General features: G+C 40.9%; 3 protein-coding genes across 7 annotated transcripts in view; 2 read left to right on the forward strand and 1 right to left on the reverse strand.

Annotated features, from left to right (window-relative positions):
• Positions 1-855: 855 nt before the first annotated feature.
• Positions 856-4,603, forward strand: LOC124878955 (cholecystokinin-like). Of its 2 annotated transcripts, none has more exons than XM_047383164.1 (4): positions 856-995; positions 1,667-1,787; positions 1,867-2,025; positions 4,203-4,603. In XM_047383164.1, exons 2-4 carry the CDS (start codon positions 1,667-1,669, stop codon positions 4,337-4,339), a joined length of 417 nt encoding a protein of 138 aa, XP_047239120.1. In that variant the 5' UTR covers positions 856-995; the 3' UTR covers positions 4,340-4,603. The 2 variants fall into 2 exon arrangements, with proteins under 2 accessions (XP_047239120.1, XP_047239121.1); XM_047383165.1 differs by having other exon boundaries at positions 1,870-2,025.
• A 9,493-nt stretch (positions 4,604-14,096) lies between these two features.
• On the reverse strand, positions 14,097-37,916 carry LOC124878973 (trafficking kinesin-binding protein 1-like). 3 transcript variants are annotated; one of them, XM_047383202.1, is made up of 17 exons: positions 37,784-37,916; positions 27,629-27,705; positions 26,430-26,546; positions 26,248-26,348; positions 25,602-25,707; positions 25,438-25,516; positions 25,208-25,338; positions 25,048-25,122; positions 24,823-24,960; positions 24,660-24,736; positions 24,329-24,577; positions 23,977-24,248; positions 21,501-21,619; positions 20,318-20,525; positions 19,089-19,194; positions 18,150-18,275; positions 14,097-17,535 (listed from the first exon to the last, which is right to left on the reverse strand). In XM_047383202.1, exons 1-17 carry the CDS (start codon positions 37,830-37,832, stop codon positions 16,953-16,955), a joined length of 2,613 nt encoding a protein of 870 aa, XP_047239158.1. In that variant the 5' UTR covers positions 37,833-37,916; the 3' UTR covers positions 14,097-16,952. The 3 variants fall into 3 exon arrangements, with proteins under 3 accessions (XP_047239158.1, XP_047239155.1, XP_047239157.1); XM_047383199.1 differs by lacking the exon at positions 37,784-37,916 and adding an exon at positions 28,411-28,550; XM_047383201.1 differs by lacking the exon at positions 37,784-37,916 and adding an exon at positions 28,411-28,549 and having other exon boundaries at positions 23,977-24,245.
• An 18,365-nt stretch (positions 37,917-56,281) lies between these two features.
• si:dkey-166k12.1 (solute carrier family 22 member 13) overlaps positions 56,282-72,089 on the forward strand; it is a 21,162-nt gene continuing 5,354 nt past the window's right edge. Inside the window, exons 1-6 of one of the 2 annotated variants that reach the window (XM_047383203.1) lie at positions 56,282-56,352; positions 57,236-57,915; positions 61,951-62,054; positions 63,824-63,978; positions 69,917-70,085; positions 70,232-70,346. In XM_047383203.1, coding sequence (XP_047239159.1) covers positions 57,574-57,915; positions 61,951-62,054; positions 63,824-63,978; positions 69,917-70,085; positions 70,232-70,346 — 885 coding nt within the window. In that variant the 5' untranslated portion in view covers positions 56,282-56,352; positions 57,236-57,573. Of the gene's footprint in view, positions 56,353-56,405; positions 57,916-61,950; positions 62,055-63,823; positions 63,979-69,916; positions 70,086-70,231; positions 70,347-72,089 lie in introns of those variants that run through there. The other variant, XM_047383204.1, reaches the window with a different exon arrangement.

The raw sequence follows: 72,089 nt of genomic DNA on the forward strand, positions 1-72,089 counted from the left end.
GTACAGTTTCGAGATTTTCAGATTAGTTTTTGAGAGAAATAACCTCCTAATTCCTATTTCGCTGAATGTCAGTATGTATTCGGTCAAAAACTGATTACTGTGACATATAAGTGTGCGCTTTTGATCTGTCAGTCATTTTTTACTCCTAATTAGAGTACCATAATGAATGAGTTCCTGTATCACTCAATGAATTCTCTGCCCATGTTACTTCATGTGTAAGCCTCATCAATGCCTTGTTTCCTCGTCCCCACTGTTTCAGCAGCAGGTAAGACACACAGATATCCCAATAGTGTGCATCAGCAGACCTTCAACCCTATTAATAAAAACATTAAGTCAGAACAGCTGATCGATAGCCATCGACTTGAACCCATTGATTTCCCACACAGCCGTAATCGATGGACCAGGTTAATCCCGTGTGATTAAGGCAGTAGGGTCAGCTAGAACATCTCACTTCAACCTATTCCAGAAAATGTAAAGTAAAGTTTTCTTTTGTGCTTCTTCCCACTTTTCGAACATCTAACATCCATGCGTGGGGGTGTGTCACATACTCACAGCTATGCACTCCAGACAATAGCCCCCTAACCGCCCCCAACACAAAGACACCAACACAAGCTATATCACTCATGCGAAAAACTCTTTATCTGAAAGACTAACTAAAAAATCGTCAACTCTTAAATATTTCAATAGCAATTTGAGGCAGTTCTTATTGATCAACATCCTTTAGGTTTACAGTCATGCGTTATGTTTCCAACCCATAACAAACATGCAGTTCCAGATCTACTATTTTATGACGCGTAAACCCACAGTAAAAGTGAAGTAGGCTATTGTATCGCATCAGCCTCACAAACACTGAACACACACACACACGTACGCACACACAGATAGACTGAGAGGGGCTGAGCGAGGAGTATAAAAGGGGCATCCTTCCCACTCATCAGAGAAGTGCTCACTTCATTCTTACACACTTCTTTAATACAGCAAACCTGTTTCTCAAGGTAAGAAGCCTGTTTTTTTTTTTTTGTTGTCCTGAAGTGTTTTCAGGAGACAATATTTTATATTCTTGTTGTTAATTTATATGTTTTTATTGTTGGTGACTTTCCCTTGTGGCTTGTGTTTTTTTATTCGTGTCTGTATGATTGTTCCTTTAAAAATTTCATTTTATTGTAAATTGCAGGTGACAAAACATCTATTCTATTCAGTTCCACTAAAACTAATATTTTCCTTCTAAATAAAATGACAAAATTCACTGATTCTTTGTATACCTTTAAATCTTGCTCTCTCTGCCCCTTGTTCCCAATGTTAAATTGGACTTGTGAATAAAACAAAAATTCTGTAAATCTTAATTTATAAAACAAAAACGTCTTTTCTTGGAGATTTTGCTTGATGACAACTGACCAAGAATTTGTATTCCCTGAATAGTGTCAGGTCAGTTTGATGGGCTATAAACTGCACTCAAGCTCTCCAGGTCCATCTAATTTGCTATGAGCGAAGCTGTTTTGTTGTGACAGGTGCTCCTGGACAGCAGAGTGAATATTCTGACTCTCACTGAAGTCACACTGATCATTTTCCATGGAAGAGCAGTAGACTGGTCCGAGCTGTCTGATTGTAGAAGATTACTCCTGGTGTCAATTGTCTTCTCATGAAAAGTGTTATCTCTGTGCTTTAGATGACTGTAGGACTGTGTGTGTGTGCTGTGCTGGCAGTCCTGTGTTCAAGCTGCTTGGGACTCCCGTTCTCCCCCCAGCCCCTGGAAGAGGAGCATCGCTACTTCCCAGTTCCGTCTGAAGGTATGAGCGTGTTCCAACAAATCAACCCAAGTTTTCAAATCTTAGTATGATCTCATGTGTTTGTTCTCTCTGTGCTAAGCAGCTCTCTATGAGGCTGACACCCCCACTCTGGGAGAGACCCACCTCCGACACAGCCGCTCAAGCAGCCAGCTGAAATCCCTTTCTCAGGATGAGGAGGATGCAGATTCCCGTGCAAACCTCAACGAGTTGCTTGCAAGGCTAATCTCCTCAAGGAAAGGTGTGTGCAAGGAATGGGGATTTCAGTCTTAACAAAGGATGTTGGGGTTAACTACTCTGTGTTTGTGTGTGTGAGTATGTGTGTGTGTGCGTGCAAATACAAAGAACATCTTGCAGCATTTGCAAATTATGTTGGTTTTTTTATGCCGTTCTCCTCCCCTGGGTTATAGCAGTTAACTGGAATTAGTGCTATGGCAGCTTTGTAAAATGAATTAGTGGCTCTGAAAAGCTTTTGTGGTTTGAAAAAGAGTCTTCTAGGGTGTACAGCCTTCCGGTCTTTCCTCTCATAAAATTTAAGTCCAAATCCGACTTCACTTGACTTTTTTTTTCTTCTCTTGTTGTCAGTGTTTATGTAAAGGACTCTGATCTCTCTGGCAGAGGGATGCACACACCAGGATCTCACATATCCTGACTCTTTCTCTGCATGATAGCTTTGTGCGGAACAATTTCACCAGAGTGAACCATGGGAAATTTGTGACAACAGATTCTGCTCAAAGATTTGAAACTGATATTTTCTGCATCTTCAATTAAAATTTTTTTTTTCTTTCTTTTTTAAGCAAAAGCATTGATGGAACTTGCTCAATGTACACTTAACCAGAAAATAACAACTACTTCAAAGTCAAAGGAGCTGCAGGGTTTATATTATAGTCTAAGGTACATTTTTGATGCTTCAGGGATCTTGGCTCCTCTAAGTCATGCATAAGGTTTTTGTGTGAAAAGAGCAAGTGTTGAACTTACAGTTCAAAACTAACTGATTAAAGGGACACTATGGAATAGGTTAAAAAAATATCCAAAATGCCACCAAGCCTTCTTTAATTTGAGCTTTATTTTATTTATTTAATTATTTCTATTAATTAATTAATTAATTTGTCATCCTTTAGTGCCCCTAAAATAATTTCAATTTTAACCAGTCAGCATGTCAGTCATCTTATTGTGAAAGAAAATAAAAATAACACACTTACCCAAAAAGGGGGAAAAACTGTGAACTTGGAAAAAAGAGACACTACTTTTTTTTATTTATTTATAATTCCACATACTCCAATAAATTGTCATGAAACCACAATTGAGCAGCTAAACTATAACACAGAGGTTTAGTGCTAAAGCTTCTCTTTGTCTCTTGCATTATATGCATAATCATTAAGACCCAAAAAATAGAATCAAAAACTTGGAGCTCGTTGTAGCAGTTGCAGAGATCCTCAAAATGCTAAAAGGGCACACTGAAATTAAAATATAACACCTAAGGGGCTGTGCGTGCCTCTGTTTGGACTGTGTTTGTGGGTGTCTGTTGCTCGCATTCTTGCTGTTCACTTGCATGTTTTGGTGTGGGAGGTGTCGTTGTCGAGCCTTCTGCGGCCAGTCTCCTCAGCTCAGCAGGAAGCTGAAGCTCTGCGTTCAAATCTGTTTGTGTGGGTGTGTGTGTGATGTGTGGGAGGATGTGGGTGGAGTGAAACTGCATTTCTGTGAGCACAGGATTGATTACCAAACACATAGCAGCTCTGCTTCCCCTTCACTTGGAATCGAATAAGTTGAAAACTGGTATTTCAGGAGATCAGAGATAGAGAGGTTGCACAAGATGTTGGGGTGTCAAAGGGTATGAGGAGGTTGACATAGCTATTCAGAGAAACAGAGGCACAAATTTGTGCACATTCATATGCAATCATGTACAGACTAATGAGGCGCTGTCAGACTTTAATCCAACCATTGCTGCTGCATCTCCCATTTCTTTTGGCCAAATTGCATGTGCGAACATGGCTTCTCTGTGTGGGTGTGTGTGTGGGTGTGTGTGTGTTTACAGACAGAGCAATTTCAAACTCAAATCTAGAGAGGAAAAAATGTAAAATCCAAACATCTGAAGATGCCAGAAGCATGATGGAAGGCAGAAACACTTAATGGTTTTCAGCTGACTGCTAAGTGCTGTTTTAAGGCAGAGAATTTGAGCTAAATGTTTGCAAAAAAGCACTAACCAGTGGGAATATCTTTGAATTACTCAGCTTGGCAAAGTAAACATATTTAATGTCTTGCTTCCCAGTTACATTCAGTCTCTGATCAGTTAGAGGTTCTTGGTGAAATAAAAGTACTTCTCTGCGCAAAAAGATTCTCTGTACACTCAGGAATACTAATTTGAGTTTTTCTCTTTTCCGTCCACGATCTCTCCCCTCCTCCCATCCCTGCCTCCAGGTTCTGTGCGCAGAAACTCCATGGCCCAGAAAAAAGGTGGTGGTCTGGGCAGCAAGCATCGGATAGCAGACAGGGACTATATTGGGTGGATGGATTTTGGCCGGCGCAGCGCAGAGGAGTTTGAGTACTCCTCATAAGAGGAAGTACCTTCTCCTTGATGGAAAAAAAACATGCCAAGTTGGCTCCCCACCTGTCACCCAATGAGAGCCTATTTATGACCTATTCGTTGTACATTTGTTTGTAAAACTGTAATAACGCGATATTCATACTGTATGCCAATTTCTTTTGCAGAAAATCTCTTTCTGTTTGTTTTCTTGTTTATCTGGTTTCTTTATCTTTCAAGGTGAAAACATTTGGCTAAGTTCAGACTAACTGGGCTGAATAAAGATCATAAATACCCATCTGCAGAAAAATTCTTCAGATATTCAAACTAATTAATATTCATTTAAACTAATATTCACAACGACATATTATAATGAACCTGATCTGACCACATGGGCCTATGTTAACACTGATTAATGATTTATATACATCTGGTGTTCAAAAGTGCATCTGGTAAAAGTGTGTCCATTTCTTTGGAAACCCCCTAAACTAGTGTAGCTGGGATCAAGCAACACCCACCTTTTCTGCACAATGTCTTTGAAAACCAGCATTTTAAAGCAGGATGTTGATTACTGAGTTTGAATTTACTATCTTCAAACCAAACTATCTACATGCAGCCTATCAGGGGCATCTTTTAACACTTTAAAGTATGCTAGTACGACTAGTCTCTGAGCCATTACACTTATCATCTAAACACAGTCCAGATTTCAGCAAGGTTTTAAAACATAAATGTCAGCAGCATTTGACTGGACCTTTGGTCTCATTTGCTCATGTTTAACATATTTTCTGCCAAGTTCCCTTGTAAAGTAATAAAAAGATAAATGGTGTTAGACGATGTCCAAACATGCAACAAAAAACGTCTACCATTTTTATGTAAAGTATTCAAGTATTTGAACATATTCACACCCTTCTCCCCACAACTACACCTTTAGATCTTACCCGTGAACACCATGAGCAGGACCAGGTAGAATGTGCAGCTCTAGGGGCGCCCAACACAAACCGAACATAGCCTATTTGTACTCTATATCCCCACCGTATCTAATAATATATCTCTCCCCGTGGTGCGAGTTTGTGTTAACATTTCTGTTTGCTAGCATCCCCAGCCACTGGATCCATTTCAAAACCAGGGTATCAGTTGAAAGCTCTAGTCCTCTCTTTACCCAATGGTCAAAGAGATTATGCAGCAGGTCTTCTGATTTGATTGCAAAATTGATAATGGATCTTTGGCCCAAAGTGGTGTGGTAAAAAGTACAGTTGTAAATTACCTTGTGCTTTAACATGAGGTTTGTTCTAGACATCCCATGCCAAGCACAGATCTTCAATAACAAATCACCGCTTAAATTCAGATCTGGGAGGCTGTCCCTCCCTATCACCTCCCTCAAGTTACCCAATCAAGGAGCACAAGGAAATCGCCATATTGCACCATTCCAGGACATCATCCAGAGACTCCAACAACGCAGGGTACTCCAAGTAGCTGTTTGGTGCATAAGCACAGATAATTTGAAGCCACAAAGACGTGATTGTCTTGTTTACAGTGGAGAACTCCAACACCAAAGCGATACACAAGGGGCTTGTAAATATCCCCATACTTACCTAGTGTCTCTTCTCCTGGGCAACTCCAGAGTAGGAGAGAGTCCAGTCCCTCTCCAGGGGTGGGTTCCAGAGACCAAACTGTGTGCAGAGGGGAGTCCAACTATATCTATGTAGTACTGTTCAACTTCACACACTAGCTCGGGCTCACTACCCACCAGTGAGGGGATGTTCCCTGTCCCCATAGCCTGATTATGATTCCAGAAATTGGTACACCCAGGTCCCCGTCCTCATCTTCCACCTAGCTGCAATTGCACCAAATGTTGACATCCATCCCCTCACGTAATGGGCACATACGAGCCCCAGAGCCAAGGCTAATGTTCTGATCTTTTGCCTGAGGCCAGGTCCATGGGAGATGCTAACTTTATAAGCCACTTAATTAGTAAATAGAGTCCATCTGTGTGGTTTTTAACATCAATATAAAAACAGCTGGTATATGAAGAAAACCACTGATAAAAAAAAGCACAGCACATCACTCACAACACTTATCTTCAGCTGGGATGGGTAAGCTGGTCAAAGTTGATGGGAATGTAACGAAAATAAATGCTGAGAAATCCAGGAAGAAAACATGTTAGATTAAGCCAAAGATTTGAGAGTGGTGTGGGTCAACTTTCAGCAAGACAAAGAGCATAAAAATGCTGCCGAAGCTACAATCGACAGGTTTATATGACAGAATTCTTCTGTTACAATGGCCCAGTCAATGTCCAGACTTAAATCAAATTGAGAATCCTTGGTAAGACTTGAAAATAAATGTTCTCCAAACAGTCTAAATTAATTAAATTCAACTAATCCACCAAATGACTGCTGGAAATAGGCAGCAAACACCACAGATAGCCCTACAAATATAAGCAGGTATAGATGATGGATGGATATCATAATAGGCTAAAAAACTTAATTACTTTTGCAGCAAGTGCATTAGTCCTATGAACGAAGGATTCAACTCTTTAGAATTCATGAATTTTCCTGCAGTGATCTGAAAACCAAAGCAAACATCTGCTTCTAGTTGGAATCAGTGAGGGGAAGAGCGCTGATTTGAAGCGGTGTGGAATTGTAATTACGGTGCTTCCCGGCGTGTGTGTTAAGTGAAGGATGTGGCTGTGTGAGAGAGAAGTGGAGAGGGTGATCAATAAACAAAGCAAGCTGGCTGAATTATTCAGAGAGGTGATTTGAAGGTACCCCAGGGAAAGGAGAGGGTTTGCCATGTTTTTGTGTGGGTTGGACATTAAAGCCATTGGCTTAAAGGGAGGACACACTTGAAGCAGAAATTTACAGAGACTAGAGATTAATAGAGATCCATGGGAATCGACCCAAACTTTGTGTTTAAAGATTTGAGAAAGAAAGACTTCAGAGTTAAAGGCTCACAAAAAGTTTAAAAGCCTCCGTGGGGCTGTTGATAAATAACTCCAATGTGTGCGCAAGGATTCCTGCAAAGACATCAACAACAAAAGGTCATAAACACAAACATGCAACAATCCCTCAGCATTTATTTGGTGTGATAAAACCCCTCCATATATAAATGCTACAGTTTTGTTGGTAATAAGTAAAACCACACACTCCTGAAATGAAAAGAACATGAGATTGAAGCGTGTTGCTGTACTGAAAATCCAGTACCGGTGATGGGCAGATGGTCCAAATGATTTTCAAATCTGGCAGAACATCCTGTTTATAATTCTGTGCCCATAAAGGTCCTTTTTTTTAATTTATTTAGATCAATCAGATTTTCTAAGCTTCTAAAGCCAAAATAGTTCAGAGTCAAAAGTGAGCTTCAAGCAGCAGTGAGGCAGAAACAGCAAGGATTGTGATGAGGGGAGTATAGTAAGAAGTCTGTTTCTATTTAGTTAAACGTGGCTTATCTGCTTCTTGCCTAAATTTAAAACAATGTAATCAATACCTTTGAGCCAGAAAATACACAACTCTTGAATGTATGAAATGTAATATATCGTAATCTGCCTTTCCATTGATTTTAAGTAAATGAGTAAGTCAAGTTAAAAACAAACTGCCCTTTAACAAAAAGTCTTTTGAGTCACTCTCACTTAAACAAGAAGGCAATGTGACGTCTTTAACAGCATTGTGTGGAAATCTCACACTGCCACTTTATTCCACTTCCTTCCTTAATGACACTCTTTTACCACCTTCAGCTAGGATCTTCTACTTTTGTTGTGGTGTTCATTCATTCATTCTTTCATTCATCTTCTATAACGTTTATTGCATAGTGGGTCACGGTGGGAGCTGGTGACTATCACCAGCAGTCTACGTGCGAGAGGCAGGGTGCATCCTGGACAGGTCGCCAGTCCATTGCAGGCCAACACAGGACAAACAACCATGCACACACTCATTCACGCCGAGGGATTGAGACCAATTTACCTGACAGTCATGTTTTTGGACTGTGGGAGGAAGCCGGAGCAACCTGAGAGAACCCACGCATGCACGTGGAAAACATGCAAACAGAAAGACCCCCAGCTGGGAGTCAAACCCAGGACCTTCTTGCTGCAAGGCAACAGTGCTACCAACTGCGCCACTGTGCAGCAATCTTTGTAATGTTGTTCATCATATTTTGGAACACATCCATCTCTGGGACACACAACCTTCAGGAATATGGAAATTGCACCACAGGATCAATAAGACATGTGGTGCACAATTCTCTTCCTGATATCTTGGCTGATTTCTTTTAATATGTCCATGATTTTACACAAGAAGCAAGATGTTTGAGGTGTTGCTCTTAAATAAATCCACAGATGTGCCTCCAATTAAGTCATTTTGTAAATTAACCTAACCCCTAACCCTAACCCTAAGCCATGACATCTTCATCTGTGCTTAGTTTGATAAAAATTTATGAATTTAAAGAAAGTTTCAAAGAAATCTCTTTGAAAAGTCATTTTTCTTTGTTCTGGCATTTAGCAAATAGAAATCATTATGGTAACCAAAATAATTTGGGGAATCTTAAATGACCTTAAACATGAAAGTTTAGTCTGATTTTTGATGTCAAACATTGAGACAAAAAGGTTATGGATCATTTTCCACAGTCAGTTGGTTTCAACTGAATGTCGTAATAATGTTTTGTAATATAAATCGTCTGTGCAGGAAACATGGATGACCTCCGTGAGGTGAACACAAGACAGATTGCTCCTCACCCATCAACCTCTGTTGGAAACACATTTTACCCAGGATTATGAAGCAATTAGAATCTTGGATTTATGTGAAAAAAATGCTCAGTGAAGAAAACTCAACAGTTCCTTCCATGGCTAGGACAGATAGCTCAGAAGGAGTCAACATCCAGATCCATCAAGAAGACTGTATTGTTTATGAGCATAAAATAATCAGATAAGACAATTCTTGGTTTTACCAATAATTTGCCCTGTCAGCATTGTTTTTGTGTCTGAGCCAAATGAAGGAGAGAACATTTAACCATATATGCCTTCCAGGTATTTACCTTTCCTTTCAAGCACTACATGCATAGAGTTAACTTAAAGGGACTTTTAAGAGTCAAACGTTTTACTTGGAAAACAGTAACTTTAGTATTAACAGCTGTGTTACTCTAGTGAATTCAAGTCATTATGAGAAAACATGAACTAAGTATGTAAAGCAAGTGATACAAACACAATTACTACAAGCCTCACTAATATAAAGAATTCTGATGACAGTTGTTTAGAGAAATTGGATGTCATTGGGCTTTAGAGTAACAATGCTGGACAGAGCTGGAGCAGAAATTGCAATATCTTCCTAAAGTGGTCACTCAGTGCTGTGATAAATTGCAGGCAGACTGGGCTCACCATAGAGGTTTTAAATCCTTCCCTAGGGTGCCTGTTGGTTACGTCTCCTTAGTCCCTCTTGTTCACTGGACAAATGATGCTTGAGCTTGAGAATCTGCTATCACTACATTAGTCTAAAGTGGACATTGTGGTATGCATTGATAACTCCATCACCTCGCTTTAACTTCTGGCTGTGTTCTCAGATTGTGCTTGGTTTGTTCTTTCACCTCTTTTGGATATGGAAATTAATATAACAATAGAATAGAATAGAATAGTCTTTATCGTCATTGTGCTGGGGGGTACAACAAAATTGAAGGTGCTCGCGCTGGGCTACCATACACCACAGTGGTATAAACAAAATAAAAAATAACAGCAAGGCAACTATTGTTGAGTTACAAGCCTGAACCAATTGAAAACGAAAAGTTGCAAAAATGAGAATTATGTCTTTAGGTATAGCAGAGGGATACCAGCAGAATGACTGGAGATGCAGGATCTTCCAGCGAGAAGAGATACTTTATTAGATACTTCATTTGTTTAAATCACAAAAAATCAAGTTTCATGTATTATGTGTAAGTCTTTACCCTGTGATTTTCTCAGATTTCAGTTTTTCGTTCATTTTGTGAAAAACTCTTTACAAGTAAAAACATGTCATAAGATGACAGACGTTTGTCTGTTTTCTCAGTAATACAAGTATTCTTGTAGTGATCATCTGGTCAGATTTTTGTCCCTAATCATTGCACCTTGGAAACAGGTAAAGCTGTGCCAAAAATGTCTGGATTTCTGATAGCAAAGCATGGCACAGTTAACAAGTTTGTTATCAACAAGTTAACAAAACCAGAATTTCTGGTGAGCTAAGATAGCAAGACAGGAAGGTTCATATTTCAGATGTTTTCTTTCTATGTGAATATTTTCGCAGTACATGCATGGACATTCTCTGGGTACTCCGGTTTCCTGCTAAAGTCTAAAACAAATGCATGTCCGGTAAATGTGACACTCTAAACTGCCCTTAGGAGAGTGTAAATGGTCATCTGTCCTTTGTTGACTTGTAATGAACTGTTGTGACCAGCTATTGACTTTTGGCTGTTAGAAACGGGCATCAATTATGGTGCATGTACAAAAAAAGTGATAGATGACAACACAGAGATACTGATGTGATAAGCTTCAAAGAGCTTGAGTTATCTCTCTTCAATCCGGATGCAGTAAAGCATCAAAAGAAAAGCTATTGCTGAAATTATTTTGACTCTATTATCCTGTTAGGAGTTTAATCATCAACTTGTTCAGAACGTCTGGAGAAATGGCTCCAGTCCAAGCAATTTACACTATAAATAAGAGTAAACTTGATTGAGTTATGATAATTGAATTGCCACTGAGATCTTTAAGAGTTTAGGATAATGACTGTTAAACAGACTTTTACATTCATTCATCTTACAAAATCTAATAGCCTTGTCTTTTTAAGACTGTGTTGACATACTGCATCTCAGCTTAGTACACTAGCTACAATATGACAGATAAAAGTCACATTGTAGCTAGCGCCCTAAAAGTGCCCTGGAGAGAATAGTGAGAGGAGCTGTAAAGTATTGCAGTTATTTTATGTTTTAGTATACTGAACTACTCTTACCTTAATAACCCTGAAAGAAACAATATATTGTATCTTATTCGCTTTACAGTAAAATAAGTCTAATTGATTCCTCTTTATTTATAAGTTTATAAACACATAAATTAACATGATCACTTCAGTCCATCATGTTAATGTGCCCGATTTAGTTTTACAGGCTAATTGTCGCTTGCAGTCTCTGCCAGGTCTATGGTGTAAAAGTAATAAGTAAAATATATTCAGATTATATGAAATCCATCTGTGTATGTATTGTTAAATCTGTTTAAAATGTTACATGTTGCAAACCTCACTTGGAAATAGTACTATAGAACAAATAACACTGCAGATGATAACTTATAAATAAAATTTCCATAGAGTATATAACGGATAACTCAAAACAAATCCTAGCCACAGCCTATTTGGTCTCCTGTTGTCTGGCAAAGAATAGAGAAATCAATAGTTCATTGTTTACCAGAGAAAGTGCAAGAAGTTCCTTTCCACTGGTGGTGAGGCAAACTGAGTAATGGGACCACATAATACATTTTGCAATAGTTTCTTTTCAGCATTCATTTTTTTTAACCCGACTAAATCATGATAAATTGACTGAACCAACCATTCAAAGCACTCTTACACTACAAGTTTTGCAATCACTGCCCCAAGGTTATATTATTCCAGATTTGGCTCCGCTATTAAACAAAATCTGGTTTAATAGTGGAGCGTACCAATTTCCTATATTTCTGGTGACAAATTCCTACATTTCCCATGCTTTCTGCCATGGCATCATTGGACAAGGAGGAAGAGCTAATTTGCCTTGCTTTGGAAAAACAAAAAGAAAGTAAAGTGATACATAAGGCCATTAAGCCACACTAGGGACTAAGAAGGGGAATACACCTGTTTAAGTGGAGTAGAGAGTTGCAGTGACGCTACCTTTACTCAAAACTGGTTGCTCGGAGCGGTGTCACATATAAACAGTTTGATATGAAGATTTTTTCCAGCCAAGCAGTTTATTGTGTGACACCGTCACTCGGTCGTAGAAATGACATCCGACAATGTGGGTGCCTGAAGTAATCATATTTCTGGATCAATTTCCCTTGACAAACACTTGATCACTGCCACACCTTTACAATATGGAAATCACCTAATTAGAGCTTGTCTGACAACACAACGTAGCCTAGAGATCACAAAAAGCATTTCATCATTCCCCAATCTGATGAAATTCAAGAACAGAGGATCATCAAAATCATCATCAAAAAATCATTGACCTCTATCAGTCTTAGAAAGCGATTACCAAGGCTTTTGGGCTCCACCAAATTACAGTGAAGGCCAAATGGAGAAAAACTGGAACAGTGGTGAACCTTTGTAGGAGTGGATGGCCTATCAACCTGACTTATCCATGGGGTCACAAAGGAATTTACAGGAACATCTAAAGCACTGCAGGCATTAATTAAGACCTCACTTAAGATCAATGTCCATGATTCAACAAGTAAAAAGAGACTAGGCAAATGGTTAAAACCACTGCTGATCAAAAAGTACACAAATGTCCTTCTACACATCGGCCAAAAAACATCTTTGAGGCCCAAGAGTTTTCAGGATTCTGAGGATTTATGACACAAGAGTAGAACTTTTTAGAAGGTCTGCATCATGTTAGACTTTTCAAACACTAACATCATGGCAGTCCAACACAGTGCCCGTAGTGTGATGATTAGGCCCCTTTGCTGCTTTAGGGCCTTGGCAACTTTCTGTAATAAATGAAACCATGAATTCTGCTCTCTGTCAGAAAATACTGAAGGAGAATGTCTAGGCTTCAGTTTATGACCTTAAGGTTAAACTAACTTATGTTATGATGCAGGACAATGATTCAAAGCAACACCTCCAAAAGAAATTTAATTAAATGAAGGTTTTACTGTGGCCTAGAACTGAGATGCTGTAATGGGGTCTTGAACAGGCCATTCATGCTCGAAAAACCTCCAGTGTGGCTTAATTAAAACAAAGTGGAATGGGCCAAAACTTCTCTACGGCAATGTAAAAGACTCAATGGCAGTTCTCCCCTTTTATCATGTTGCAAAGGCTTTTGTTTTATTACATAATGAAATCAAATTTTAGATCCCATCCAACACTCAACATAACCGCCGATGTCTTTACCAACCTCTGGCAGTTCTAAAATTTTACTTGAGCCTGCTTCCATGTTAGGGCAAAGATTTACGGAAATTACAAACATTGTGTAATGAGTGTGGCAGCAGAGTTTGTACCTGTGTGCACACTTTTTCTGTTGAGGTGCTGGAGATGGAGGATAAATAAGATTGCCAAAATGTCATTCTGTGATGACAACAGTCCACAATGAAAGATGCCTGTGACATTTGAAATGTTTTTATTTCATCCAATTAGACTCCCTACCAACAGTAGTGCCATTTTTCGATTATTGCTCCCCTGTGATTCACCTTTTGGCCGCCCGAGGTCTAATAAAGAGTCCTTATTGTATCCCTCGTATTTAAAAAAAACAGACGGTAAATGGGTCTGGATTTATGACTGATCAAAGGCAGGGAGACAGGTGCACATTGTGCTTTAGCTATTCACTTTGTGTTGAGTTATTTTTTAGCTCCATCTGCTGGAGGAGGAGAAGCAATAATTTCATGTTTGGGCTGACCTGATTAATTCACTCTGGAAGTAGTTATTGGCTCACACAGAGAGGAAGAAAATGACAGTTGATGGAGAAAAAAACAACACGGTTTTGTTATTATTTGCTGATGTTTAAGGATTTTATCACATATTGTTTGCAATTTATGAAAATATGGTGACCGAGGAGGTGTTTTTAGCTTAAAAAAGAATATTAAAGTAAGATAAAGCAATAAAATACACAAGTTCAAATGCTTCCTTTGTATTAACAGAGACCTTCTGGTAAATGCCCTAAAGCTTCCATCCATATGAACCCGCCACAATCACTTAATCCATCTCTTTCTCTCTGCCCTCTTTGTGAGTTGTGGCTTCAGTGCATCCATCCCTCCAGTTCAGTGGAAGCTCCATCAAATTTCCTGTCTAATGGCCAATTAAACAAAGAAAAACCATTGTTTAAAATGCCATGATATTGATCCAATATATTTGCAAATGCCTTGGCAGACTTGCACCCGCTCATTTCAAGTAGTGCAATAACTTTGTTTGGATACAGGCAACACATTTTATTAAGTTTTCACATTTCTTTAAAATAAAAATCAGCATCTCTGTCCGGTGGTACAGAAGAAGAAAGTGCATAATGTAGTGCTACAGTAACTAGAGAAAGCCAAACAGTTGGAGTGCACTTGTCTGGATGAGTGTGGGATTTTGTGGATTTGAGAGTGGGCTTACTACATCTAGCCAGCAGACTCAGCCTCCGAAGCAGGACTGTTAGTGGATGTGTCTATAATTTTGCTCTAGTGGGTTGGTTGACCTTGTTATATAAACTAAAGTTACATTAAAAAAAAATCTCTTTTTTAGTAGTTCTGTAAGCATTTAGCATTTAGCCCTGTGAGCTACATCCTAAAATTAGCATGCTAACGTGCTAGCAGTGACACTCCCAGGCCTTTTCCAGTTTATATATGTATAGAAATAGTTGCTTTCCCTTCAGAGCCCCTAACCCTAACCATAAACATAAAATGCAATTAAAAGTAAATTATAAGCTGAACATCGGATTGGTGGGGTCTTCAAGGCGCTAGGCCGGTGGTGAGGCCTCACAGTGGAGCTGAGAATCTGCAGCTGCAAATCTATGTAAACTAAAGATATGTCAGTAGTATTAAGCTACAGTACTCATAATAATAATGATTGTAATATTTTATAAGCTTTTGGCATAAATATAGAATGGATAACTTTTTTTGAAGGTGGGATTCTGTGAAGAGGTTTTGACCGGTCAGTCTCTTACCTACAGAAAATAACTTATCTTAGCATAGGCTATTAACAGAGAAGTCTATAATTATGTATTCAGAAGACCCAGTTGATCCATAGTGAGTAACATAAACTTCACATGTTAAACACAAACAAACCAGAACCTGTTTAATACATCCAACCAAAGAAACTAACTGACTGACAAGTACAATAGGGTAAAAATCAGGGACACAGAATCTATTATGTACAGAAGTTTTGTTTTGACACCACATTAACTTTGCATTGAACAAGTTAACCTGGCTAGATTAACTCAACATGTCATTGTGATGGAATTTAGACTACCATAGTCTGTCATTGTACAGTGAAAACTGGTTATTTCCCCCTTGCAGATTTCTTGTTCTTTCCCTTTTCTGACAGACTTAAATTTTTAATATCAAACAAATTTTACATAAGATAAAGATTCCGTAATTAAATACAAAAAAGCTGTTTTAACTGGTGATTTCAGTTATTATCCAAACCAGATATAAATGTAACAAATTAGGAGAATGTCCAACAGTCAGTTCATTACCTTAAATTTAAGCTCATTTGGGTTATGCAGAGGACAACAGTCCAAAGCAGCAAGTGCCCCTCTGAACCGCCCAAACAAATCAAAGGGGAATGAAGGATTCTGAAGTGGCCTAGTCAAAGACCAGCCTAAATCTGATTGAAATGCTTAAACAAGCCAAGATGTTCAAACATAATGCAAAGAAGAGTGGGCCAAAAAACAGCAATGTGGAAGACTCAGTGTCAGCTATTGCAAACATTTGATGGCAGTTTGTGGCTCCAAGGGTGGCACAACCAGTTATTGGGTTTAGGGGACAATTACTACTTCATCAAGGGCCAAGTTGAAAACTGCATTGTGTGTTTAATCAGGTCATCTTTGTCTGACATTAACATTTGTTTGATGATTTAAAACATTTAAACGTGACAAAAAACAAAAACAGAAGAAATCTGTAAGGCAGAAAACACAGGGCATTAGAAAAAAAACCAAACATCTGATATCTGATCAAAAGCCAAAGACATGTCTTGGCTTAAGATGTTTTAAGATGTCGGAAATCTATTGCTCTCGATATAGCTCTTATAAGCTAATCTTTGTTTCATCTAAGGGAAGACACTAAGAAAGTAATCATGGTCAAGGAAACCCAGGCACATGTTAGTGGCCTCTCTTGCTCCAGGGAAACTGTTATAGGGGTTTTTGATAGAGATTAGGAAAACCTTGATGATGTATGGAAGATACAGGAAAGCTTGCTATAATGGAGAAACCACATGGATGACTGCTGAAGAGGCACCCAGCTGAAGAAGCTGAGTAAGGATGCACGGAATGTGGTGTGCTTAGAAACAGAGCTGACCTGCTGGAGATTAACTACACAACTGCTTTATTGGTCATAACCTCTGACCAGAACCCCCACATCAAAAATCTGAACTATCCCTTTAAGCCAAATACTATATAGAAAAACTAGTAATAAAAGGTTCCTGGTGATTCCTTGAATAGAATCATAACCTTTGAAATGTGATTGTTCAGCTCCCTGATATCATACAGTTCCATTGAGAGACATTTTTGAAATCCAGGGGCATAAAAGGACAACTGCTTATTCATTGCATGGCTGAAATGTAGGTATTATATATGTGGGTCTATATACTTCTACCTATTTAAGTTTTTTTTTTTTATTCAAGGATCAGCCACCTGTTAAATTAGTATTACAGTGCAGATAAAATTCAAGTAGAACTGCAGTAGAGAGTGCAACGTTGTTGGTGGATAATACCCATAGGTGACCGCTCAGCAGTCGTTCCTGTTTCTACCCTTACAGCCAGCAGCAGTCCAGACTACTCCTGGGGCCCAGGTGCTTTCATGGCCATGCTGGCTCCAACCATGGCTGGATAACTCCTGTTCCTTCTCATTCCATCCGGTCCAAAAGGGGACCCAGACCTGCGGAGACCCCCCAGAGGTCCCAGGAGGGGACTTGGACTTGCTGCCCTGCCTCCAGCCACACCTAGCCGCTTAACCTTGTCCAGCAGATTTAGGTTGTGGACAGCCACGCTGACGTCCGTTTGGCTTTCACAGTCCCTCGCTCTTTGCCTGCCTCTTATCCCCGTTACTTCCTTCAGGATGGAGTGTGCCGGTTTGGAGGCCAGAAAGTTGTCATATGACGGGCTCTTGAAGTCAAAGCCCTCAGAGGTTGGGGCAGCTGAGGTACCTGGCCTTGTTGGGGAATTTGGAGGGGTCGCGGGGCGCAGGGGTTCTGCGTTGGATGCTCTGTTTGGAGCAATTGAAGTGCTGAACAGAACTCCTCCGGTACCTTGACTGTACTCAAGGCCCTGGCTCTGGTGATACATGGCTGCTGAGATCCCTCTCTCCTGGAGGAGGCGCACTAACCCCAGGGAAGTGCTGGTGGTGCGTGTTCCATCTCTACACAGACAAGAATCAAACGATGATAAAGAAATATTTCACCTTCTGTCGCATTAACTAAGTGTTAACTAATTCATTTCAGACATAGATTAATTTACATTACTTAGCAGAAATATTCTTCTTGTTGGCTTGTTACCACAACATTTTATTGAGATTTCATGTGATTGAGCCACACAAAGTACTGCATAACTTTAAAGTGGAAAGAAACAGTTTTTTGAATTTCCCTGAGTTAATACTATGTTTTCTCCCACCTGCAGATTTCAGCAACTCCTCCAGAGTAACCATGACATTCTCCACGTTCTCCAACGTTCTCCCTGACCTACCTGCTGCTTGCGTGTCGCTTGCTTTTTGCTCATGGATGTTCTCCAACATACCTCTGAGGCCTTCACACAAAGGCTAGATTTATACTAAGATTATGGTAAACTCTGAAGCAATTGGTTGATTATATTGAAGGGTATCAGAGTAACGTGAGGGTAAATACAAATGCAGACCACGTCCTTTTCCATTAAATGTCAAAAACATATACGTTTTTGCATTGCTCTACCATATAAAACTGTAGGGCACAGCACCAAGAGTTATATGCAGTTTTTACATGGGATCATGTGGTGCCTTGCCTGAGGTTGGTCGATGATTCAGAGGGCCTGAGACTGAGCCTGCGAGGAGTGCAGGGAGTAGCAGCAGGAGTACCCCTCAGACAGCTGGTCATTACACAGGAGGAGGATGCAGGGATGGGGTTTAAACTAGCAGGAATGAGAACAACAGGAATAAAATTTCAGACTGATTTTACACTTTAAAGAGCTGCATAAAAAGCCCATGCTGCAGCTGAATAAATGTAAACGTCGGCATACATTATAAAGCAACTAAATGTTGGCGAAACACAATACAAATCAGCATAATTACATTAGGCTTCACATTGTGCTTAAACTGCATTGACATATCAGTTCAGTAAATTATTTAGGAGAATACATCATTTAAACAAGACAGGGAGCATTGTCTACAAGCCAAACTCTTGATCATTATTAGGATTATAAAAGGACATTATGTGCATTCTAGCAGAAAAATAAAACTTTGCCACTTCACTCAATTTACAATTTGTAGATACATACAGAAAATGTGGACCATGTGCAGTTAAGCCCAAAATTACTCATACTCCTGGCACATTTAGTTGCAAAATAAACTTTTAATTTGAAAAACATGTTTCTTCTGACTGGATGTCATGTTAACTTTCTGGAGTGGCAGAGCAAAAGTACTGACTTTAATCTGACAGGAATCTGTAGACAGAGCTAAAGATTAGGGTGATGGCAAGCAGGCCTTTCAACCTCAATGACTTGGAGCTTATTACCAAAGATAATTTGTCAAAATACCAGTGGAATCATGCAGAAACTGAGATTCTTACATTGTGTTATTACCTTTAGAGAGATGTCTCATTTTCTATTAGAAACAAACTTCTTAATTGAATATAAGTAACCTAAAATCTAAATCTGCCAGCCGTAGTAAGAATTTCGGGCGTAACTGTATTATCAACTGTAACATCAGCAGAGGACGTCTCTTACCTTGGTGTGACCCGCGTCTGCTCATCTGTTGGATGGAGGATCCGACATGTTGTAAAGGTGTAAGTAGAGCTGGTGTGGGCCATGCATTTTCCTGGATAGTTTGCCGCTAGACGTCACACAAACACAGACAAGTTCATTTTTAAACTCCATGATAAAGTTTCAGGCTGTATTTAGTGAACTTTTGGTACTGAGAGACTTTGTTACTTTAATTGATTACTGAAATGTCCTCAAGTGAGACTAACTTTATATGCAGAATATTGGCCTAACGGATTATCCACTTCCATGTTCAGATACAGATTTGAGTGCAACTACACATGATATCAGAACCAAATGAGACAGAAAACCCTCATTTCCATAGGCTTGAAGTTGATTAGATGTAATGTCTAAAACTCCTGCACTAAATTTATAGCTTGTTTTCAGTGTTATACCCCCATCACACTGTTACATATATACTGCATTCAATAGCACATAACGATACATGGTTTTAGTTAAAGTCGCTCCTGAATCGCATTTCTATGCATTTGATATATTAGCAAACATAATGCAATCACCAACTAAGCCAAACTGCCACCAATATTGTTTTTGGACATGTTGAAACTGGGGCAAGACATTAGAAAAGTCACATATACCTTATAAATATCAAATAAATGCTAGGAAATTTATGTCAATGGAACACAAATGTCGAAGCACCTACCCAATAGCTTAGTAACATTACCTAATCTCATGCTAGGCTATGCAAAAACTCTGTCTACACTAATGAAGATCAACTCACCTCAGCATGCTGAATGCTTGGAGTTAGAAATGGGCAATTATAGAATTATTGAATGTTATGTGATTGTTAACATGAATGTATTTTATTGTGATAAAATTGTGGTTTATCATGACAATGAAATAAAAATGAACTGATGATGTTTACAAACCCCAAAAAATAATAGTTGACTTTTAATTGTTTCTTTTACTATTTTCCACTGTTGGTTCCATGAGAGCATCAATAAACATTGACATATTTGACAATATGAATTAACGTGTGCTCTTTAGCGATACAACTACACTAGTTACAGCAACAGTTGTTCTTAAGTATCCTATTCGATAACAGGTAGGTTTTTACACATTTTTGCAGACCTTTGACCCGCTGCATCTATTAAAAACAAAAAAGGAATATGTCACATTGGCTGGGTCAGTGTCCAACCAATTCTTATCCTTCCCATAAATGTTCTGTTTGTCCTCACCCAGTCCATCATTGTTGCTAAGATGTAGTGAAGGAGATGGAGAAGGCGGAGAGGGAGGGCCGAGGCTGCCTAGAGGTTGCCTGAGGTTGGCATCCCCCGTGCTGGACATGGGGGGCACAGCTGGTGAAGCAGTGGTTGAGGAGGTGGGCAGATTCTGGAAGTATTGCTCTCCTGGATCATCCTCCTCAAAACCGCCCCATGGGTACACCTGAGGCGGGAGAGAAGCCACATTTTAAATCAGAACAGCCACATTGCGCAGGGTGTTTAGCAAATTATGGTAAATTCTACTTTCTAAATATTTACAGTGTGTTAAAAAGGTATTCATACCCTTTGAACATTCACATTCAGAAGATACCATTTTAGTAAACAGAGCCTACATTTGTGTATTTTTATCTCAGTATAAATGCAGCTGCTCTGCGAAGGCTGCAGAGTTTTCTCAGAGAACGTTAAGGAACAAATAGCATCTTGATGACCAAGGAACAAGGCAGACAGGAAGAGTTTAAAGCATGGTTAGGGTATCAAAAATCCCAAGATTTGAACCTCTAAAAAAGAACTGTTCAGTCTATCCTCAGAAAATCAAAAAGACTGTGCCACACATGATAACTGATAAACGCATTCACCTAAACTGACAGGCTGGCAAACAGAACAGCCAAGAGGACCATGGTAGTTCTGGAGGAGAAAAAGACATCCAAAACTCAGGTGGAAAAATCTGTCAACAGGACAAATATTAGTCATGCACTCCTCATGGCCTTCATGAAAGAGCAGCAGCAAAAAAACAATTGTTGATAGAAAGCCACAAGAAGTCCTTCCAACAGTTTGGCACAGGCCATATAGGGGACATAGCAAAGGTGTACAAAGGAGCTCTGGTCAGATGAGACCCAAAACTGAACTTTTTGTCTTGAATGTGGAATCCTATGTGTGGCCAAAAAATATCACTGCAGATAACCCTGAACACATCATCCCCATGGTGAAACATGGTGGTGGCAGCATGATGCTTTTCCTCTGTAGGGATAGGGAAGCTGCTCTGAGTTGATGGATGGAAGTGATTCCTAGACAACTTTACACATTAAAGAACATATAACCAGTTTACAGCAGACTGGTTTCAACTACCATCTTTATAACTGGGATACACCGACATCCAAAGAAAAACACTTGCGTTTTCCTGCCACTCATCCACACATACCTGTTCCAGCTCCAGCTCAAGGGGCCTGTAGCCCTTTGGCACGACCCCTGGCCTGGCATCCAGGATCACACCGAGGTGAGGCTGCGCTAGCTGCTGCCACTGGTGCAAAATGGCCGAGCCTGGTGGACAGACATGAACAAAACTGCAGTACCTTACAAATATAATCAGCTGAAGGAATATTTCCATTTCTCCAAAACAGATAAAATAGCATTGCACTCTCTCAGGGTATCAATTAATTTACTTGAACGGCTTTATTCATCATAAAAGTCTTCCGTTATGATTTGTTGCCATTGCAGTTCCATGTACCATGTGCAGCATTAAACTGGTATTTATGACCTGGATAACATTTATGACCTGGTAACATTAATACAAAAATGTGTTTGCAGATCATGTAGGGTACTTTGATATTTATAGTATCTGCTAAATCATCAAAAATAACCCAAACAATTTTCATATATTTAATAAGATTATATTAACAATGTACATGATGAGAATAGCTAGATGTGAAGAGAGGTTGGAAATATGGCAAACAGAAAGAAAAACAAACAAATTATAAAAATGAAGTGAAATGGAAGCAAAAATTAGACAGAGACAATAAGTTTATTAACGAAATAAAGAAAAATAGACAAGAAATGACAGAGTGAACATGGAAGCATGAAAAACAAGAAAACAAGAGGAAATCACAAAATTGATTAGAAAGCCAAACATGTCTATGTATATATGTACATACATATTATGTGTGTCCTTTAGTGGTTTGCATGTACTGATCAAGGGATTAAATCTCATTTTGAGATTTGAAAACTTTATTTGGATCTTTCATTTGACAATTCAACCAAGAAATACATTTGGAATTAAAAAAAGGACTGGGTGTATAGGTATGAATATAGTTTTAACTCTTTCAAATCAATCTCTATAATAGGCAACATTACACACACAGGCTCAAATACAAGCAGTCATTTAAACTGCTTTGGTTTCTGGCACAATGACTGAATTTCAGCATAGTTCTCAAGTTTCTAACCCGATTAGAACTTTGGCAGAGGTAATTCAGAAAATCTGTTAGCATTTCAAAAGCTGTTTTAAGGTGTGTTTGGAATCGTTGTCCAGCTGGAACACCCAATTGTGTCCAAGTTTAAAACATCAAGCGGTGGCTTTGAGGTGAAATTGAAGAGTTTGGAGGTAGTCCTAATACTTCATTATTCTATCCACTTTTTGCAATCTCCCATACCAGCAAAGCATGACACTACCCCCACCATGCCTGACAGTTGGTACACTGCTTTTAGGATTGAAAGCCTCACCTTGACTCCTCCAAACATTCTTGCTGTCATCATGGTTAATTAGCTCAGTCTTCTCTATAAAACTGCTCCCCAGAAGATATTTGACTTGCCCGTTAGGGCAGCTGCAAATTTAAGTCAGCTGAAGAGCAGGCCCTTCTTCTTGTCTCTCAGTCCATGGCAAAGTAAAAATAGCATCACTGTGGACAGAAAGACGTTCCAGCATGTTCTAGTTCACACTCAGCTTGAGCCTTTGTGGGTCCTGGATTGTGTCTGATCATTCTAAGCAATTTTCATTCAATTGAGGGTGATGGTTTAGGTCAAATTGTTGAAACTTGGATACAGTTCGGTATTCCAACAGGACAATATTTTAGTGTACATAAACTTTCAACCACCCCTGTATGTGTCCAATATTTACATATAAAATGTACAGCAACGGTGGTCTGGAATGTTATATAATAAAAATGCAATGGTGCTTGTATAATATCAGAATGAATGGGGTCTAAGGTCATGCCACACTTGTGTTAAATATGACTTCTTGCTACCAGCAGAGGGCAGCACAGCACCAAAAGCAGCAGCTCATGGTTTAATCAATGCTGAAAAGGTCACTAATAAAATGCTGCTATGAGCTTCTTCACAGTAAAACAATGACACATTAAAGAAAATAAACACATATTTAATGGAGAGGTTACCACACTGTGCACTTTTCTACGTTTAGTTAGTTCTTTACAGGTTAAAATGATTTAATGAACAATAAATGATCTGATACCCCCCACACTTTTTCCCATTGTTTAGTGATGCGTGTGTGTGTATGTCAGTGTGTGCCTACAGCCACCCTCTGGGTTGTGGCTCTTTGTAATAGCTGCCATATTTGTGGTGATGCATAAGAGACCAGAAGGAGTTAAAAAGCATCAGCGGCATAGGTCTCTCCTTCTTTTCTTTTGCACTCCTCCTCTTCCTGCCGCCGGCTCGATCTCTGGCCCACCTTCTTCCTCTCTCCCGCTCTACCCCTGCTATAGTCCTCTTGGCCCACCCCCACGCCCTTTCCCCTTCAAGTATTCGCCCTTGCCGGCCCTCGCAGCTCCTTTCCCCTTCTGTCACCCATCCCCACTTGCTCCCTTTCTTGGTTCCGACCCCCAAGTGGTGCTCGCCTTCCCAGCTCCTGCCAGCTTTGCAGCTGCTTCCGCACTCTCTTCCCCCCTCACCTTCAAGCGGCTTGACGATCTGGAGCTTGTCTGGGAGGTAAGGCCCCCGGGAGGCCCACAGGTGGAGGTTTCCGAGCGACATGATGCTGTCCGAATGGCTCAACACGTTCTCGTGGTCAAGGGCGCCATTTACTCCCCCGCGCCGACGCTCTCTCTCCTCTTCAAAGAAGCGTCTTTCACTCAGGTTGTTTTGTCGGCGCAGAGACAGGCGGCGCAGGGCCAGCCGCAGGTCCTCAGCCCCGCTCACCTTTTTCTCTTTGCATTCTAAACTGCTGACAGAGACCAAACAACACATAAACATGAGATCACTAGTTTTGCCTCAGCTTCCTCTCTAAGGCAGGCTTCTATTCACCTGTCCTGATTGGATGCCGTCTCCATGAGGATGCTCTGTGTCCGGTTGTCAAAGGCAACACTGTCTCCACTGATGTCGCCGGCAAACATGGTGGAGTAAGGTGTGGAGAGACCGCTGGACTGGGGGGAAGTCCGAGTCGACAGCGACTGGTTGGAACCTGGGATGTTGGAGTTGGTTGGAGTCAGAGAGTGCTGACGGACCGTTTGGTTTACGCTCTTCACCGTCTGAAACACTCGCTTCCGGTGGATCCTGCAAACACAAGTGTTTCATTCTGTCTATTGACATTCTCACAAAAAACGTAAACAGTGGGAAGTACTCAAATTATACATACTTCTGTTCTTCACTCTCAGGATCATCCAGACTCAACTCCTTCCTCATTGTTCCCTCAATCTCCGCTGCCAGAGAATCCTGAATGATTGAGACTCTTTAAGGAAAAGACTGATTCTGATGATGTTCGCTCATCTGCAGACATGCAGACGCATGCACCTCCTCACCATTGGATAGAGTCCCAGCGGGTGAAAGCGTCGGGGAGTTCCAGCAGGGTAGCTTCTGTTCCTCAGGTTCTTCAGCTCCTCCTGAGCTTCATGCAGCATCTCAATACACTCTGAGTATTTCTCCTCCAACTCCTGCAGCTGTGATGTTACAGGTATCATATTCAGTTTTCTTTTTACAAGCTGTTTATAATAACCAAAGTATGATTGCAAAAAGCTGAAAGTTACCTCTGCTGTAAGCTGCCTCTGGGCATCCTTTGCTGCTATTAGGTGCTGAGATAGCTCCTCATTTTCAACTGCCAGCTGCACACACATTCAGCGGTTTGAGGATTACAATATTTAGGAAACAACATGTGGATTTGAAACGTGTCTGCACCAGCACACTCACAGATTTAGCCTTCTTCTGCAGATCTACTATCTGAGAGAGGAGGTGTGTGATCTCCTCCTGCTGACGGGAAGCATCCTCGGTTTTCCGAGCCAGCTCCTCAGCGATGGTAGCGATCTGTAGACTGGACAGCCCTGGATAATAGGTTGTTAGAGAAAAAATAGACGTGCACAGTGTTGCAGAGTGGCAAGAACTCTCAAACACACAGAGAAAGTGGGGGTGACAAAACGTACGTAGTTCTTTAACACAGTCACTGACAAGCTGCTGCTCCTTTTCTTCATACGTTTCCGTCTCTGACTTCAGATGGCTGGCCTGCACAGAAACCATGATCAGACAAAGGTTCAGTTGTGTGTCTTACATGTGCATTTAGTGATTAGTTAAGCCCACTATGTTGCACCTCTGAGCGGAGTGACAGGTTTTCCTCTTCCAGCTCTTTGAGTTTCCTCTGAAGTGTGTCACTAAGAAAGACTCCTGAAGCTGGTTCTGCTTTACTCTTTTTACCCCTTTGGAGAAGGAAACAAATAAACAGAGTAATTCATATACAGTCTCCCTCCTTCTGATCCCTCGTTATCCTTCTCTTCCTACTCATCCCTTTTCAGAACCCGTCTTCATCCCACTCAGCCTCCACATCCCTCCATTTAACCGCTTAATCATGTAAAGAAGAACGTAGATGTATACAGCAACATCCAAATTTGCTTTAATACCTGAAGGTTAAATTCATTACATTTACGTGTATTTTAAGTATGCCATGTTATTTGCCTACAGACACAGAACCCCTGCTCAGGACCTTTCCATCCAATAATCATGACACCCAATAAAGCTCTACCATCTGTTCCCTTATTCCTTCTCCTTCTTGATTAAATCAATAAAATCCCTTTGTTATGGCATGGTCCCCATAATAAAGAGTAACGATTGCCAAAGTGATTAAAAAACAGCTATTACAAGAAGATCTGACTCCATTAATGGAAAGTTTAAAAACATAGGAGCTGTACAGGTCTAAAGTGCTACTACAGTCAAAGGGAAAGCAAATAGTGGATGCTGACGTGGGGGAACCGGTGGAGTCGTCCTCACACTCCTCAGCCGCATTGGTGTAAAACTGCAGCAGCTCATCCTTCAGGTTAAGCTCATGGTGAAGCTGGGCCACCTGGAGGACGACAAATGTTCTTGTAAAAACTTGGCCCAACCTAATTCTAGGTGATTAAGACCAGCATGTATTTGTACAGACCTCCTCTGTGATTTGCCCCACTTGTTCCTCCAGGTAGTCATTCTGTTCAGTCAGAGTTCGGTTCTTCTTGAGAAGAGACTGGCCAATCTTTGCAGCCAGTTCCAGGTCTCTCTCTTTCTATTAGAGGGAGGGCACATAAAATAAGAGTTATTGAGCACAGTTGGGACCAAATATTTTTAAATGCGCAATAAAAAGACACGATTATTTTTGTTCACTGTCAGATTAAACGTTTCTGTTTTAGATCAGTTGAGGTTATCAAAATCATTTCTATTTACTAAACGCCACAATAATAAGTAATAATTCTTCACATATTTCTTTTGCTTTCCATAAATTCTATCCTTTTAAACTTTTTGGAACGCCCAGATGATGATGTCATGGTTTTAAAAGTTTCTGATAGGTCCACTACACTTGATTTCAGTGGACACAGACCCGTGGATGTATTTTAAGGCAACACCTCAATCACACTGCTTCCTTGTGTGACATCATTGGAAAATAAAACCAAATCACTCCTGATATCTGGCAGAGAACTGGTTTAACCTTAGATAATTTCTAGATCTGTTTAAGTGCCATGATAATCTCTTTAAACAGTTACAAACAAGTATAAACACCATGGGAATGTCCAGCCATCATGGTGTTCATGAATGTGTTTCAATGTGAAGCACGGGGGTGGCAGTATCATGTTACGAGGGTGTTTGCTCCAGGGCGGTCTGATGTAGTCCATCAAATAGACAGCAACATAAAAAAGAGCATTACGTATTGAAGCATCATCTCAAGATTATCGGCAAGTAAATTAAAGCTTGGCGAAAATGGGTGCTCCAAATGTTTAGGATTGGCCAACACAAAGCTCTGATCTCTGAAAGTTTGTGGGCAGAGCTGAACGTGTGTGTGCAACTAAGGCGGCCTACAAACCTGACTCAGTTACAACGTTGGCTATAGTGTACAATTTAAAAGGTGATTCCACCAAAATACTAGAGAAATAAGCATGAATTTCAGATTTTTAGAAAGGTTATTATGAAAACAGAAAAATTACAGTTATTGTAACTGACCTAAAACAGGAAAAGTTTAGTCTGATTTGATTTCAGACAGTGAGAAACAAGATGTTTTTTTTAAACAAGCTATATAAATATCTGGTTTCAACGGTAACTATCAAAGCAGCTTTGAATCAAACTAACAAACACAGGAAAAAAACTCAGTCTTACCTCCTCCAACAGACGTGTGACAGCATCAATGTCATTGTAGGTCTTCGTCATTTGGCCCACTCTGTCTGCGCATAGCACTGTGGAGACACAAAGCAGTGTGAAAGTAGCGGCAAACATGCGCGGATCAAAGAGAATGGGAAGCAGGAGAGGGAAAAGGAAGTAATCAGCTAACTTCAGGAACATCTCCTCTCACCCCCTACAGTAAGCTGGGGTACGTGAGAGCTTGTCCATATGGAGCCTGTTTACGTAACACACAAACGCACGTAGGCTGGGATTGATGCGTCATTCACAGGATGCAGCACCTCTATCAGCTGTAATATGGATGGGAATCAAAGCTAAAGTGGAGGGAGTTGTTTTCCATCCTGCACACTGTTGGCTCTGCTGCCCTGGGGTGTGTCATCTTATCGACTTCAGAGCTGAGATCAATGACATGCTGAATAGAGTTATTGAATGCATTATGGTAAGCCTCTGTAATACTGTCAGTATTAAAACCAGCACACGTCTATTTAATTAAAACTGATCTAGAAAGTTGAGTTTTTTTAAATAAAGATAGGAAGCAATGTTTTAACTATATTCTTTTACTAGTTTAGGCTTAAATGAACCACAGACCAATGGATAATCAGGGGTCACAACAGATCAAAGTCAGACTTTCGATAGATCACTCCGAAAAAAAGAAACAGAAACAAGCTGCTGTTGCAAACGTCCAACCATAAACTGCAAAAAGTCTTGCAGCTAAAAGTCACGCACAAAACCAGGAACAGTATTATAAAAACACACTTTACCTTCCTTATCTTCCTTATAGTACCAGCCCTTCACTGCACATTCTTCCTTGACTAGTCCCTCTATCCCGCTCCTGCTATCCAGGTCTTCCATTTGTTTCACAATGATCAAAGGTGTTGTGACAACCAAGGGTCCAAATCCTGATCCATTCACTTTCTACCTCTTTCCCAGAACCACTGCTCAGCAGCAAATGTGGCCTCAGAAACCCAAATACCCTCCGCCCACATGGATGACAGCGAACGTGAGGGAGGTGGAGAAATGGCCGAAATCCTTATCGTCTATTGGGGTCAAACAGAGGTAGGCTGCAGGTCAATAATCTGCTCACATGTTCTTAGAAACAAAACGCAAATGTATTTTATTTGGATTTTATGCGACAGACCAACACAAAGTGGTGCATAATAGTTAAGTGAAAGGAAATAATACATGGTTAATACCCCTTTACTCTGATACTCCTAAATAAAACAAAAAAGGAAAGAGTATGCTGCAACTGCTAACCTACCAAAACATGGCCATCGAACTATACTGACTGGTCTGGCAAAAAGAGCATTAATCCAATGACAGTAACTCTAGAGGAGCTACAAAGACCCACAGCTCATGTACTATCAATTCTGCACTCCACAAAAGAAAGCAATTATTGGAAACAGTCTAATTTGCAGTTTTTATGCAAATCATATTGAGCAAAACGTTTAAGAAGGTTCTCTGGTCAGATGAGCCGAAAATGAACTTCCATCCATCATCTACACTTGCTTGTCTTTGCAGGTTTGCTGGGGGGGCTGATGCATAATGAGGGGCCAACAAGGACAGGTTCATCTCTCCTACTCCTAAGGGCAATTTAGAGAGATCAGTTATTCTGACATGCACATTTTTGGACTGTGGGTAGAAGCCGGAGTACCCAGATATGTGGACAAAATTGTCGGTACCCCTCAGTTAATGAAAGAAAAACCCACAATGGTCACAGAAATAACTTGAATCTGACAAAGATAATAATGAATATAAATCTATGAAAATGAACAAATGAAAGTCAGACATTGCTTTTCAAACATGCTTCAACAGAATTATTAAAAAAATAAACTCATGAAACAGGCCTGGACAAAATGATGGTACCGCTGAAATTAATGTGACCAAAGGGGCATGTTAAATCAAGGTGTGTCCATTAATTAGCATCACAGGTGTCTACACGAAGGAAGCGAAGGAAAGAGTTTTCTCAGGAGATTAGAAAGAAAATTATAGACAAGCATGTTAAAGGTAAAGGTTATAAGACCATCTCCAAGCAGCTTCATGTTCCTGTAACAGTTGCACATATTATTCAGAAATTTAAGATCCATGGGACTGTAGCCAACCTCCCTGGACGTGGCCGCAGGAGGAAAATTGATGACAAAACAAAGAGACGGATAATATGAACGGTGACAAAAGAGCCCAGAAAAATTTCTAAAGAGATTAAAGGTGAACATCAGTGTCAGATCGCACCATCCGACGATGTTTGAGGCAAAGTGGACTTAATGGGAGACGACCAAGGAGACCATTGTTGAAAACAATTCGTAGAAAAGCCAGACTGGAATTTGCCAAACTACATGTTGACAAGCCACAAAGCTTCTGGGAGAATGTCCTATGGACAGATGAGACAAAAACTTAACTTTTTGGCAAGGCACATCAGCTCTATGTTTGCAGATAGAAAAATGAAGCATATGAAGAAAAGAAAACTGTCCCTACTGTGAAACATGGAGGAGGCTCTGTTATGTTCTGGTGCTGCTTTGCTGCATCTGGCACAGGGTGTCTTGAATCTGTGCAGGGTATAATGAAATCTCAAGACTATCAATGGATTCTAGAGAGAAATGTGCTGCCCGGTGTCAGAAAGCTTGGTCTCAGTCGCAGGTCGTGGGTCTTACAACAGGATATTGACCCAAAACACACAGCTAAAAACACCCAGGAATGGCTAAGAGGAAAACATTGGACTATTCTGAAGTGGCCTTTTATGAGCCCTGACTTAAATCCTATTGAGCATCTTTGGAAGGAGCTGAAACATGCCGTCTGGAAAAGGCATCCTTCAAACCTGAGACAACTGGAGCAGTTTGCTCATGAGGAGTGGACCAATATACCTGCTGAGAGGTGCAGAAGTCTCATAGACAGTTATAGGAATCTGATTGCAGTGATTGCCTCAAAAGATTGTGCAACAAAATATTAAGTTAAGGGTACCATCATATTTGTCCAGGCCTGTTTCATGAGTTTATTTTTTTTTAAATAATTCTGTTGAAGCATGTTTGAAAAGCAATGTCTGACTTTCTGGCTGCATGGTGGCGCAGTTGGTAGCACTGTTGCCTTGCAGCAAGAAGGTCCTGGGTTCAATTCAAGTCTGTGGGTCTTTCTGCATGGAGTTTGCATGTTCTCCCTGTGCATGCGTGGGTTCTCACCGGGTACTCTGGCTTCCTCCCACAGTCCAAAGACATGCCTATTAGGTTAATTGGTCTCTCTAAATTGCCCTTAGGTGCGTGCATGGTTGTTTGTTTGTTGCCCTGCAATGGACTGGCGACCTGTCCAGGGTGTACCCTGCCTCTTGCCCCTAGACTGCTGGAGATAGGCACCAGCTTCCCCGTGACCCACTACAGGTCCTTCTCAAAAAATTAGCATATTGTGATAAAGTTCATTATTTTCTATAATGTAATGATGAAAATGTAATATTCATATATTTTAGATTCATTGCACACTAACTGAAATATTTCAGGTATTTCATTGTCTTAATACGGATGATTTTGGCATACAGCTCATGAAAACCCAAAATTCCTATCTCACAAAATTAGCATATTTCATCCGACCAATAAAAGAAAAGTGTTTTTAATACAAAAAACGTCAACCTTCAAATAATCATGTACAGTTATGCACTCAATACTTGGTCGGGAATCCTTTTGCAGAAATGACTGCTTCAATGCGGCGTGGCATGGAGGCAATCAGCCTGTGGCACTGCTGAGGTCTTATGGAGGCCCAGGATGCTTCGATAGCGGCCTTTAGCTCATCCAGAGTGTTGGGTCTTGAGTCTCTCAACGTTCTCTTCACAATATCCCACAGATTCTCTATGGGGTTCAGGTCAGGAGAGTTGGCAGGCCAATTGAGCACAGTGATACCATGGTCAGTAAACCATTTACCAGTGGTTTTGGCACTGTGAGCAGGTGCCAGGTCGTGCTGAAAAATGAAATCTTCATCTCCATAAAGCTTTTCAGCAGATGGAAGCATGAAGTGCTCCAAAATCTCCTGATAGCTAGCTGCATTGACCCTGCCCTTGATAAAACACAGTGGATCAACACCAGCAGCTGACACGGCACCCCAGACCATCACTGACTGTGGGTACTTGACACTGGACTTCTGGCATTTTGGCATTTCCTTCTCCCCAGTCTTCCTCCAGACTCTGGCACCTTGATTTCCGAATGACATGCAGAATTTGCTTTCATCCAAAAAAAGTACTTTGGACCACTGAGCAACAGTTCAGTGCTGCTTCTCTGTAGCCCAGGTCTGGGGAATGCGGCACCTGTAGCCCATTTCCTGCACACACCTGTGCACGGTGGCTCTGGATGTTTCTACTCCAGACTCAGTCCACTGCTTCCGCAGGTCCCCCAAGGTCTGGAATCGGCCCTTCTCCACAATCTTCCTCAGGGTCCGGTCACCTCTTCTCGTTGTGCAGCGTTTTCTGCCACACTTTTTCCTTCCCACAGACTTCCCACTGAGGTGCCTTGATACAGCACTCTGGGAACAGCCTATTCGTTCAGAAATGTCTTTCTGTGTCTTACCCTCTTGCTTGAGGGTGTCAATAGTGGCCTTCTGGACAGCAGTCAGGTCGGCAGTCTTACCCATGATTGGGGTTTTGAGTGATGAACCAGGCTGGGAGTTTTAAAGGCCTCAGGAATCTTTTGCAGGTGTTTAGAGTTAACTCGTTGATTCAGATGATTAGGTTCATAGCTCGTTTAGAGACCCTTTTAATGATATGCTAATTTTGTGAGATAGGAATTTTGGGTTTTCATGAGCTGTATGCCAAAATCATCCGTATTAAGACAATAAAAGACCTGAAATATTTCAGTTAGTGTGCAATGAATCTAAAATATATGAATGTTAAATTTTCATCATGACATTATGGAAAATAATGAACTTTATCACAATATGCTAATTTTTTGAGAAGGACCTGTATAGAAGAAGCGGTAGAAAATGTCTGACTTTCATTTGTTCATTTTCATAGAATTTTTATTCGTAATTACCATTGTCACATTCAATTTATTTCTGTGACCATTGTGGGTTTTTCTTTCATTAACCGAGGGCTACCAACAATTTTGTCCACGTGTGTAGAACCCATATATGCGTAGTCCAAACATGTAAACTAAATACAGACTCTGGGCAAACGCAACAGTGCTAACAACTGCACCACCGTAGCGTATTTTTCAAAATGGACCAACACTGGAATATCTCATCCTCAATATGTCATACCTGCTTGTGTTTTTGTTAAATGACCTGGTCTAGTCTTTTGCTTTCTGTATCCCTGCACCCCAAGCCCACACCTGTTCTGTGTTTTTTCTCCTGATTGTCTTGTCACGTTTGTCATTGGTTCCCCCTGCTGTTCAGTTTTTGTATTTAAGCCCATTTGTTTCCTTTGTTCCCCACTGGTTCCTTGTTATGTTATGTGTATGTCCGATCTTGTGTGTTGGCTACCCTGTCTGTGTCCTCCCATAGATAATAGAGACTCATCTTACCTGAAAACCTCGAACTTCAGGAGCTCTTCCCTGCATTTTGGTCCATCAAAAAACCACTTTATGACAGAAGGATCCAGCCAACAGGACCAAGTGGGAGAAATGGTGAGGGAATTCAAGAGGGGTGAGATTCTGGTCAAATTATTTTCCCACCTTGCTACCTCTCCCAGCTCCCCATGGAGAAGGCTGGAAATAGCTGGCAGCCTTCAAGACTGGCTCGAGGTGAGAAAGGATTTTTTTCCTGATCCTCGGATCCACCATACTATTGAGGCTCAGCGACAAAAGGCCCTAGATGAAACCGCCACTTCAATGTGGAGGCCTCCTGCCCCCTCCTCCACTCGCCTCTCCACTGAAGCTGGAGGCGGTTTTCCAGCTCATGGTTTAGCTCCTGATCAGCCATCGCCGCTGCCCCCGACTCCTAATCCCGTTCCTGGTCCAGTTCCGGAGGGGTTCATGGATGGACCGCCTCCACACCCCGATCCTGGTCCTGTTCCAAAGGGGTCCCAAGCCGAGCCGGCCTCACACTCTGTTCCTGTCCGTGAGGGGCTCGTGGATGGACTGCCACTACTTCCTGCTCCTGTTCCCGGTCCTATCCTGGGGGGCTCCGAGGACGAACTGCCTCCATTCCTGGTTCCCGTTCCGGAGGAGTTCGTGGACAAGCTGTCTCCACTTCCTGTTTCTGTCCCTGATGGGTGCGAGGATGCACCCTCTCCACTTGCTGTGCCTCGGCGGCTTTGCCGCAGATCTCCACAGCGGTTTCTGCCCCTATGTTGCCAACCTGCTGATCGCCCGGATCGGCCGGGGACGGCCACCGGCCCATCCACCTGAACTCTGGGTCTACCGGGGATGGCCTCCGTTTGTTTTGTTTTTGTTTTGTGGGCATCTGGCATCCGCCCTTAAAGGGAGGGGGTATGTCATACCTGCTTGTGTTTTTGTTAAATTACCTGGTCTAGTCTTTTGCTTTCTGTATCCCTGCACCCCAAGCCCACACCTGTTCTGTGATTTCCCCTGATTGTCTTGTCACGTTTGTCATTGGTTCCCCCTGCTGTTCAGTTTTTGTATTTAAGCCCGTTTGTTTCTGTTGTTCCCCACTGGTTCCTTATGTTGTGTGTATGTCCGATCTCGTGTGTTGGCTACCCTGTTTGTGTCCTGCCATGGATAATAAAGACTCATCTTACCTGAAAACCTTGAGCTGCAGGAGTTCTTCCCTGCATTTTGGTCCATCAAAAAACCAAACTATGACAGACTATGGATATTGGAGGCAGCATCATGCTGTGGGATTGCTTTCTTCGTTAGGGACAGGGAAGCTGCAAAGAGTTGATGGAAGGATGAATGGAGGTAAACACAAGACAATCCTGGAAGAAATCATGCTTTTCTTTCAGGATTGTCTGGAAGTTCCAAAGACTTGAAAATGGGGAAACAACTCACCTTCCAACAGGACATCAACCCTAAACATACAGCCAGAGCTACAAAAGAATGTTTAAGGCTTAGTCAAAGTGCAGACCTGAATTCAATTAAGAACCTGTGTCAAGACATGAAAAGCACTGCTCACACGTGCTCTCTGGGCATTTTGACTGGTCTTGAAGCTCTTTTGCAAAGAAAAACGTGCAGAAATGTTAGTCTCTAGGTGTGCAGGGCTGGTGGAGACATGCCCTAAATGACTGCAGCTTTAAGAGCAGTGAAACGTTCTACAAAGCATCGACTGTGAGGGGCTAAATGCAAGTGTACTTTTTATGTTTTTCTTTATTTTAAAACCTAAAAATGGAAATAAAACGGCAGTTCTTTAAACATAACACATTTTTTATAGTTGATATTAATCAAAATTTTCATAAAATGTTTTTCTACTGGAGCATTTGTGACTTTGTGAGTTTTAAAATGGCTTGTTGGATTATGAAGGTTGTACAGGTCCTTCTCAAAACATTAGCATATTGTGATAAAGTTCATTATTTTCTATAATGTAATGATGAAAATTTAACATTCATATATTTTAGATTCATTGCACACTAACTGAAATATTTCAGGTCTTTCATTGTCTTAATATGGATGATTTTGGCATACAGCTCATGAAAACCCAAAATTCCTATCTCACACAATTAGCATATTTCATCCGACCAATAAAAGAAAAGTGTTTTTAATACAAAAAACGTCAACCTTCAAATAATCATGTACAGTTATGCACTCAATACTTGGTCGGGAATCCTTTTGCAGAAATGACTGCTTCAATGCGGCGTGGCATGGAGGCAATCAGCCTGTGGCACTGCTGAGGTCTTATGGAGGCCCAGGATGCTTCGATAGCGGCCTTTAGCTCATCCATAGTGTTGGGTCTTGAGTCTCTCAACGTTCTCTTCACAATATCCCACAGATTCTCTATGGGGTTCAGGTCAGGAGAGTTGGCAGGCCAATTGAGCACAGTGATACCATGGTCAGTAAACCATTTACCAGTGGTTTTGGCACTGTGAGCAGGTGCCAGGTCGTGCTGAAAAATGAAATCTTCATCTCCATAAAGCTTTTCAGCAGATGGAAGCATGAAGTGCTCCAAAATCTCCTGATAGCTAGCTGCATTGACCCTGCCCTTGATAAAACACAGTGGACCAACACCAGCAGCTGACACGGCACCCCAGACCATCACTGACTGTGGGTACTTGACACTGGACTTCTGGCATTTTGGCATTTCCTTCTCCCCAGTCTTCCTCCAGACTCTGGCACCTTGATTTCCGAATGACATGCAGAATTTGATTTCATCCGAAAAAAGTACTTTGGACCACTGAGCAACAGTCCAGTGCTGCTTCTCTGTAGCCCAGGTCTGGGGAATGCGGCACCTGTAGACCATTTCCTGCACACGCCTGTGCACGGTGGCTCTGGATGTTTCTACGCCAGACTCAGTCCACTGCTTCCGCAGGTCCCCCAAGGTCTGGAATCGGCCCTTCTCCACAATCTTCCTCAAGGTCCGGTCACCTCTTCTCGTTGTGCAGCGTTTTCTGCCACACTTTTTCCTTCCCACAGACTTCCCACTGAGGTGCCTTGATACAGCACTCTGGGAACAGCCTATTCGTTCAGAAATGTCTTTCTGTGTCTTACCCTCTTGCTTGAGGGTGTCAATAGTGGCCTTCTGGACAGCAGTCAGGTCGGCAGTCTTACCCATGATTGGGGTTTTGAGTGATGAACCAGGCTGGGAGTTTTAAAGGCCTCAGGAATCTTTTGCAGGTGTTTAGAGTTAACTCGTTGATTCAGATGATTAGGTTCATAGCTCGTTTAGAGACCCTTTTAATAATATGCTAATTTTGTGAGATAGGAATTTTGGGTTTTCATGAGCTGTACGCCAAAATCATCCGTATTAAGACAATAAAAGACCTGAAATATTTCAGTTAGTGTGCAATGAATCTAAAATATATGAATGTTAAATTTTCATCATGACATTATGGAAAATAATGAACTTTATCACAATATGCAAATGTTTTGAGAAGGACCTGTAGATCCCTGTTATGAGTGATATAGCAGCCAGACACACACACACACACACACACACACACACACACACACACACACACACACACACACACACACTTTAATGTGTGAATACGCTGCAGATAGAGGGCTCCGGGCTGCCACTGCATTAGAGCACAATGTAAAGACAAGCTTTTTGATAGGGACGTTTTCGTTTCTTTCTAAACTTGTCAAATTCAAATTCATTACCTAATAGATCAAACTAATTCAATCTGCCTAATGTCACAGCAAGGGATGAAGGGGAAGGTAACTTTTGTTGTTGACTGTCCTACAACAACAGAGTGTCTTCAGCCAGAGGCTTCTTCAGATCTGCTGTAAGACGGAGCGCTACAGGAGATCCTTCCTGCCCACAACCATCAGCATCTACAACGGCTCTTTGAGGAAACCTGGATAATGAGCTACAACAACATTCAATTTCCCTTTGGGATTAATAAAGCATTTTTGAATTTGAATTGAATTAAGTGATCCACAATCACAAATGGTTCAAAACGGACAACATAACTGGAAGTAGGACAGATGGTAGCATCCTCTTGTGGAAGGAGTTGGGTACTGTCTGTTATAAGAAAGTGTAGAGTGCAGACTACCAATAAGATTAGAAAAAAAAAGATTTTCAGTGAAAAACATGTTGTGTTGCTGCGTAACATACTTGAACAATTAAATTTATTAGCAACAAATACTGGAAATATTTGACATTAGAAAGCCACAACAAACGATGCCCCACTTTTATAATTATATTTCTCTTACTAATTAAAGCATCAGTGCAGCCAACGTATCAACTAATGTCAATGAAGCCCTGCAAGCACTATCACTATCTTCCTTACTATCAACTACCAGAAGGAAGGGCTTATTCTGGACCTAAAATGTGAGGATCTGAAAAGATGGTCTTAAAGTAAAGATGTAGTCAGTCAAGGAAACTGACAGAGGATTTCGATAGACGCTCTATGCCCAGGTCCAGGATTTATATAAATTCTTTCAATGTAAGTGGAGAGATAAGAAAACTTTAAAGGAAAATACCAATAAAGTATGATCAGGCCATCACTGTGTAACTCAGTCCGGACACTTGTGTCCGCGCAGCCTCGACAGTCTCAGCATTCACAGTATACTATATAACCCCAATACATGTTCCCCTGCGGTCAGTCGGACTTACAGAAGTATTTGAGTGTCTCTTCAATCTGCTCGGTGGTCAGGTCGAGCATGGCGTCTGGAGCCACCAGAGGAGTGTGGAGCCAGTCATCGTTGTCGTAGCCGTAGACCGTGTCGGCCCGCAGTCGGTACACCGGCAGCTGCTCCTCCAGAAGACTGATGATCTCAAACTCCGGCAGGTCAGTGCTGTTGCAGACATCTGAACAACACAGAGGACACAAACTAGGGTATGAATGTTCTGAAATGGGGAATTATCGGAACGTTTTTCATCATCGATAAACTTTAAATAAGAACTTTTGCAAACCTCACACACTGTTACTATAAATGGGACTGTTAATTTTTCTGTGTGAACTACTTTTTCACTGTTTAGTTCAGTGGGAGCATCAATACATGCTGTGTTTATATTTAAATATCAGTAAATTCAATTATTTTGTACTGGTTAATGGTCCAGTTCTTAAAAACTTGAACTTAATGGGGTCTTGATCATATATAATGTGGTAATAGGTTTAAAAAGGTATGTTGCCTCATACAGATTTCTTCTGCTTTTGGCTTTTTCAGAAAAAGTTAACATGAGGACATACAAAGAGGAGGGTTCGATTCCAGCTTCCTCCTGCCATATGTCGATGTTCCCCTGGGCAAGGCACTTAACCTCAAGTTGCCTACGGATCTGCGTATCGGTGTATGAATGTGTGAGCGTTAGTGAGTGCGATTGGGTGAATGTGGCTCTAGTGTAAAGCGCTTTGAGTGGTCTGTATGGCTGGAAAAGCGCTATATAAGTTCAGTCCATTTATCATTTATTAAAGGAATAGGAAACGACCCAAACCAACCAGGTCGTAAGTGAAAACCTAACTGCCTTAACCTAACTGCATTAACTACTTTGTTTCGGTTCAATTTAATCAATAAAACATGTTTGAGAAAACATGAAACAGTGCTTTTAATGGTTCAAAATTAAGACCCAGACTGGGTAAAAATGGAATCCAAGGAGATTTCTAAAGTCAGAACCACTGCTGACGAAAAGACTCGTCTCACATTTCCCAGAAAACATCCTGATGATCCCCAAGACTTTCGGGGGGAAAAAATCTTTGGACTGAATGGACAAAAGTGGAAATTTTTGGAAGATGTGCATCACGTTAGTTAGAAAATGAACATCATACCAACAGTCAAACATGTCAGTGGGAGTGTGATGATCTGGGGCTACTCTGCTGCTCGGGGACCTGGATCACTCGTTTTACTCAATGGGACCATGAATTCTGCTCTAAACCAGAAAATCCTGAAGGAGATCCTGAAGTCTGGATATCAGTACATGATGTTAAGTTCAAGCACACTTGGATTATGTAGCAGAACAAAGATCCAAAGCTCAGCAGCAATTTTATTTCTGAATGGCTGCAAAAAACAAAATGAAGGTTTTGTAGTGGCATATTTGAAGCCCGGACTTAAATCTAGCTGAAATGATGTGGTTTATGACCTTAAACAGGCCACTCATGGCCATAACCCTTCAATTAAGCTAAATTGATACGATTGTAGGTTCAACAATTAGGTTCAGGGGGTAATTACTTTTTCACATTGGGCCCCAATTGTTTGGATAGCATTTTTCCCCTAATAAATAAAACCAATCATTCTAGAACTGCATGAAGTCAGATGGTCTTTGTCTCATAGTAAAACTTGTGTAATGATCAGAAACATCAAGTGTGAAAAAAAGGAAAAACAGATACATTTTGCAAGGGGCGCAAACTTTTTCAATAAACCATAGGTCCACCAAGAGAGGAGTGAACTTCTGAATGTTTCTTCCTGTTATTTGGATATGATCCTGATGGAGTGATGATCTGCTGATGGAGTGGACGGATGCCTTCTGCAATGCCAACCCGCATAAATGTGGAGAAGTCACACCAGCATTGTTCTGCAGTGAAATTAGGCAAAATCTGAACAAGCATTTAATATGAACATTTTAGCCAGAGTTATTTAAATCGTTGAGATCAATTAAACCCCCCTCCACCTCCACCTTTTAGCTAATTGTTTTTCACCCTTTATTAGCCTCATTGTTGGATCATAAATACTGCACCTGTGATGGTTTCTGCGTCCCTGCAGGAAGGTGACGCGGGACGTGCATCAAGCTGGCTGCACTCGCCCACACTCACATACTGCTCTTCGTGAGCGAGATTCTCATTCGGCTCAGGGTCCGGATCCGGGTCTGGGGCCGGGGTCGTCGATGAGGCTGGGGAGGCCAGCTTGGCTCAGAGCTGTAGAAGACTAGAGGCCATGGGACACCGGAGCTGGAGCTCCACTGGGTTAGCTGGACCACCACAAAGGCAGGAGAAAGGTGAGGATGATTCCTGGAGAGGAGAGCGCAGACGGGGCAGAGATGTTAAGAGAGCTATTTGCCACAACTCAGAGTTCAAGCTGATCAATATGCTTCTCTCTTTCCCAACAGTCTTTAATTTATAGAGGTGCTGCTGACTCTGCAGTGTACTTCCTGCCAGCATGCTGCATCAATCACTGCCTGCAGACACACAACTCTTAACTGTTGGGAAATGAATATGGAGGTCAAAAGGAGTTCTGAAGATGGTGCTCTGATCAGATGATCAGACCAAAATTGAACTTTTTGGCTTTCAAGAAAAACTCTCTTTGATAGGGAAACTAATACTCCATAACACCCTGAATATTCCATTCCTTTGTTGGTAGCAGCCTCCTGCTGAGGGGAGATGGTTGGAGCTATATAGTGAAAACCTGTTTGAGACAGCAAAAACCTGAGACTGGGGAGAAGGTTCAGTCTACAGCAGGACAAGGACATTAAAAGTATGGACATAGGTACAGTGCAATGGTTTAGATCAAAGAGTAGTCATGACCTAAATTAAATTGAGAATCTGTGGCACAACATGAGAATTGATGTTCACAGATCCCCTCCGGCCAATCCAACTAAGCTTGACTTGATTTATAAAGACGAACTGGTCAAAAGATCCAGTCTCTAAATATGCAAAGTACTGAATCAAGGGGGCTGAATGGGGAATGAATAACACTGCAAGGAGCTGTGATGTACCAAATATATGCAGTTACAGAAAATATAAATGGCAACCCACCTCTGGAACCAAAACACTTCTGAGCTTGCCTTCAGCTAGGAAAACCTCACACAGCCACAGACTGTACATTGATATCAGTTCCGGCGACCTTGCAGCTCTGTCTGAGTTGTGCAGGACTCACCTTGTAGCTGCAGAAGTGCAGCAGGATAACCAGTGAACACACTGCAGGCTGAAATCATGATATCACTACTGCGCCAGACCAAACAACAAGTCCACTAGCCTCAGCCACAGACCTAGCTGAGTGTGGGTGGTTTTTCTCTGCAGTAGTATAATAGAAGCAGAGGATGAGTTTGTGTGTTTTGTAGTGTTTTTGCAACAGACAGGAACTAGCTCTGGTTTTGGTAGATTTTTCCCAGTACACCACTATGAATAGTAAATTTACCAACAGAGATGTTGTGTTTACAAAATTACACTTCTCTAACCTTCTCTAACCATTTCTATATGTGGAAATTTAAGGGTTAAAAAAATAACTTTCCTAAAATTAATGCTTCCTAATAAAATACAAAACACCAAACTACATTAACCATCCAGTTCAACCCTCGGTGTGCAAAGCTGTAAAACCCACAACTTTTGGAGATAAAGAGAATGTGATGCCACTCATAAAAACTAACATCTCATTTTTGAATAGTAACATATTCATCAAACGTACCCTTGCTGAAATAAATACCTACACAGAAAAAATTGCAGGTTTATTGTTGCTTAGGACAGAAGTTGGGTAAAACATTGGGTTTGATTAAGCAGCCATTTTGAAATATAGAATGACCTGATCAGACTTTACTGAACCCTCTCCACTTGATGAAATTAAACATAGAAGAAAGGTAAAATGAGGCTCTATAATCATGTTTATTTATTAGCCTTTCATTTGCTAAGTAGCAAGCACAAGCTAATACTAGCTATGTTCAACATTAACACTTTAACCAAATAATTGGTCAAAGTAAATATAGACAGATTTTATTTTATATAGTAGGCCTATTATATATTGAGTATAAATGTTATTAAATTCAGTTGTTTGTCAATCAAAGTCTTATTATATACAGGGGTTGGACAATGAAACTGAAACACCTGGTTTTAGACCACAATAATTTATTAGTATGGTTTAGGGCCTCCTTTTGCGGCCAATACAGCGTCAATTCGTCTTGAGAATGACATATACAAGTCCTGCACAGTGGTCAGAGGGATTTTAAGCCATTCTTCTTGCAGGATAGTGGCCAGGTCACTACATGATACTGGTGGAGGAAAAGGTTTCCTGACTCGCTCCTCCAAAACACCCCAAAGTGGCTCAATAATATTTAGATCTGGTGACTGTGCAGGCCATGGGAGATGTTCAACTTCACTTTCATGTTCATCAAACCAATCTTTCACCAGTCTTGCTGTGTGTATTGGTGCATTGTCATCCTGATACACGGCACCGCCTTCAGGATACAATGTTTGAACCATTGGATGCACATGGTCCTCAAGAATGGTTCGGTAGTCCTTGGCAGTGACGCGCCCATCTAGCACAAGTATTGGGCCAAGGGAATGCCATGAAATGGCAGCCCAAACCATCACTGATCCATCCCCATGCTTCACTCTGGGCATGCAACAGTCTGGGTGGTACGCTTCTTTGGGGCTTCTCCACACCATAACTCTCCTGGATGTGGGGAAAACAGTAAAGGTGGACTCATCAGAGAACAATACAAGATTTGCGCTCCTTGCACCATTGAAACTGACGTGTGGCATTGGCATGAGTGACCAAAGGTTTGGCTATAGCAGCCCGGCCGTGTATATTGACCCTGTGGAGCTCCCGACGGACAGTTCTGGTGGAAACAGGAGAGTTGAGGAGCACATTTAATTCTGCCGTGATTTGGGCAGCCAGGGTTTTATGTTTTTTGGATACAATCCAGGTTAGCACCCGAACATCCCTTTCAGACAGCTTCCTCTTGCGTCCACAGTTAATCCTGTTGGATGTGGTTCGTCCTTCTTGGTGGTATGCTGACATTACCCTGGATACCGTAGCTCTTGATACATCACAAAGACTTGCTGTCTTGGTCACAGATGCGCCAGCAAGATGTGCACCAACAATTTGTCCTCTTTTGAACTCTGGTATGTCACCCATAATGTTGTGTGCATTTCAATATTTTGAGCCAAACTGTGCTCTTACCCTGCTAATTGAACCTTCACACTCTGCTCTTGCTGGTGCAATGTGCAATCAATGAAGACTGGCTACCAGGCTGGTCCAATTTAGCCATGAAACCTCCCACACTAAAATGACAGGTGTTTCAGTTTCATTGTCCAACCCCTGTATATATATATAATGTTGTAGTCTTTTTAACTGCTAACTGGCTAGCACAAACCAATGCTAGAAATGCTCAACATTCACACTTTAACAAAAACAATCGGTCATAAAGGCAACAGGCTATATTTTATACAGTGTATATTGAGTTTGCATGTCTCTCAAAATATTGTATCCCTCCCAATACTGAACCACCATGGACACCTTTTTTGGCAATTTCAGATCGGCTCGCCCTTTAGTTACCTAGAAAAATAGAAAAATACTTTGAAAATATAACTTTTTTAGCCTAAAGTCTCTTTATATGAGGGACCAAAAATGACAAAATAAATATGTAAATAAATAAATACACATAAATAAATAAATACACATATAAATGCATAAATGAATAAATATAAAAATAAATAAATACACATATAAATGTATTTATTTATCTATTTATTCATTTATTTTCTCCATTTTGTGCATTTATAAATTTATGTATTTATTCATTCATTTATTTATAAATTTTTTCATTTATACATTTATTTATTCATACATTCATATATTTATACTTTTATTTATTTATTTGCCTCAAGTGGAGGAGTTTAAGTATCTCAGGGTCTTGTTCACGAGTGAGGGAAGAATGGAGCGGGAGATCAACAGACAGATCGGTGTGGCTGCCACAGTAATGGGGGCACTGTGCCAGTCCGTTGTGGTGAAGAGAGAGCTGAGCCGAAAAGCAAAGCTCTTGATTTACCGGTCAGTCTACGTTCCTACCCTCACCTATGGCCATGAACTTTGGGTCATGACCGAAAGAACGAGATCCCAGATACAAGCGGCTGAAATGAGCTTCCTCCGTAGGGTGGCCGGGCACTCCCTTAAAGATAGGGTGAGGAGCTCGGCCATCCGGGAGGGGCTCGGAGTAGAGCCGCTACTCCTCCACATCGAGAGGAGCCAGTTAAGGTGGCTCGGGCATCTATACCGGGTGCCTCCTGAACTATGTCTCTCGGCTGGCCAGGGAACGCATTGGGCTCCCCCCGGAGGAGCTGGAGGAGGTGTCTGGGGAGAGGGACCTCTGGGCGTCTCTGCTGAGTCTGCTGCCCCCGCGACCCAGTCCCGGATAAAGCGGGAAGACGACGAGTACGAGTACAAGTTATTTATTTATTCCTACATTTATTTCTGTATTTCTACATTTCCACATTTATTTATTTCTGCTTTTCTGTCTCCGTATGTTAATGAGGTGGGTGGTTCTAACATTTGTCTTCAGCACCATTGGTTAGAATTGTGTGTATGATCCCGATCCTGCTGCTACTGCCTAGACTCCGGTACCGAAGTTCTTTTGGTAGGCACGATGGAGGGTTTTCTTACAGCCATTGTCAATGATTTAACGTCATTGGCAAATGATACTGACCAAAATGACTACCTCCATTTTCGTTTTGCACGGGTCATGGAGGATTTCAATCAGCTCCAAGCTGAGATGGATGTGGAGGTTGACTCCACTATATTGGACAGTCTGGAGGAAGTTGGTCGCCAACTTACTTCGGTAAAGTTAGAAAGATATTCACAGATTCAGCTTTTCCGGATCAATAACTCATCAGCGGAACAGTCTGCAGTCTCCCTCATAATGCAAGAAACCAGACAGAAAATGGTATTCAGGTGAACAGGATTTTGCGTGCAGCTGTAAGGGCTTCTTTAATATTAGGAGTTTTATTATTCATTGTGATTTTATTTTATGTCATATTGCATGAACAAGCTGTAAGACTTTTTTGTGTGCTCATGTAATGGCGTCCGATCTCAGGTTGTGACATACTGCAAACAGTAAAGGAAAAGTTTAATATTATTTGGTTGTAATACAGAGTTATTATCAGTATAAGCAAGTCTGCATTAATAAAGGAAATGTTATGTTTATTCAAAAGATTCAAGAGGAGGTGCTCTCTGTGTGTTATGAGTTTGATGGCACTACAACATGCTATAGTGACGTTATTGTGTCATGATGTAGGGTTGCTTGGTTTTTGGTTTCGGCGTTTTTCCTTATGTTTTTCACTGTTCCAGTTTTGAATCATGTTTCTGTTTATTTTCCTGGTTATGCTTTTGTTTTGTCGTCTTGTTCATGTTTTGTCAAGTTTGGTTTTCGGATCTGGTTATGCTTTTGCTTCATGTTTTTCTAGTTTGTGTTCAAGAGTCTCTGTTTTGCTCCAGTCACGTTTTGTTCTGTTAATTAAGTTTATTCAGTTCACCTGCTTCAAGTTAATCTGTCTCCTTACTCCACCTGGTTTTCACGCCATATATTCACACCTAATCTGTTAGTTTTCTCGGAAACATCTTTCACTCTCATGCTCAAGTCTTTTTTTTTGATCATGCCATGCCTGTCTTGCCTGCCTGTTTGTTTTGTTCCTGCCTCCTGTAGTGAGTGAGTTTTTGTTATTAAATCTTTTTACTTACCATCACGCTGCCTGCTCGTCTGCATTGTGGGGTCCAATTCCAAGTCAACCGTGACAGAACCGTGACATATTGACCATTTTATACTTATTTTAATGGTAAAAAATGACAAAAAAAACTATTTAAGTACATTTTCTTAAAGTAAGAGTTGTAGTATGATTAAGATGAGGTGATCTGTGTGTGCTATGAGTTTGTTGGCACTACAACATGCTATAGTGAAGTTATTGACCATTTTATGCATATTTTACTGAATATTTGGCTATTTAGGCTATAGTCTTTGGGAAATTCCAATTTTTTTTAAGTATTAATTTCCAATCCATGAAATGTAGTATGAAAAACGTGACATCACATACACATACAATGATTTTAATGACAATGCACCTCTCCTTGGCGAGTTTATTGAATATTTCTCCATCATATTTTTCTGGTGTTGCAATTTGCAGACGGTCCCTGCGCATTAGAGGAGCAGCGATCTTTGCATAGAGGCCAATGCAAGTCTACCAGCGCGGTGTTTGGCTCGTTTTGAGGAAAATACGATTGTAGCTCACTGTCTGCCTTGCTGTGGTTGCAGAGAAGTGTTGGTTTTGTAGAGGCAATGTGCCACTGATGAGTTATTGATCCGGAAAAGCCGAATCTGTGAATATCTTTCTAACTTTACCGAAGTAAGTTGGCGACCAACTTCCTCCAGACTGTCCAATATAGTGGAGTCAACCTCCACATCCATCTCAGCTTGGAGCTGATTGAAATCCTCCATGACCCGTGCAAAATGAAAATGGAGGTAGTCATTTTGGTCAGAATCATTTGCCAATGACCTTAAATCATTGACAATGGCTGTAAGAGAACCCTCCATCGTGCCTACCAAAAGAACTTCGGTACCGGAGTCTAGGCAGTAGCAGCAGGATCGGGATCATACACACAATTCTAACCAATGGTGCTGAAGACAAATGTTAGAACCACCCACCTCATTAACATACGGAGACAGAAAAGCAGAATTAAATAAATGTGGAAATACAGAAATAAATGTAGGAATAAATAAAAGTAGAAATAAATGAATGTATGAATAAATAAATACATTTATATGTGTATTTATTTCTTTTTATATTTATTTATACATTTATATGTGTATTTATTTATGTATTTGACTTTCTCTTACTTCACACGCATGTCACCTAACAATTCCAACATGTGAGTTCTTATGGTCACATGTCTCAAGGTGTCTTCAAGAAACAAGAGAAGTCCAGCTGTCTTCTGTTTAAGCACTTAGGGTTGCCTCTTCCATGTCTGTTTTGCTCAGGGTTTGACAGTAAAAGTTTTTATGATTTTGTTGTCTTTTTTTTATATCTGATAATTTACTCAAAAATTTACAAATTTTAATTAAAATATTACATGTTTAGTAATAAATCTGTGGTAACCTTAATGTAATACACTAATCAACCAAACCCATTTTATTGAGTCAAAACCTAACATAGCTGGATCGGACCTTAAGTAGCCCATGGCCGGTTTAGCTAAATAACCCAAATTTGATTCCATCTATTCCAACAGTTTCCAGAGTTTAGACTCACTTTTGCTCCTCTTGAGGCTTTCTAGAGTGTCACAGTGTGTCTCTTGGTTCTGTATTTGTTTACGTTTTAGTTAGGTGGTTGCTGTCCAGTATGATTAGTCTTTGAGTTCCCGTTCTGGTGTCTTATTTTTTAGGTTATGTTCAGTTTATTGTATGTGGTTTTGATTCTGTAATTAGTTACGTTTAGTCAGGTGTTTTTTCTGTTACTGTTTGGTTAGTCCTTAAGTCCTCGTTTCTGGGTTCTGTTTCCTAGGTTCTCTTCTATTGACTGTGTTTGTATTATTATTATTATTATTTATAGATCTGTTCCCCCCGTGTTCTGGTCTCTGGGTGTGTTTACAGTTTTGTTCTTCATCTAGCTCCTCCATGTCCTCATTTGTCCCTATCTGGTTCACCTGCTCTCTCTGCTTCCCTGCCTCCTTGTCTCACCTGTTCCCCTGATTACCTGCCCTATTGTTTCATGTCCACCTTTGTCTGTATTTAAGTTTCCCTTCGTCCTTTGTTCCACGCGGTGTTGTTACGTCTCTTCCATGTCCTCGTGATATGTCTCTTTGGATTTTGTTCTTGCTCTGGATCCTGTTTAGTTCTAGTTTGAAATTGCCTTGTAATCAGGATTATCCTGTCATCCAGCACCTCGCCTGCATGTATGTGGACTCTCTTAAATTAAAGAAGGAGTTTCGAACCCACTCTGCTTTTCTCTGTGCTTGTCTGCCTTTTGGTCCATCACACAAAAATACAACATTATGACAGCTTGTTCACTTCAGATAACATAGTAGTTAGCACAAACTAATGCTAGCTTTGTTTAATATTTAAACTTCAATACACAGTGTTGAATATTAACAACAAATTTTATTAAAATTTTATTCTCTTTGTTTTTTTGTAATTATTTGAATGCAGAATTAAACTATACATGAAAGTTATTAATTTAACCAAAATATTGCTTGTTTAGTTATTCAGGCTATTGATTATTCTTTTCAACCCAGTCTTTGGTAACCTTACCCAAAGACAGTAGTCACTTTAACTCATATTTTGGGTTGAAAACCAAACCCAGTATGGGGACCAGCGTAAGGCATAAGCAAACCAACAGAAAGCTCCCAAGAGCTCGCTGAGGGAGTCAGCCGTACAATCCATCATTTTCTTTGCATGAATGATACATACGTGTTAATAGAAAAAAGCAAAAACTTGTGTGGGTTGATATGTAAAATGGCATCAGGGTAACCAGAGTGTGAAGATTTTGTGTATAACAACACATACTGGGTGCAGCCAGTCACAAATGCAGTGAAAGCTGCCCCTGCAGTCGGTGTGGTTGGTAGTAAATAGGTCAGGGTTCACTGATGCATGTGCCAGAAACAATGTCATTTGAATGCTGTCTGAGGGGTGTGGCTTCATCTCCATCATGGATGAAAATCCTTGTTGTTCTGTGTCCTTAAAATAGCACAATAAACGTGACCAGCCGACCGTGTGCTGGATAACATTGGCAATAACGTAAGCTGCGCTCTACTTACTCTCTCAACGGAAGATCCCGTCTCGGTGAAACATCCAAGAGGGACTCAGTCAGCCAGTCGGGCCGGGATGATGCTGAGTAATATTCCAGGGATGGGCAGAGGCAGACAGGCCCGGCGGAGCGCTGGGACATCTGGGAGTCTCTCTGCAGCGCCGGCAGCTCCGGATGGTCAATGAGAACTGGTTTCCAAACTGTGTCCTGACCCGGTGCACCCCTTCGTCCTCTCATCCATCCATCCCTGCCTGTCCTTTCTCGCACTTCTCATATGGAGCCTATGCTACATGCAGTCACAGCGTCATGCAGCAAAGAGGCAGAAAAAGGATCACTTCTGGCCTCTGCTTTCAAAATAAAAGCTTCATGTACGAAACACTTGCGACAAAGAACCACGGTCGGTGAGATATGCTGTTCATATTTCATGTGACTTCATTTTATTGAGCGAAGGTGCCATTATTAGGCCCGAGCAGGAAAACTGCAAGGGCCTATTGTAATCGCAAGAATTCTTCTTATTATTATTTTTTATTCTTTGTTTTTTCCGTTGCGGGGCAATATGGGGACTTTGCCATGCCCCAAAAGTCACCAAACTTTACCCAAAATTGTTCCCCGCGTAAAATTCTTGTTCCTTAATGTTGTTGTCAGTGGGCGTGGCCAAACCACTTAGCCACGTGAGTTAGGCTAAGTTAGGCAGTTAGTCGTACAGATCTGAAATTTAGAAAAAAAAAGTCTCTTGGGGGTATGCCCTAAAACGCACAGGAAGTCGGCCATTTTGGGTCAAAGCCCAATTTTGGCCGTTTTTCACTTTTACTCACCTCGAACTTTACCGAACTCTTCCTAGGGATTTTGAGCTATCGGGTTCATATTTAGTCAATATGCAGATAAGGCATGATTAAAAGTTATCAAAATTGTGACTTTTCGTCTATGTTGAAGGGGCGTGGCCAGGGCAAAAATATGGCTTTCGTGCCCAAAGTGAAAAAAATGCAATACCTTTACCAAAAAAACATCAAATCACACCAAAGCTGGCATGAAGGAGGACCTTCGGGTTCGCGAAAATCCTATGGGGTAATATGCTAACATCATCAAAGCCACGCCCCCTCAGAACAGGAAGTCACTTTTTTTACTTGGAAAGGTGCCTCTCTGACCCTCTTGACCCAATCACCTTGAAAGTGTGTCAGAAGACAGATAACTAGTGGGTCTAACTTCGTTTGAAGCACAGTGACAATTCATAAAAGGGCGTGGCCGTGGTGGTGCGGCGAAGTTGGACGTCACGCCATGGCCATACGTTTGGCTTTAATTTCCACATACATCATCTGATCTGCACCAAATTCAATATGATTGATCCTACTCCAGTCCCCAACAGAGATCTGATGACATATATGTGGTGGGCGTGGCCTAATTCGTCCACATCGCCCCCTACAAAATTTTAAAAAATCAGCCCCAAACCATGCTTTGACTGAGGATTGTGAAATTTGGTACACATATGTAACTTCTCAGGACCTACAAAAAAGTTTCTTGGAGCATTGGTCCAAGCCCAAAAGGAAGTCGGCCATTTTGGATTGAAGTTGCCATTTTGACCCTGTTTTGGGCGTTTCTAGCCCGCATATCTGAGCAAACTCCTCCTACAGCTTTTGACGTAGAGACGTGAAAATGACTCAGTATATTCTTAAGGCATTGGGGATCAAAAGTTATCAAAAGCTTTTTGATACATGAAAGTGTGTGGGCGTGGCCACGCTCAAAATATGACTTCTCGCCATAAAAGACGAAATTGATATAGCTCCAACAAGGAAAGTCACAGAGACCTGAAACCTTCTCAGATTGATCTGTCTCCGGCCCAGAACAATATTCACTGATCAGATGCTGACATCATCGAAGCCCCGCCCCCTGAGAACAGTAAGTGTCACTTGTTCGTATAGAGAGTCAATGTTTGATGTTCTTCACCTAATCAATGTGAAAATGTCCAAAGTAACAAATAACATGATGGTCTAAGACAGTCGCCAGTACTGACTGCTTTAGCTGGAGGGTGTGGCTATGATGGCGTGGCAATACTGATGTCACTCCACGGCCATACGTTTGGCTGTAAATTACACATGCATGGTCCGATTCACTCCAAAATAAATATAGTTGATCTTTGTCAGCCCCCTAACACCTCTATTGGATTACATTGGAATTTGGATCAACAGCGCCCCCTAGGACACTTCAAGGGCTATATCTCCCTCATACTTCATTGGATCCACTTGAAATGTAGTATACATGATCATGAGTTAGTGATGGACATGTTGACACAGTGAACTGATGACAGCATTTTAGCCCCGCCCACAAACAAACAAGTGAGTGCAGCTTCCTTTAGGAAAGTCCAATTTACTCCAAACTGATTATGGTTGATCTTCTGTCAGCCCCCAAACAGCTCTATTGGATTACATTGGAATTTGGATCTACAGCGCCCCCTAGGACATTTAAAGTGCTTTGTCTCCCTCATACATCATCGGATCTACTTCAAATGTAGTATACATGATTATGAGTTAATGATGGACATGTTGCTCACAGTCCCCCTTAGTGGCAACATTTGCAATTGAACAGCGGACACATTGGTGTCGTGCAGCCGGCGATGCCAGGCTCCTGCGGTGGCTGCACAGGCCGAGTTGCGCTGAGGTGCGAGGGCCTTCAAGGCTGCTTGCAGCTTTAATTAGGCCCGAGCAGGAAAACTGCAAGGGCCTATTGTAATCGCTCGAATTCTTATTCTTTTTTCCGGGGACTTTTGGCGGGGCAATATGGGAACTTTGCCATGCCCCAAAGCTCACCAAATTTTACCCAAAATTGTCCCCCGCGTGAAATTTTCGTTCTTTAATGTCGTCGTCAGTGGGCGTGGCCAAACCACGTAGCCACGCCCCCAAACGTGAGATAGGCCGAACTATAAAGCGTAGAGATGTGAAATTTGGCACAATGCTAGAGCACCTCAAAAGAAGAAAAAAAGTCTCTTGGGGGTATGCCCTAAAATGCACAGGAAGTCGGCCATTTTGGGTCAAAGGCCGATTTTTGCCCGTTTTTCACTTTTACTCACCTCGAACTTTAACGAACTCCTCCTAGGGATTTTGAGCTATCGGGTTCATATTTGGCCTACATGCAGTTTAGGGATGGGGGATTAAAATGTATCAAAATCGTGAGTTTTTGGTCATGTTTAGGGGGCGTGGCCGGGGCACAAACTTAGCGTTCGCGCCGAAAGTGAAAAATTGCAATAACTTTCCCAAAAAAATTGCAAATCACACCAAAGTTGGCAGCAAGGAGGACCTTCGGGTTCCCGACAATCCTATGGGGTCATATGCTGACATCATCAAAGCCACGCCCCCTCAGAACAGGAAGTCACTTTTTTCACTTGGAAAGTTGCCTCTTTGACCCTCTTGACCCAATCAACTTTAAAGTGTGTCAGAAGACAGATAACTAGTGGGTCTAACTTCGTTTGAGGTACAGTGTCTTTTCATAAAAGGGCGTGGCCGTGGCGGCGCCGCGAATTCAGACGTCACACCATGGCCATACGTTTGCCTCTAATTTCCACATAGATCATCTGATCTGCTTCACATTCAATGTGATTGATCCTTGTCCAGTCCCCCACAAAGATCTGATGACATATTCGGTGGGCGTGGCCTAATTCGTCCACAGCGCCCCCTAGAATATTTCAAAAAATCAGCCCCAAGCCATGCTTTGACCGAGGATTGTGAAATTTGGTACACATATGTCACTTCTTAGGACCTACAAAAAAGTCTCTTGGAGCATTGGTCCAAACCCCACAGGAAGTCTGCCATTTTGGATTGAAGTTGCCATTTTGACCCTGTTTTGACCGTTTCTAACCCGCATATCTGAGCGAACTCCTCCTACAGCTTTTGACTTAGAGACTTGAAAATCACTCAGTATATTCTTAAGGGATTGGGGATCAAAAGTTATCAAAAGCTTTTTGATACATGAAAGCGTGTGGGCGTGGCCACGCCTCAAAATATGACTTCTTGCCATAAAACACTACATTGATATAGCTCCTACAAGGAAAGTCACAGACAAATGAAACCTTCTGGGATTGATCTGCCTCTAGGCCTCAACAATATTCACTGATCAGATGCTGACATCATCGAAGCCCCGCCCCTTGACAACAGAAAGTGTCCCGTTTTCCTTTACAGAATCAGTGTTTGATGTTCTTCACCTAATCAATGTGAAACTGTCCCAAGTAACAGATAACATGATGGTCTTAGACAGTCGCCAGTACTTACTGCTTTAGCTGGAGAGTGTGGCTATGATGGCGTGCCGTATTATGATGTCACGCCACGGCCATACGTTTGCCTCTAAATTACACAAGCATGGTCCGATTCACTCCAAACTGAATATTCTTGATCTTTGTCAGCCCCCAAACAGCTCTATTGGATTACATTTAAATTTGGATCAATAGCGCCCCCTAGGACACTTCAAGGGCTATATCTCCCTCATACATCATCGGATCCACTTGAAATGTAGTATACATGATCATGAGTTAATGATGGACATTTTGACACAGTCAATTGATGATGTCGTTTTAGCCCCACCCACAAACAAACAAGTGAGTGCAGCTTCCATCTGGAAGGTCAGATTTACTCGAAATTTTGAATGCTTTTTGCCAGACTGAAACTCTGCATGACCGAAGATAATATGACATGTTGCTCAAAGTGCCACCTACTGGCGACGTGTTTAAGTGACGCAGTGTCATCGTATGTGGCGTGTAGGAGGCAATGCCAGGCTCCTGCGGTCGCTCAACAGCCCGAGTTGCGCTGAGGGGTGCGAGGGCCTTCAAAGCTGCTTGCAGGTTTCTAGTTATTATTATTTCTATAGAGGGTCAGATATTCAAAGCACAACACAGGGAAAACAAGCTGCTGGAAAATTATTATAAAGGAAATATTTTTTATATATTATTTTTTGTTCTTGTTGCACTTGTAACACCAACATTAAAACAAGCCTAAAGCATTATGCTGCCACCACCATACAGTTACTACAGTGGTCTTAGACCTGAAAGCCTCACCTTAACCTGACATTTTGGTCGAACAATTCAGTCACTGTATCATCTGACCATAAACGTTTTCTCCAGAAGATTCATCCATGTTGGCAGCTGCAAATGTCAGTCAAGCTTGTGGATATCAGTTTTGGACCAGTGGCCTCTTTCTTGGTTGGCACCTTTTCCAACCACAGCAAAGTAGAACCTGGTGTTCCTATAGTTTCCAGTTCATGGCAACCTTGAGGCATGGTTGTTACTGAACATCCAGTCAATTAAGCTTCGTTTGGGTCTTTGTCTAGAGCTTGGCAATGTGGTAACATTTTGAATAACTTCTACTTAATAACAATTATTGACCTAATTGTCTTGGAATCTGCAGTTGCTTAGAAATGACTCCAATGTATTCCAAACTTGTACAAATCTACACTATATTCTCCTTCTTAGATCTCCACTGGCTTCTTTGGACTTCTTTTGGCAAATAATTTTTATGCTGGCAAAGACAAACAACCTGCTCCAATCAATTGTTGTTATTGATTAGACATAGGGCTTAGTCTTGACAAGTTCAAAGCCATTGTATCCCTCAGGTCTACTTAATAGAAGATGTATATAAAGGCATGTATATACTTGATCTTGTAAGTATAAGGATGACGGTGTATGGATGGGAAAGAATTTAATCTTAGCCATACAGTCCAACTTGTGCACCTAGTTCCATTAATTATTCCAATCAGGAAAAACAATGGTTCATATCAACCATTAGAATCCCTGAATTACTGTGATATTCAGGCCCATGTTGAATAAAAACTATATATAAGATCTGTAAGTGTGTGTGTGTGTGTGTGTGTGTGTGAATTACTGAATGGAAAACACATTGTACAACACTGTGTAGAACCTAGAAAGGGTTTAGGGTTTAAGTATGGACATTTTAGAACGTTCTTCATATTTTCTGTTAGGTTGTTCAGATTTCTATTCTGATGCTTCTGCGTCTGTTTTTAAAATTGTGTTTTACAAAGTGTATATATTTTCTTTTTTGGAAATGCTATTCAGGGTTAGTGGTTTTTGTTTTGTCTACTTCTAGTACTGTAACCATAATGTTTTTCAGCATTCAAGGTTCTTCTTTATCTGCATTCAGTGATCCAAACCAAAACCAGTTATGTGCTTCAGCGCTTCACCTTTCCGATTACTGTTTCTTATGCAAAGTACAGCTGATTTCGAGTGACTATTTGAAAAGCTCCAAAACAAAAAGAGCCTCCAATGGATTACTGTGATCAGAGCTTCCGAATAAACCTTCTGTTCTCAACATCAAGTTATAAACCTTTTACAGCATGTAACACAAGAAATACCTACGACATTAACCCTGCAAAAAGACCAAGTCCATATTCAATATTTCAGGATAAATACTCAGCCCAATAAAAATCCAGAACCAAATCCTACTGGAAATGTGTGGCAAAACTTGATTATTTACATTCAAAGACACTTTCCTTCCAAAACTCCTGTAGCTTGAGCTATTTTGCAAAGAGGAGTGGGCAAAAGATGGATTGTCTAGATGGGCAAGGTTGGTAGAGACATACCCCAGCTGTAATTGCAGCATACGGTGGTTCTACAAAGTTTTAACTCAGAGGCTGAAATACAAATGTATGCCACACTTTTAGATTTTTATTTCTAAAAAACTGAAATGTATCATTTTCCTTTCCACTGCACTAGCCACTTTGTGCTGGTCCGTCACATAAAATCACTGTAAATTACAACAAAGTGTGTAGTTGTAATTTCACAAAGCCTCATACTGTCAATACAGAGGACTACTTTGCATTTTTACACAAAACAAGATATTAAGTCTCTGTCTAAACAGCAGGTGAGAACTTAATTAATAATTACCACCAAGTTTATTTGAAGTTATTGTCACGGAGTGACATTTTGGACTTTGTCTTATGGTTTCTGTGATGGTTTATTTTGTCTAGATGTTTCTATTATGTTTATTTGTCTGTTTTGCTCCTGCTACCGCCTCCTGGTGTTTTGTTGATTTCCTCCCTTACCAAGTTTTCCTTATGGTTCTATTATTATTACTCTCTATATTATGGTTCTTTGTTCTCCTGGATTCTTTAGCTCCTCTTTTAGTATCTCTGTGTTTATTTATGTTTGGTATTTTTTTCACCTTGCACTCTTCTTGTTTTTCTAGTCTATGTTTTCTGTTCCTCCCTGTCGTTATTCCCTTTCTGTGTTTTTATTCTGTTCTGTCTAGCTTAGTTCTTTATGTTTAGTTTCTAGTGTTCCAGTTCTTCTTCCTGTTAGGTCAGCTTGAGTTATTGTTTACTTTTATTCTAGTCCTCTGCTTCATTCTCAGTTTGTTCTTTCAGTGTTTGTTTGTTTACTTGTAGTCGGGGTTTCTTTATGGTTTCCTTTTGCTTAGGCCTTAGGTTCTTGTTATTCTTCTGTTCCTTCCAGTTACTCTGTTTCATTAACCTCTTGGTTATTCTAGATGTCTTATGTTTTGGTTTAGTCTATTGTTCTGCTTAGGTCTATGTTTCTCTTTATTGGTTAATCAGTTCCACCTGTCCCTTCAGCCTCCCTGTCTCCTTGCCACACCTGTTCTGTGTCTCTTTGATTATCTTCCCTTTGTTCTCCTCTCACGTCTCCCTGTATATTAGTTGGTCTGTGCTCTTTGTTCCCTGCTGGTTCCTCTGTTTGTTCACACTCTGTTCTGCCTGTTCATTCACGCACAACCCTCATCCTTGCCATGCTCCTGTATTGTCAGTAAGTTGTTTTGGATTCAGACTCTGGTCACTACCTGCAGTGTGTTTTTGTTATGGTTTTGATATTTTGACTAAACTGAAGAATGATTGAAATGCTGCGCCCGAGCTCTTGTCTGCGCTTCGGGCCACCCCAAAACCCCACTGTGACAGTTATTCAAGAAACATTAAGGCTACTAAAGCTTCCATGTTTTTTTATTTATTTTTTTATTTTTTATTGTGAGACCAATGAAACAAAGTGTCAAGAAAAGCAACCACAAGATTAGTAAAGGATCATTTTAAATCAAATCTTCATTTTTCAGTTTAAATTTGTCTCTGAGATATGGGTGGACATAACAGGACAGACTGAAAAACACCCAGTGATTTTCTTCTCATAAGAAATACCCACTAGGACCACCTGATCTGATAAAACAGTAGATGGCAGCAGAGAGCTGGTGTGGACCAACGGCACGTGTTACACGACCAATTTATGCAAATGAGGTGCAATAAAACGGTAATTGCACTTTGGATCAGCGTTGGGTGTAGTGCAACATGTGCGTCATAATTCAGAAAACATGCACATTGAATATTGTGTAATAAATGTGCTCGTATGATGATTGAATCCATACATTGGATTGTCTAGGATTTTGTAACGATGCATGGTCCTGCCCTGTACAGTAAGCAGCACATACGTCACACCACCCGCGCCTCCGCTCCCATTTATGCGTGTTTTCATCCACATTCTGCTTCAAGAGCCCAGAAGACACAGCACATGCGGGTTTGAAGGATGCGTGACTTCTTGCACTTTTTATTCTACTATTCTTTTAAATGATGGCTCAGATTTAAGCGTTGAATTACAACCAGTTTCTTGCTCCTCCGGCTGATGAATCTGCATGCTTCGTTTCCAGATGGTGCAGAGAAACTTTGATAAAAGGTGTTTTCACGCGTGGATCAGGAGAACTCAGCATATAGAGAAAGCAAGCACACAGCTGGGAGGAAGATGATATCGGATTGGGATTAATTCAGATCGCTTGAGGACTGCTCACTGTTTTTTTTTTTTTTTTTTTTTTATGATTCCACTAGATATGGAGGAAAAGATTCACCTTGTTTATCACCAGAACATCGCAGTTTAGCCTCACTGACTCGTTATCTGGTGCTCAGGTCAATTATCAGTCGGCCTCCCCCCTTCAGATCCACTCCAATAGGAGCAACTTTTCACACTTTAACCCAGACCTCCAACCCGAAGATGAATTTTGACCAGATCCTCTCTGCCATCGGCGGCTTTGGGAAATACCAGAAGATTTTGTACATCTGGATTTGTTTACCTCAGATCCTCCTAGCCTTCCACATGATGGTGAGCATCTTCACCGGGGCCACGCCGCCCTATCGCTGTCGGGAGAGCTCCAGCTCAGGAGTTGAGAATCAGACTTTACTCCTCGATGCAGGCGCAGGGAACCTGAGTCTCTCGGAGTCCTCCTGCTTCTCCTCGCAGGTGCTGCTGCAGCAGGACAACCTGACGGAGCGCGTCCCGTGTGCCCACGGATGGGTGTACCGCAAGGAGACCTTCCAAAGCACCACTGTCACCGAGGTACTGAGGATGATCAGATGCAGAAACAGCTCAACACAAGAATACATTCACTCTGCTGCATTGGAACAAGATAATCTGTCCGTTTTTTTTTGTGTGTTTGTTTTACTAATTTTCCATTCATCTTTTTAAACAGCTGTTTTTACTTGATTTTAGTGGTTAGTATTTTTTTAATGAATTGGTGCTTTTTTGCTAGGAATAATTGTATTTGCTTATTTACCGATGTGAAGTTACCAATGAGTGCAATGTTTTTTGGCGATGCATTAAAACCCTCTGTCCAAAGCAAATTTCTTCCAAGGGAGACAATCAAAGATAAATTTGACAGATAAGTTTCATAATGGCTACATTTTAATTGACTTAATAAGAGACTCCTTTAGGTAAATAGTGGGACCCATACTGATTCTAGATGTGTTGTAGAATTTAAACTGGTTTTCTCAAAGCCCATAGATCCACACAGGGTGCCTACTTGGAAATGCAATATTGGTTGCTTTTAGTCAACCCAAATTGGTCCCATACCAGAACCCCATTGTGTGCCCATTTACACTTAGTGCCCCCCACTGCTTGAACTTAATTATATTCACAAACAGATTGTCATTGTTGGACAAACACCTTATACTTTTTTAAAAAAAATTAGATTTTTCAGGAAATAAAAAAAAAAAACGACTTTCTTCTAAATGCAAATTCATGCTGTTTAGTCAAAGACACGTGCTGTTTTTATTACTTTTCAATAGTTATTGAATGTAAATTGTTTCTGTTGCAGCATTTTGGGCTCTCGATACAAAAAAAGAGGGAGGTCAGAGTGATATGAACGTTTGTTAGTACTGTAATACCTTGATGGGGTAACCTTTAGTCACTAATGATGCAAAAGTTAGCATCTGATTTGTAGCTTCTTGTAAACCATTTTAATAAGTATGAACTAAAATTGATCATCTCCAGTCTAACTCTAAAGTACTTACACTGATACTTAAACATAAAGTCCTACACTGATCATGATGCTTCAAAACACAGTTTAAGCTTTATGAAACTTTTCTGTGAAAAGGGTAAAATGGAGAATTTCAAAGGTTTTTTAGCACTAGTAGCACATCAGAATGATACAGGCATAAATATGGACCAGTCAAACCTGGGCTGGAATATTCTGCACTGATTAGATTCTTTTAAACACAGTTTGTTATTTGTGAAACCTGGTTAAAAATAGTTTTAGATTATCGTGTTCTAGATTTTGAACTAGGGATGATTAATTGTAGTCCAGAATACTTAAATGAAACGCTTAAATAACTCTTTAGTTAAGCTCCCAGTCAGTAGCTATGAATCAGATACCAACTTTAGCAATATCCGTGTTGGACGACCATAATTTCTTACAACACCTTGACATAGCTCTCTGCATTTGTAAACTTGATCTACTTGGCCCTCTCGGACAACTACACACTTCTATTTCAACAATTTTTAGGTCACCCGAATATATAGGTTTCACTATTGCTCACAGGGGCCGATATTGCCCTGGTTTATACAACATCTACTCAGAGGAGAAGAAGAAAATAGCTGAAGAATTTTAATTGATGTATTTTATCATTGTTGTCCCTGAGAGATACACATTGTGAAAACTGTAGATTACTCGTCATTGTGTTTCAAGCATTGTTATTGTTTTTCTTTTTCTAGTCAAGATCTGCCCTGTCATTTTCTTTATCTGCTGGTTGTTTGGCACAATCCTCTGGCTGGGAGTATTGTTGTTGCTGACGCACATAACACCCACCGTTTTTACAAAAATCAGGGAGCATGAGGGTCCTAGCAGACTCTGTTGAGCTGGTACAGACGATGAAATTTATGCTGACTTTGTTGTCGAACGAACAGTAGAGCAGACAGGGATGTATAAATAAAGCCTTACACTGTTCACAATCAGAGGAGTTGTCAACTATCTATGGAGGGACCTTGTAAAAAAAATCAATAGAAAACTTGTTTCCAAAGCTACTGAAGGACCCAGAGGGCCAATGGAATGGCCCTCTGGGTTGTGAGCAACACTGAAAACCACCACTGCTAAGTAAGCATTTATTATGGCAACTATTATAGAACTAATTATAGAACTGCACCAAAACTTGACCAAGTATGTAGGAGCAAAAACACTACTGTGTATGAATATGACACGTGCTACAAACACACTCAGACAGGCACACAAACACACACACTATGTGCAACAGACTTTCTGACAGAGACAAACCAACCACAAACCACACAGATATTTTTTGTGGTTGTTTTTGTGCTTCCATAAGGACCTGCTACAAATAGTTTGCAACATTTTAGCACATTGGGGTCATTTTGGCTCTCTTGCTCTTTGGTTTAATTTCCTGAGCCCACTTTTTTATAAAAACCCTCTAACTTTGGTATTTCCTATTTACACTGGGATGCTTTTGGATCTACTTGTAGCCACATTTGTTTTATATGTTTCTTTTGTTTTGTGCCACATTTGTGACATTTTGTATCTCAGTTAAGAGGTTCTCTAATGTATTTCTGTGTGTCTCCTCTTTTTGTGTCAGGCTAGCAGTGTTTAAGCACAAATCATGAAAACAGAAAAGCTGTAGAAATTAAAAAGAAAAAGTAAACATGATGAAAAATATTTGTTTTAACACACTGAGTGGACTTCAGGGTGAAGCTCTAACTTTTACATAATTGTTTGCAAGTTGGATTCTCCAGCCAATGGAGTTATAGGACGTATAGTACCTTTCAAACATGTTGAACCTTTGCAAATTACATCACGTTTAAGTCACTAACATCAGTGTTTTTTTTGAGAGTTTATGTGATAGATCAACAAAAAGTAGTTATAATTCAACGATGGGAGGAAAACAAGAAAAAATCTGTAAAGTGTGGCATGCATTTGTAATCAGCCCTGCTTGCTTGAATAAGTAAACAAAATCAAATCCATCATCTCGAAATAGAGACACATTATTACAACATTTATGCATGACTAAGCATTGTTTAGACAAACAGACAAGTGGACCTGAGTAAGTCTGGAGGAGTGGCAGTGATCCACAGCTCAGGTGTACTCCACAAATCTGACCTTTAAGAAAGAGTGGCAAGGAGAAAGCTGTTATTGAAATTAAGCCATAAAAAGTCCTGTTTGCAGTTTGCTACAAGGCGTGTATGTGACACAGCAAACATATGAAAGAAGGCAGGAAAGCCAAAACTTGGTGTAGCACAAAACTAACACTGCACATAACCCCAGAATATACCATACCAACAGAAAAGCATGGTGGTGGCAGCATCATGCTGTGGGAATGATTTTGTTCCATGGTGCACCTTATCTTTAAAATGGAAACAGTGCTGAGGCAAGGAAGGAATTTTCCAATAAAGACGATTAAAAGTCTAAGTTTACTAAATAAAATGCTAAAAACTTAACTCTGTGGATGTACGAAGCTAGTAGAGACTAAGTCCTTTTTCAGTTGTGATGTGTTCTACATAGTGTTGACTCAGGAGGGGCTGAATACAAATGCATGTCAAACATTTGTATTCATAAAAAATGCTGATTACCATGTGTCATTTTTTTCCCACTTCACAATTGTATCTGCTGTGCGTTGGTCTTTCTCAAACAATCCCAGTGCAATACATTGATGTCTGTGGTTGTAACATGATGAAATGTGAAAACATTCAAGGGCTATGAATACTTTTGTAAAACTCTAAATGAGCCCCTCACACCTTATATTTCAGTTCTTCACCAGAATTCTACAAAAAAGCTTCTTAAACGTCTCATGTCTAACTTCTTCAGAAAGACTCTTTTTTTTTTTTTTTTTCTTTGATTAGAAACATTTAATCGTATCACCAAAGAAAACCTAAATGCTTTGTAGGCATCCCTTCATAAGCAAATCATATTTCTTTGTCCAATTATGAATCCTTCTGTGGTGTCTTACATGATGAACATGTCTGACAACAAACAGCCACAAAAGTAAAACCTGCACGAAGACACATTCCACCTGGACACACTCATCTGTAAATGAGAAAACAAATAGGATTCAGTAACAGTTTAAACTATTTGCTTTCTTCTTCTACCAGTGGGACCTGGTGTGCAGCAAAGCAGGACTGAACAGTCTCGGATCATCCATCTACATGTTCGGCCTCTTGGTGGGGTCTGTGCTGTTCGGAGCCATGGCTGACAGGTAAGGCTGTGCAGCTGTCTTTCTGCCCTCAAATCCCTGACTCTGCGTCAGACGCTAGACTCTGGCTGATCCAGGCAGATTTTCTGCATCAAAGCATGGTTAAAGGGGCGGTCACAGCTGGAGTCCTTAGGCATGTGGTTGTTATGTGTAAGCAGGGCAGCTGACAAACCGCGGCGAGTTAGTTCAAGAGTTAAAAATTCTCAAGCCGGTTTGACTCAAACTGGCGAATAGGGCTGACCTTTTCTTGTTACCTCTGCAAAAACCAGCCAACTAGTGTCTGGTTGGTGTTTGTTTTAGATATGGAATCTTCTGAGAAATGGTACAGTCTCTTCCTAATAAAAACAAAACAGTAAATTCAGGAAAATATAAAAGTAGGAGTAGGGGTGCAAACGTACAGAATTTCTTTGATTTAAATATGCTATGACTAGAATAGAACTGACTGTAGATTTGGTTTGATTATTATTAAATAATTAAGGATAATCAGGAATAGCCAATAGTTTGAAGTAGTTTTTGATATAGAGACAATCAAATGTAAGAGTTATTCCTCAATGCACCTTAAAAGTCCAGCTGTTGGGATATTCTGTCTTCTCACAGGGATTCCTGTTGTGCAGCATTTTAGCCTGGTTGTTACTACAGGCACCAGGATTTCAACCTTACCTATTTGTTTCTCCAGTACCTGTGGTGTTCACATTTGACTTGAAGTTGTTTTAAGGATTGAAAAGTGATCAGAAACCTTTGGTCCGGTCCATCTTTCTTTCTTCTTCATCACTGTATTTGAATAAAATACATGGGAGTGTGTATGTGTTAAAAAAGCGTTGTATTTGTTAGGAAGACGTGAGTCAAACAGAAAGAGCTGTATCGAACATTTCCGTTACATACTCATGTAGCATTACACCCCAAAGTAGAAGTGAATGAAATATGTCTTAAATCTGCACTTAATTTTGAATACAAGCTAAAGTAGACATATAGAGTTAAAAGGCCATGTTAATTGTCACTTACAAAAATGAAATCATCATATTTATCTTTAATACTTTTAACATATATACATGTGATATATTTCCTGTATTATTCAAGTAAACAACCAAAAAATATGACAGAGGGAAGAGTACCGGTATATAAAAAAATCAAAAACAAAACACAGTGAACTGTTTGCACAAGGGGGCACACCCTTAAACTAATATTTTGTTAAACCAAATTCTGCTTTAAAAATCTTTATTCAGTCTTGTCGGGTACACACATGTCAGAGAAATATAGAAAATCCGATTAGCCATAAATAAAGTTCAGTTGTCCTAGCAGGATTTTCCTGACTTAGGTTATATTGTATGTTTCATGTCATGGATCTAAGTCCTAGAAAATGTGTTATAAATGAAGACGTGTCTGAATAAGATACTACTAATTGCCTATGAATATCTGATATGGCTGGATATTGTTAAAAAATCTATATGATGGAATGAATGACTTTTATCATCAGACTAAGGGAAGCTATCTTTACCAGTAAGTTGGAAAAACTGACATAAGACGCATTGGAAGACACATTGGTGGAAGACTGTGGGCAACGTACTGAACATCTGCAACCAGGATTATGCTATTTGGGTGAGCTTTTAGAAAGTTGGCTTGCAACTGTAGGTTTTTCATTGGGATTCTATGTGATAAACCATCACAATTAAGGCACAGTGCTCAACATGTGGGAAAATGATACAGTAGCAACTCTATTAGTTGAAAGAGGTTTTCCATCTGAGTCATGTCCATCACTCCTCTCTCTGTTGAAGGTACGGCCGACGTTTCGTCCTGCTGCTGTCCATCGCTCTGCAGACTGTGCTCGGAGTTGCTGTAGCTTTTGCACCCAACTTCCCAGTCTACGTGATTCTTCGCTTTGCTGTCGGGACCACCATATCTGGAGTCATTATCAATGCTTTCGTACTAGGTATAAACTAAATGATCCCACTCAAACACAAACAAGACAGCGCACAGAATAGGATCAGGTCTGGAACAAATGTACAGCTGTTGAATTGAGAAGATATTGAAATTAAAGATAATCACTGGCTGGCAAAGAGACATAACAAGCCACAAAGACGAATGCATCTTTTATTGTAGCATAATGTCACACTGTTAAATTAGTGAAAACTTTAACTTTTAGTTTGAGTACATTTACATTTGACATAGCGCATATTTCTATTACCCAATCTTCAAAATGGGAATTGGAAGAAAACCTGCCATTTATGTTACGCAGATGTGTGTTGCTTTACATTTTACAGTCAGGACATGGCTACCAGAAAATAGCTGCTTGCCTAAGTTTGCCCAAATCTACACTAAGAGCAATGGCAAAAATGCTTTTAAAAGTTGTAGCAAACAAGACTGGATTGGGACTATCCCTTGTCACCTTGCACAGTGAGCAGAATAGCATGTAAGGTATAGAAAACATATCCGAAGCTCAATGTGGGACAACCGCATCAAAAAGTGGCATCTTGGGTTCACCAAGTTTCCATAATATCCTTTTTTTTTTTTTTTAACGGTGTCCTGTCCAGCAGAGTAGCGCTCAGAATTGTTGTCGGAGTACCAAGAAATTGCCCAACAGATCTACTTTCACAAGCGGAGCATCACAGCTAATGCTTTAAAGCTCTGCTTGATATTTATAAAATAAACTTTATTATACACTTCTTTGGGAATATTTCAATTGTTACGGAGACTGAAATAAAAAGGAAAAAAGAGGCTCGAAAAAAGGGGGAGAGGGGGCAAAAGGGAAAAGGGGAGAAAAGGAGGAAGGAGTGGAGGAGAGAAAGAAGGATGAAGAGAATACAAGATTTTTTTTTTTTTAACAAAATAGTACATGGTAATTCTGAATATAAAATGTACTTAGTGAGAGTTGCAGCCCAATATAGAACATCTGTGTATCTGTCAACAACTGAAGCTCAACACCTGTATGAGTGTGGACGCGCTTTTGTATACAAGGTTTCTCCACAAAAATAGGTCGGGCCTATGTACAAAAGAGGGGTCCACATGGCTCAAACCAGCCCGCCAACAAGAGCCGCCCCAGGACGGAGCAGTCCCGACCCCCCAATGAGCTCTGATCCCCATGAGTCTCCCACCCCCAGTGAACCCCAACATGAACCTCCCCACAGGGCCACCCCCAACAAGGACACCGATATCGAACACATGCTCCTGAACCCAAACGGCACGAATCCCCTCCTCCACAGGGGGACACCCCCACAGGTGAATTCCATAGCCGAGAAGCCGATGAAGCCACACCCACACAGCACAAGCTCCACACAAAGCACCCCCTGTGCACCCCGATCCCCCACCACACAGCGCGACGCAACGCCAAGGCAAGGGCCCCGCACAACATCACCCCCGCCCACTGGTGCAACAGGGCAGACCCCACCGAGCACCACACCCACAACAGGACCCCCGACCTCGCACCATGATGGGACAAACTCACCCACCAAGAGGTCCCCGGCCAGCGTCAGGCACCCAGGGCCAGTGTCCCCCACCACACCCCCCTCAGCCACAAAAAAAGACTACATCACTGCCACTCCAACGACCGCCCAGGGAGAAACACTATCCAGCTCAGCTCCACCATCGCCGCCCAGTCGATCCAAATGCCGGTGACCCCACATCCTAGAAGTGGACACAACCCCGCCACCCCACAGGCTGCAGCCCCTCCACGCCATACCCCAGCCCACCACCCCGATCCCCCCGGACATGACAACCAGCAGAGCAGCACACCGCCAAGCCCGCCCAACCCCCCCAGACACCGCCAGCAGCTCCAGCACACCAGTCCACGAGAGGGATACATGCACCAGCCGGGTACCTCGGCCATGCAGGCCAACCGCTCCAGGCCAAGCACAACCCGCCAGCCGCCCCGGTGCAGTCACAAGACATGCTCCGCCGCCCCACCCACTCGACCGCCAACCACAGCCCGGCGCCCGACCATGGGCCAGAACCATAGAAGGAAGGAGTGGAAGAAGGCCATGGCAGCACCAGTTACCGGGTGCCCCGCTAACTCCACCCCCAAACCCGGGCGCCCCAGCCTCCCAGCCACCTGCATCCCTGCATGGTGCACCACGGCCCACCCGTGCAGGCCAGCCCCTCCACCAAAGCGGGGCCACATCCCAATCAAGGCCGTGCACCCCCCAGCCGGCAGACCAGGACCCAAAGCCAGGGGCCGAGATCCAAGGGAACCCAAGCGACCCCGAGAGAGCCAAACGCCAGCACCAGACAAGACCCGACCCCCAACCCAAGCCCAGACCCGACTAGAGGGCCCACTCCCTCTCCCGGCCTCCGACCACAGATGGGAAATGGCGAACGGGGGTGTGAAAAGACCCCAAGCCTGCCTCCGCTAGCTCAAATGTGGTGTTGATGTGTGTTGTTGTAGTGTGCATTTAAAAAGAAAAAACAGTGAGGAAGAGGGTCTGCCCCACCCCGGACACCCCAAATGCCCCAACCCAGACACCCCCCTAAATCCGCCACAATGCCCCACAGGATGAAGACAAGGGTGCCCCACCCCCACTAGGTGATGGAGCTGATTAAAGGAGCCCAGAGAGATTGATCTGACATGGAGGCAGAGGCTGTCTCAAGGCTTATTTCATCCAACAGAAAATTTCTATACTGATTAATATTAAGAAGGTTTTTATTTTTCCAGTTCATGAGGATAGTTTTCTTAGCAATGCATAAGGCAGTGAAAACCATGTGAACTGAATTTGTCTCTATGATGACATCCTCTAAGTTGCCCAACAGGCAAACTGAAGGGGAAGGTGAAATATTACATCTCAGACACTTTGATAAGTCTTCACATATCAAGCACCAGAACCTCTGAACGGGTGTACATAACCATAGTGCATGGATGTAATTGTCTGGTATATTGCTTGTGCAGTGTAAGCAAGTATTAGAAGGTTCCAAGCCCATCCTGAACATCTGTTGATCTGTATAGTATGAAGGATTTTATATTGTATTAATTGCAAACTGGGGTTACTTGTCAGTTTAAAAGTTCTGGAACATATCTGAGACCAGAATGTTTAGTCAAAGTTAACTGATAAGTCCACCTCTCATTTCGTAATAGGAAGGGAAATTGATTCATCTATATTAGACCGTGTCCTGTATATTTTAGACATTAATTTGGGGGGTTTGAGTTTTAGGAACTCTAGTACACTTGATGGCATTTGTAACCCAACGTTTTAAGTCTAAATTTATTTTTTATTATAGATTTAATTTGTTGATATTCTAAAAATATATTCTTGTCCATCCCGTATTGTATAATTAATCTGTTAAATGGGATGAACTGAATTCCTTCAAATATATGTTCCAGGTATTCAATTCCTTTACTCCTCCAATATGGAACATTTATCATATAATTTTTTTGTTTGATGTCAGGGTTGTTCCAAATGGGTGTATGTCTACATGAGATTAGTGAAGACCCTGTCATTTTTAAATATTCCCACCATGCTTTCAGAGAGGTGCTGACGTTGAGGCTTTTGAAGCATACATGCCATTTTATATTTGAGCTAATAAATGGTAAATCGGAAACCTTTATATTATTGCATAATGTCTGTTCTACGTCTAGCCAGGGTTCATCTAGAGGACTGTGTTTAAACCATTTTGAGATGTAATGTAGCCTGTTAGCTAAGACGTAAAGATGAAAGTTAGGCAGATCTAGTCCTCCTTTATCTTTGGTCTTTTGTAGTGTTTTTAGGCTAATACGTGAGGGCTTATCTTTCCAGAAAACTTTAGTGATGAAGGAGTCCAGAGATCTAAACCAGTCAGATGATGGTTTATTCGGAATCGTTGAAAATAAGTAATTGATTTTTGGCAAGACCATCATTTTTATTGAAGCAACCCTGCCCATGAGTGATATGGGTAGAGATTTCCATCTAGCAAGATCATCTTCCACTTTTTGTAAGACCGGGATGTCATTTAGTTTAGTTAAATCTGCCAATCTAGGAGAAACGTTAATGCCCAAATATGTAATATTCCCTGACTGTAGTTGTATATTAGGAAAATTGTGGAAAGAACAATTAATTGCAAGAACTGTTCATTTTAACCAATTTATAGAATAGTCTGAAATTCTTGAGGAAGAATTTATCAATCCAATTACCTGAGCGACAGAGGTTTGCGAATGCTGGAGAAAGAGTAATACATCATCTGCATAAAGACATATTTATGTTCAATATTCCTGCATTTGATGCCTTTAATATCTTTAGTTTGTCTGATTGCTGCTGCTAGTGGTTAAATAAAAATAGCAAATAATGAGGGGGAAAGTGGGTATCCCTGCCTGGTGCCTCTCTGAAGACAGAAGCGGGAAGATGTTTGATTATTTGTTCTGATACATATCAGAACAAATGACCAAACATCAGAAGTCTCCATAATATCCATTAGACCCCATCTACTGGCCAACCGGTATGGTACACATGACGTTGAAAACCCTTTTCTTTACTACCATTATAAATGTAAGCATGTTTAGTTCAGCCAGATAAGATTAGGATGGAATATTTTGGGCAACAAACACTTTAGATGGAAAATAAAACTAAAGTAAATGATTTAATATGTGTAAAAGCATCTTATGCCCATTGTTAATTATGGTTGGGGATCTGTGATGCTGTGGGCTTGTTTATCCTTTAAAGCCACATGAACCTTACTGGAGTGCAATGTATCATTAAATCTTTATAATAGACATTAAACAAAATAAACATTCTTACTTTCTCATTATACTCAACATGAGTTGAATTGGGTCTTTCAGCAAGATGATGTTGAACTAAAGTCTTGGTTACTCTTAGTGGAAAGCTGCAGGCATCCAGTTAAGGATGAGTCTTCACTTGTCCTTTTGTAGTTTTATTAAGTTCTGTTCAGTTTAGTGCTCATTAGAGTTCCATTGTCTATGGTTCTATAAAGTACACAGGTTAAAGAACCAATTAGGATATTGGTCACAGAATCTGTGCAAAGTATTCATTCAACTTAGAAATAGTTCAAAACAAATAATAAGCAGTAAACTAAATCCTAGCAATCAAAGATAACTTCAATATCTAGAATAAAGAAGATATTAAACATTTATATAAATAATAGTCAAATCTACATAACCTTCCATTAATTTTCTTCCACATTTGTCAAGCAAACATACTATATTGAATTAGCTAAATACAACTGGACTTAGTTTTAGCTTTGTCATTCTCATCCAATAAATAATATTAAACTTTCTAATTAGTATTTGTTTACAGCTTGCTGCACACACACACACACACAAAGCTTTCCTCCATAGCTTAAGTAACTTTAAACAAAGTCCTTCATAGTCTACAGCCTGTGCTGCTGCTCTGGAAAATCCCAGAATATTCAGGCTTTGATTGGCTGCAATTAACTGTGATTGGCAGGTGGGCCAGCCAATGACAGTGCAGAGAAGATTTTAATGTACAGGCAGGCAAACTTCTAATCCATTCCATGGCTGTTCTATAGGCAAAGAGGGGTGCTACACTGTGTTCACAGCAGAGGTGCCAAAAAGGGTGACATAGGGATCAAAATTTACTTTCCAATGTTTGATATATTTTTTCTTACTGAATTGTACCAATCCCACAGCAATAAAATATTAATCTATTTTCACACATCTTTACCAGGGGTGCCATGAAGTGTACAGTGTGCTGTTTGCATTACAGAAAAATTATTATAATTAGGTTTTAATTATTTACACTAGCAGCAGCCATTGCATGTCACCTGTGTATTATTTCTTCTGGGAAAGTATTAATTCATTGTTTTCTTTTTAATCCTTGCCACTTTATCCTCCACCTCATAGCCTCAAGCCTCAGTCAAACCCCATGCCTATGATTCCCCCTTTCCTATCTTGTCCTCTTGCCTCCAAAACCTCCTTAATGTTTCTCCCCCAGGTACTGAGTGGACGTGTACCAAGAGACGTATGCTGGCTGGCATTATCACAGACTACACCTTCGGCCTGGGTTACATGCTGCTTGCAGGGGTGGCCTATCTGATACGGGACTGGAGAAAGCTGCAGCTCGCTATATCGGCCCCAGGCTTCCTGCTTATCTTCTATATACGGTGGGAGGTTCAACCAGCATCTAAACTTTGGATCTACTGTGCATTCATGCTATAGATGTATGCCCTCTCTGTGGCGCGCCCTCTCTGTGGCGCTCATTTCCTCCTCTCCCCCTATATCTGCCTCTGTGTGCTCTGTCTCCCATCAGGGTGCTCCCCCAGTCTGCCAGATGGTTACTGGCCAACGACAGGACAGAGGAGGCCATCGCACTCCTCCGCAAAGCAGCACTTGTTAACGGCCGGGTTTTACCTCCTGCTGTAAAGGTGCGTGCTAAACAAGCCAGGTTGGGCTCCCTGTATCTCAGAGAATATACTTTAAAATATGTTTGTTAGTTAATAAATCACTGAATGGCTTAGTACCAAGGTATATTAAAGATTTGTTGTCATTATATCAACCTTCCAGACCACTCAGGTCTTTTGGTTCATGTCTACTTCGTATCCTTTAAATCAGAACCAAACATGGAGACGCAGCTTTCGGTTCTTATGCTCCACTAATCTGGAACAAATTCCCAGAAAACTCCAAAAATGATGAAACCCTGAGTTCTTTTAACTTAGGGTTAAACACCCACATGTTTAGGGTTGATTTTGATTGTTCTATTTAAGCTATTAACTGAAGCACCATTAATTTCGGTCTGTAGTCCAACTTTTCTTTACTTATCTTTATTATGCCACTGCAATGTACTTTTTATGTTTTTTTCTTATGCTTTATGCACTAAGGCACTTTGAATTTGCTTGTTAAAACCATGGTTCGTCCATCCCACCAAGTCATAACAAAGGGGCCAAATAATTGTCAATCTATGGGAATGGGAATCGCGTAGTCCTCTCTGTAGTGTCCTTCCTATTATTCCAATTTGCAGCTATACCTTACAACACAACTGAGAAGGAATAAAACCTTTGGGTATTGTTCCTACTGAGAAAGCATTACCCACACAGGACTGCTTTCAGCTGCTTATTGTACCTACTCAGTCTCCAGTCTCAGAGGAGCCAAAATTGTACTTGTGTTTTTATGTGTTCAGGGAACACAATGCAACATTAATCTGATGTTATGTCAATCAAGAAACCTAATAATTAGAATCCTGATCGGAGGCTGAAACATAGACTCAGCATGAAAAAAATCAGGAAGGCGAACATTGTTTATGTATTTAGTTCCTCCAGTTTCACAGACTCCACTGTAACTGGGGGAACCTATATTTCTAAAAACTGCTTTAGAGAAATTGGATGTAAAACATGTAGTAGATGACTAGTCAATGTCTGAAAGCCTTGGACATTACCAGTTTGGGCCTTTTGGTGCTGAGGACTTGATGTGCTGTTTGTTTGTGGGTCTTCTTTGTTCAACCTTAATTAAATGTAAAGCACTCTGAGTTGCATTAAGGTTAGATAATTACTTAATCATTGCTGAACATTTCATGTCCTCGACTGCAGAGGATCTTCTTGAGTCATCATTCACTTAGTATGGAGAAGACCTTTACTTTGAGCTGCCCACCGTTGTGGCTTTTTTTGCATCGTGTTTTTACGGAATAGATGGTTCCCAAAAGACCGGACCGGAAAAACTCCGGAAATGCGCCATGTTGATACAAAGGAAATGCATTATGAGGGGCATTACCATGGCTTTTATGCATTTGTTTTGTTTATTTTTGTGAGCTATTGCTTTTTCAAGTGCTGGAGTGCGTTACAGAGACACTTCTGTATAGATGGATCTGTATAGATCCATATGAGGTGAACAAATGTAACATGTTAGCAGTCACCTATAAAGACAGTCTGAATTATTTAATTCACAAAAAAGTGCTTACGCTATAGAGAAACCTCGGTCCTTGAAGTATTCTGGCCCTTTTAACCTTTTTTTCAAGTACATGTGGTGCAACAATAGGAAATGTGTACATTTGTACATCTACATATTGTAGTTACATTTCATACTTTGTGCACATGCAAATTTTATTACGTTTTCTTTGAGTGAGATTGACAGCGTTTCATGTTTGTTATGACACACAAATAAATTATACTGAACAT

This window comes from Girardinichthys multiradiatus, chromosome 13 (assembly GCF_021462225.1).
Source record: "Girardinichthys multiradiatus isolate DD_20200921_A chromosome 13, DD_fGirMul_XY1, whole genome shotgun sequence".
NCBI classification, from domain to species: Eukaryota; Metazoa; Chordata; class Actinopteri; order Cyprinodontiformes; family Goodeidae; genus Girardinichthys; species Girardinichthys multiradiatus.

Bases quoted from the DNA above. Each gene is read 5' to 3' on its own strand.
- LOC124878955 (XM_047383164.1), top strand. From the start codon at position 1,667: ATGACTGTAGGACTGTGTGTGTGTGCTGTGCTGGCAGTCCTGTGTTCA. The intron at 1,788-1,866 runs GTATGAGCGTGT...CTCTGTGCTAAG, and splicing joins CTTCCCAGTTCCGTCTGAAG to CAGCTCTCTATGAGGCTGAC. The intron at 2,026-4,202 runs GTGTGTGCAAGG...CCCTGCCTCCAG, and splicing joins GCTAATCTCCTCAAGGAAAG to GTTCTGTGCGCAGAAACTCC.
- LOC124878973 (XM_047383199.1), bottom strand. From the start codon at position 28,501: ATGGAAGACCTGGATAGCAGGAGCGGGATAGAGGGACTAGTCAAGGAA. The intron at 25,708-26,247 runs GTCAGCATCCAC...CCTTCTCCAAAG, and splicing joins GACTCCACCGGTTCCCCCAC to GGGTAAAAAGAGTAAAGCAG. The intron at 20,526-21,500 runs GTATGTGTGGAT...CTCCCGCCTCAG, and splicing joins TTGAGCTGGAGCTGGAACAG to GTGTACCCATGGGGCGGTTT.